At 39.7% G+C, this 72089-nt stretch overlaps 2 protein-coding genes across 3 annotated transcripts; one reads left to right on the forward strand and one right to left on the reverse strand.

Moving 5' to 3' along the window:
* Positions 1–21269: 21269 nt before the first annotated feature.
* On the reverse strand, positions 21270–36846 carry UTP15 (UTP15 small subunit processome component). Its single transcript, XM_039242062.1, has 13 exons — positions 36699–36846; positions 34259–34434; positions 32943–33035; positions 32660–32844; positions 31100–31278; positions 30391–30516; positions 27917–28052; positions 25501–25585; positions 24515–24664; positions 23699–23800; positions 23155–23288; positions 22918–22976; positions 21270–21940 (listed from the first exon to the last, which is right to left on the reverse strand). The coding sequence occupies exons 2-13, from the start codon at positions 34346–34348 to the stop codon at positions 21723–21725; spliced, it is 1557 nt and encodes a 518-aa protein (XP_039097993.1). The 5' UTR covers positions 34349–34434; positions 36699–36846; the 3' UTR covers positions 21270–21722.
* A 103-nt stretch (positions 36847–36949) lies between these two features.
* ANKRA2 (ankyrin repeat family A member 2) lies at positions 36950–49028 on the forward strand. Of its 2 annotated transcripts, XM_039242088.1 has the most exons (9): positions 36950–37236; positions 41086–41478; positions 42125–42283; positions 44225–44290; positions 46104–46201; positions 46659–46784; positions 47076–47142; positions 47631–47711; positions 48507–49028. In XM_039242088.1, the coding sequence occupies exons 2-9, from the start codon at positions 41190–41192 to the stop codon at positions 48560–48562; spliced, it is 942 nt and encodes a 313-aa protein (XP_039098019.1). In that variant the 5' UTR covers positions 36950–37236; positions 41086–41189; the 3' UTR covers positions 48563–49028. The 2 variants fall into 2 exon arrangements, with proteins under 2 accessions (XP_039098019.1, XP_039098020.1); XM_039242089.1 differs by lacking the exon at positions 46659–46784.
* The last annotated feature ends 23061 nt before the right edge of the window (positions 49029–72089 follow it).

The following is a 72089-nucleotide window of genomic DNA, read 5'->3' on the forward strand; positions in this document are numbered from 1 at the left end:
TGGGGCCTGGGTGGCTCAGTCAGTTAAGTGTCCAACTTCAGCTCAGGTCATAATCTCATGATTCGTGGGTTCGTCCCACGTCGGGCTCTGTGCTAACAGCTCAGAGCCTGGAGCCTGCTTCAGATTCTGTGTCTCCCTCTCTCTCTGCCCCTCCCCTGCTCAATGCTCTGTCTCTCTCTCAAAAATAAATATTAAAAAAATTATTACTCTCTGATATTATTCTATACTGCCAAAATATTAGTTGTTTTTCATTAAAAAAATAATTACAGCCATATGGGGTAGGTGAGCAGCAGCCATGACAGAAGCGGTGCACGAGCTCAGAGACTTGAAAGACAGCCTCTTCCACCTTCCGCTGGAGCCAGAGTCAGCCAATATTTTCTGTAAAGGGCCAGAGAGAAAATTTCTTCATCCCAGTTGGTTGGATGGTCTCTGTCACAACCACTCAGCTCTGTGGCTGTAGCACAAAAGCAGTGATTGACGGTAAACACATGACCATTGTCTGTGTCCCAAAAATTGTATTTACAAAAATAGACAGTGGGCTGAATTTGCCCTACAAGCTATAGTTTGCCTGCCCACTGCTCTAGACCACTGGAGTGTGTAGGGAGCTTTTAAAACCACTAATGACTGGATACTACCTCAAATACGGACAGCTAGTCATGTGGAAAGCCACAACATGACAAAACCCATCCAAGTTAAGCTATAAAATTAAACTTTAGAAATTAAGAATTAAGCTATAGGTAGGGAAAAAAGAACTTTTTATAAATTCTCATTAGTAAAACTCCAGAAATATATATATATAAATATGTATATATTTATATATATGTATGTATATATATATATAAAGTGCCATACATATATATATATAAAGTGCCTATCGAACAAGAACAAAATGCTGTGAAAATGGAACAGAGGACAAGAAAGTATACATTGAAATTAAAAACATAATTTAAAACTTCATAGTAAAAGTTCAGAATTCAAAAAGATCTCTGTACTCCCATGTTCACTGCAGTATTATTCACAGTAGCCAAAATATGGAAATGATCTAAGGGTCCATCAATGGATGAATGGATAAAGAAGATATGAGATATAGATACATACACACATAGAGGTACATACACATGTACATAATGGAATACTATTGAGCCATGAGAAAGAAGGAAATCCTGCCCCTTACAACAACATGGATGGAACTTAAGGGCATTATACTAAGAGAAGTGAGTCAGAGGAAGACACATACTGCATGATCTGATTTATATGTGAAATCTAGAAAGATCTAAACTCATATAGAAACAGGGATTAGAATGGTGCTTACCAGCGACTGGGAGATAAAGAAATTGGGAGAAGTTGGCCAAAGGGTATAAGTTGCAATTAGAAACTAAGTTCTGAGGATCTAATGCACAGTGTAGGGATCACAGTCAATAATACTGTGTTGTATACTTCACATTGCTAAGAGACTGTATCTCAAATGTTCTCACAACAAAAAAATTATAAAAGACAAAAAAGAAATTATGTGTCATGATAGAGGTGTTAAGCTGACTGTAGGGTGGTAATAATATTGCAATATATACATGTTGCAAATTGACATGTTGCACACCTTAAACATATACAATGTTCTGTGTTCTATCTCTTTTTTAAAAATGAAAAAAAGGGGCACCTGGGTGGTTCAGTTGGTTAAGCGTCCAAGTTGATCTCAGCTCAGGTCTTGATTTCAGGGTTGTGAGTTCAAGTCACACATTGGGCTCCACCCTGGAAGTGAAGCCTACTTTTATTTTTTTTTATAGTTTGTTTATTTTTGAGACAGAGAGAGACAGAACCTGAGCAGGGGAGGGTCAGAGAGAGAGGGAGATACAGAATCCAAAGCAGGCTCCAGGCTCTGAGCTAGCCGTCAGCACAGAGCCTGACGCAGGCTTGAACCCATGAACCATGAGATCACAACCTGAGCCGAAGTCAGATGCTTAACCGACTGAGCCACTCAGGTGCTCCCTACTTTAAAAAAAATTTTTTTTGGGGGGCGCCTGGGTGGCTTAGTTGGTTAAGCGTCCGACTTTCACTTAGGTCATGATCTCGCGGTTCGTGGGTTCGAGCCCCGCGTCAGGCTCTGTGCTGACTGCCAGCTCAGAGCCTGGAGCCTGTTTCAGAGTCTGTGACTCCCTCTCTCTCTGACCCTCCCCTACTCATGCTGTCTCTCTCCTAGAAATAAATAAAACATTTAAAAAAATTTAAAAAAAAAATTTTTTTTCTAAAAAGGAACAATATTTATTTTCAAGCTTTTATTTAAATTCCAATTGGTCAACATATGGTGTAATATTAGTTTCAGGTATAGAATTTAGTAATTCATCATTTACATACAACACCCAGTGGTCGTCCTTAACCCATCACCCCATTTAACCCATCCCCCACCCAAAAAAGTACAATGTTTTTAAACACAGAATTCAAGGACACATAAGTCTACTTCTCAGAATCTATCCTCAAGATGTATGCAAGGGCATGATCACGTATACACAACTCTGCTCAGGCAACATTTTTGTTAGCAAAAATTGGAAACAACCTAATTGTTCAGATGGGTATTTGGTTAGATAATTATGGAACACCTCTACTGTTTAAGAAAATAATAATGTGGCTCTGTATGTACTAACATGGAAAGATGTCCAGGGCTATACTATTACGTGAGAAAAGCAAATTGCTGAACAGTATGTTTACTAGCAGCCCACTTTTATTTAAAAACTAGTAAAGTGTTTATGGATCAATATATGTTTGCAAATACGTTGTAATCAGTCTAGAAAGCTTCCCAAGAAGCTGTTAATAGTGATTGTCTCTTGGGAGAGGAGTGAGATTGAGAAGTTTGTAAACAGCCCTTTCCTTTTACAGTTACACGCATCTTACTGTTGCATTTTTTTAAACAATGTGCATGTGTTTCTTCTGTAATTTTTAAAAATCAGAAGCAATAAGCAAATTATTTGTAATATGATAGAGAGGGGAAAGCATTTTGCCATTTACGGTATCTCCAGGAAGAAAGAACAGAAAATTATTACGTGTCAGGATGAAAAAGAAAATGAAATTCCTGATTAGACAAGGGCAGTGCACCCAGATTAGGGACACAAGGAAAAGGCATTGCCCAGCCCTTCAGGAGCTTACATAAGGGTTGAGACAGGCCCACATGGATGGCTCACAGTGACCAGGGCTCTGATACAGCCTCCTGCTGGATTGTGTGGCATGTCAAAGCCTGGGAACTCCAAGTAGGGAAGCCAATGAAGGCTAGAGTAGCTCAGGTTACTCACAGAGAAAGTGAGTCTTGAAGGATGGAAAAGCCAGACAACCAGTGAGAGTGAAGACTCATGGATTCCTGTAAGCATGCAGCATTCATTCAGAGGTGAGGAGATCAGCCCATCCAGATTAGATCACATTAGGATTCAGTTTGGCTGCATATAACAGAAAACTCAGATCACAGTGGCTGAAACAAGATAGAGATTTAATTTTCTTTCATGTCAAAGGAGTCCAGAATTATACAGACCTAGGCTATTTCAATGGCGTCATCTTCATCAGACTCTCAGACTCCTTTGCCCTTCTTGCCTTACCATCTTTAGCACTGGCTTCCATCCATAGGTGGCCTCATAATTGTGAGATGGTTGCTATAGCACTAGCCATCATATCCATGCTCCACAGAGCAAAAAGGAGGAAGGAGCAAGGAAAAAGAGGCATACCTCCCAGTCGAGGCAGCCTTTTTAAAAGATTTTCTTTGGAATCTTCACCCAACGACTTCTGCTTAAATCTGCATGAGGACCCTTGTCAATTATAGTAGATTGGAAACATGTAGGTTTTCTAAGCTAGGTACCTTGCTCTTCCTATTAATACAAGGCTTTAAGGAATAAAGAAGAAGGATTTAACCATCTCCATTAAAGAATTAGGTTCCACTGTGAAGGTTTTTGAAAACAAGGCAGACAAAAATATCTGAAAGTAGGAGAAAAAATTAGCAAAATGCCTGCCAGTAACAAAGACATAGGTAGAGAAATGAATAAACCTAAATAGAGCTTTAAATGCATAGAAAGGAAATAAGTGAAAAATGAGAAAAACATGAATATCTAGTTACTTCTAAAAGAAGGTCATTGATTGGTTGCACAACCAAGTGAATATACTTAATACTGCTGAACTGTATACTTAAAATGCTTGAGAGTAAATTTTATTATGTATTTTTACCACAATTTTTTTATTTGAGAGAGAGAGAGGGAGAGAGGGATCGGGGCAGAGAGAGAGGAAGAGAAAATCCCAGGCAGGCTCCGCATTGTCAGCACAGAGCCCGATGCAGGACTTAAACTCACCAGCTGTGACATCATGACTTGAGCTGAAATCAAGAGTCAGATGCTTAACAGACTGAGCCATCCAGGTGCCCCTACTACAACTTTTTAAATTCTAAATAGTTAATTGATAATTTTTGTAATTATATACCAGATCTTGAAAACACATTGAGCTCTGCTCCCTCCAAAAACTTTCAGCCTTCTACAGTTTTCTAGAAGATTTAGTTAACATTCAACTATGTGCTCCCACTACTCCCAGTACAGGGTATAATTCTATTCTACAATATGCACTAGAAGTCAGCCTTTCCCCTTCTCATCCATCTGCCCTTGATGCTTTGAAGATACCACTGTAATAGTTACCATGTTGTACTACTTAGTTTATTATCATTTTGCTGGCTAAGATGCAGTGTGGTTGAGCAGAAAGAACATGGACTTTGTCATCACACCTGACTTACCACTTGCTAACTGTGTTCCTCCAGCAAGTTACTTTATCTTCTTAAGACATGCTTTCATCACCCTTAAAGTGAAGATCGTTACATGAATCTTAAGGAGATCTTAAGACTGTGGTGAGAACTGGAGCCTAGTACTCAGCCAGACCTTGATAAATGGTAGCCTTCAGTGTTATTTGTGTCTTTTCTGTTGGACTCTAAGGTCTTTAAGTGCTCTTAACATTTTACTTATATTTTTTGTGACTATCCCTATCTCATATGATATTAAATGCCCTGACAAGAGTCATTTCAGCAAATAGAAGGTCACCTGATGGGCCTTCAGGAGACATCTGAAAGAGAGCAGCTTATCCTCTGGTTTCTCTTCAGATCACATAAATCTTTTGCCTTTTTAATAGAGAGCAGCTTGCAGGCCAAGCCATGATGGTGGAGTGAATGTCACTAACACCCCAGAGCCAGGAGTGAAGCCATAGGAACTAAATCTCCTCAACGATGGTAAATGACCTTTGTAGAATTCTCCTTGTGGGACATTTGACATTCTGAGATTCTAGACACCTAAGATTCTTTTCTTCTTTTATGCTTCGTCATTGAATCACTAGGTTGTACTTCCTTAAGGGCACTGTGGCCAGTGTGCTTGTTTTAGAGTATTTCCTGGCAAACAGATGTGGAAATGCACTGAGGCCTGGCCAGCCTCATCTGTGTACCCTCCTCCAGGGAGTTCTGCTCCATAGATCCCTTTCCTGGGTGGTTGTGATGTCAGAAGCACAAAGGCTCTGCAAAAGTTCCTCAGACCATCTCTTATTATAACCTAAGCCCAGTTCCTAACGCACAGGGCATTCTGCCCTAACCCCTTTGGTTGCAAAGCTCTGCCCTTTCATCCTTTGCCTCTCCCTGTCTTGACATTTGGACATCAAATTGCAGGGTGGAAAGGAAGACAATGTGATTTATTCTGTGTGTTCAAGGAAAGTCCCCTGCACCACACTGTGCCTGACACGCACTCCCACTAAATATGTTCCCTGGCCATGTTCTCATCCTAAGGGGCGGCAGAGCTGGCAATGAGTGGATGTATCACCTGGAAGCCTTTTCCCGTTACTCATGCCTGGCCTTACCCCTGAACATACTGACTCAGCCACTCCAGGATGCATCCCAAATATGTATATTCTGAAAATGCTACGTAGGTATTTCTGTGAGGTTCCTGCCCAACTCTGCCTTTGGGAAACACTGAAATAACCTGCACTCCCTTCTTTAGAGCTGCTCTTGGGAATGGTTTCTAGAAAGCCACTTTCTCATTGGCCACCGGCCGCAAGGGTCTACACTATGGGTCACGGCCTCAGACTTATGGTAATGACAGCTAACACCATGCTTAACATATACCAGGCACTGTTCTAAGGCCTTTTCTTACATTAGCTCATTCATTTTTTTTTTATTTTTTCTTTTATAGTTTATTGTCAAGTTGGTTTACATTAGCTCATTTAATCCTCACAACACTAGAGATGCTATCAGCTACCAGTGGTATCTCCTCTTCACCAAGAAAAACTGATCAGTGGTAAAGCCCAGTTTCAAATGCAGGCCAGACTCACAGCAACTACCCTATATGGCTTCATGCAGGGAGTTTCAGAAGCCCTCAGGAGTCACATGTTTCTTTTTTTTTTTTTTAATATTTTTATTTATTTCTAGGGGAGAGAGAGACAGCATGAGCAGGGTAGGGTCAAAGAGAGAGGGAGACACAGACTCTGAAATAGGCTCCGGGCTCTGAGCTGGCAGTCAGCACAGAGCCTGACACGGGGCTCAAACCCACGAACCGCGAGATCATGACCTAAGCGAAAGTCGGACGCTTAACCGACTAAGCCACCCAGGCGCCCCAGGAGTCACATGTTTCTTGATGGTCAAAACCACCCCAGTCACCACACCAACCATGCCTGCCCTGGTCCATCTGGCTTCACCACCAACCTCAGCCCTCTCATCTTGGTCTGCTCAGCCACATGAATTCTGAAAGCCAGTCTACAGATCTGTGTTTTTCTACTGATCTCCTACACCTTCATCCAGTCTCTCCCAGAAAACTTGCAGCAGCACCCCCACCCTCCGGGCCAGGTTGGGCAAATGCCTTTATCTGCTCATCCCTCCTACTCTGCACACTTCTCGATCACCACACTTACTATGTATTGGTTTCCATCTCCTTCAGCTGAGAGCTCACTAAGGTCAGGAGTATGTTTTTATCATCTTTGATTCTCTGATGCCTACTACAAGATTTGGCAGTAGAAACACATAACTGTTAAATAAACAACATCGGCCTCAATGATACCTCCACCCCTCAACCTTCTAGAAGGGACTTATTAATTCAGCTCTGCAGTCTGACGCAAGAAGGAACATCATCTAGTGGGCTCCCACTTAGACTCTTTATCTTGTCCTATTTTGTCTTCCACACCCTGCCCCAATACGATTAAGTTTTATTTTGGTTTGTTTTACAGCTGAGCAGCCAGGGCTCCAACAGTCTTCGTTGCAAAAGATATGCTCCTGTTCAAATTCCAACTTTTCTAACAAGAAAAGTACCCTTTATCCTTAAATTCTCTCTTTTCCACCCTACCTAGACTTATTAGTGGGGGACTGACAATATGCAAAATGGACTTCTGGAAGCTCTAGATGGAGGCTCAAAAAAAAAATAATAGACATATGACATTTTGAAACACTTCAAAGTCGTCTACAGCATGAAGTTGTAGATATAAACTTTCTTGCCTTCATCTTTAAATTTTGAGGACTTCAGAATTAGTTGCACCTTGTGAAGTGCAAGGAAATCCAGAAAGAGGAGGTGAAGAGAAACCGCCAGTGAAATCACGCAGAGATCAGGAGATAAATAAGCCAAACAAAACAAAATGCACTTGCCTTTCCGTTTCTCTGTAAGGCTTGATTTGTTTCTATAGATAAACATATTCTCCTATTAATAGAAATTCTATTAATCCCCAAGAACACTTTAAAAATTTTTTTTCATGTTGATTTTTGAGAGAGAGAACATGAGCAGGGGAGGAGCAGAGAGAGAGAACTGAAGCAGGATCCACGCTCCAGGCTCCCAGATGTCAGCACCGAGCCTACTGCAGGGCCTGAACTCACAAATCGTGAGATCATGACCGGAGCCACAGTCGGATGCTTAACTAACTGAGCCACCCAGGTGCACTCTCCTCACCAAAAACACTTACGATATACTCCAAGATTACTAAAAATATTATCAACAAGTCTCATATTATCTCACCATTCTCACATGGCTCCCCTGCTCCATTTACACTTGTGGAGCTGAGTATCTGTTTCTTTCACCAGTCATTTTGGCACTGTTAAAATGTGCCACTAAAATGACTTTGATGGCAAATATAAAGTCCTTAAACATTCCTTACTATAAAACATTACATTCTTCTTTCACATAATATAAACTATGCTAAGAAACAGGTTAAGAGTGTTCAAGAGGAGAATGGAAATGGTATTCCAGAAAACCTTTAACATAGTGCCGCTGGCCTTCACCTTTGATACTGACAGCATGACAAATTGTATAAACCATCATAAGTAAACATTCACACCACAAGATTAAAGCCCCAAGTGCGAACTATCATTAATCACACCAAATACTTACTTGCTTTTCTGTTGGCATCAAAACGTAATTGTTTCTCTATAAGTTAAACATGCCTCATGGTACAATGCTGATCCAAATCTCTGCAGTTGGCAACATAAAAGGGAAACTTACCATCTTTTGTTCATTGTAGGGACATGTTTTTCTCTAACCAAAATGATCAACCTGAATTAAAGTTTATTCTGCCCTCCTCTGTAAATGTTGCCAAACCCAGCAGTTCAAGTTTGAGTAAGGAAGAAAGAATGACCTATGTTTGTTCACTAGATTAATTAAAGCATAAGGCTTCAGGGGGGGAAAGGAGTGTAGTCACAAACACATCTGGAAATCTGAAAAAAAAAGCTCAGATCTTCACCCCAAAGTAATATACCTTCACTCATATTCATCAATTTTTTTAAATTTTTTTTTTTAAATATTTTTTGAGAGAAAAAGACAGCATGAGCAGGGGAGGGTCAGAAAGAGGGAGACTCAGAATCCAAAGACAGGCTCCAGGCTCTGAGCTGTCAGCAAAGAGCCCAACACGGGGCTCAAACCCATGAACCGTGAGATCATAACCTGAGCTGAAGTTGGATGCTCAACCTACTGAGCTACCCAGGTGCCCCATATTCATCAAATTTTGAATTTACTCTTCAGACAGTTCTTGGCTACCCCAAAGTCTATTGATGGTTCACAGGTTAAAAACTCACACATTGGGACAAAAACTTCATGAAGTGTGGAAATTAAATCACTTATATTTCTTGATAGCAATAGCATATATAAGTTGAGCAGCCATTTAACTCATTATTAATGGAATATTTTCTTCTTTATTAAATTAACATCATACTACCTAAGGTGAAAAATGATAGAGACACCTGGGTGGCTCACGTAAGCATCTGACTCTCAATCTTGGCTCAGATCTTGTTTCACAATTCATGGACTAGAGCCCGGTGTTGAGCCCTATGTTGTGCTCTGCGCTGATGGTGCAGAGCCTGCTTGGAATTCTCTCTCTCCCTCTCTCTCTCTGCCCCTCCCCTGTTCATTCTCTCTCAAAATAAATAAATAAACTTTAAAAAATGATAACATTTTGAAGTAGAAGTTAGTAATAAATCACTTTTTAGAAAGAAGTTTTGCAGGGGCACCTGAGTGGCTCAGTCAGTTGAGCATCCATCTCTTGATTTCAGCTCAGGTCGTGATCTTGAAGTTTGTGCTTTCCAGCCCCACATAGGGTTCTGTGCTGGCAGTGCAGAACATACTTGGAATTCTCTCCTTCTCTCTGCCCCCACTCTCTCTCTGCCCTTCTCCCTCTCGTGTATGTGTCTTTCTCTCTCTTTCTCAAAAATAAATAAACTTAAAAAAATAGAAGTTTTGCTGATCCTTCTTTAACTGATCCCTTACAAAGAGCTTGTCCATAAATATTTGCAAACAATCTCTTTGGTAAGCAGTTACTATCTAAAATATATAAGGAAAAAACTCATACAACTCAAAAGCAAAAAACAAATATGCATATTTTAAAATACGCAGGGGCAGCTGGGTGGCTCAGTTGGTTAAGCATCTGACTTTGACCCAGGTCAGGATCTCTCCATGTGTGAGTTCAAGCCCTGCATCAGGCAGTCTGCTGTCAGCGGGGAGCCCGGTTCAGATCCTCTGTCTCCTTCTCTCTCTCTGCCTCTCCCCTCTTCTCTCTTCCCTCAAAATAAATATTTTTTTAAAATTTAAAGATTTAAAAATAGGCAAACAACCTAAATAGAGATTTTTACAAAGAAGACATATACAGGGCAAACAGGTACATGAAAAAATACTCAGCATCACTAATCAGGGAAATGCAAATCAAAACCACAACTAGTAGTTGAAATTAGTGAATAAATGTTTAGGCTTAAACAGGATATCTGAATAATCTCAAATATTTCTCAAATACAAAGGGAAAAAATAACAATCGGGGAGAAGCCTGGCTTACAGTGCCTTAATTAAGGGATCAAAGTAGTGTTACCAGCAATAGGACATATGGACATCAGATGGACTTGATGTGATACTCCGAGAGAAACACATATCACTTCTCTGGTATTCTAGCCCCAAACCTACAGCCTAATCTAATCATGAGAAAACACCAGACAACCCCAAATGGAGACATATTCTACAAAATAACTGACCAGTATTCATTAAAAATTTCAAGGTCATGAAAGACAAGGGAAGACTAAGGAACCATCACAGACTGGAGGATATTAGACACAACAACTATACTCAATGGTAGGATTCTGGGTTGGATCCGAGGACAGGAAAAGGACATCAGGAACAAAACTGGAGAAACCAGTATATTTTAGTTAATAGCACGGGACCTATGTTAATTTCCTTGTTTTGGTACTTGTACTGTGGTTAGCAACAGAAGTTAACAACTGGGGAAGCTCAGGGACGCTGCACTACTCTTGGAACTTCCCTGTAAATCTAAAATGATTTCAAAATAAAATAAAGTAACTCTAGGGTTTAAAAGCCTTCTGTCCTTGAAGCTTCCATTTTTGTTTAGTTCCCTGGAGACCAAGGACTTAGTTTCTTGTTTAGTCCCAAGAGAGCAAGTCACCTCCCTCCCTGGCAGCCCTGCTCCCACTTATCTCGGGCCTGACATTTACCTCTTCACAGAAATGAGCCTTCAAACAGCAAACACTTAGCACTTCCTGTATGCCAGACCCTGTGTGTAAGACAGATATGGCCCGTCTTCTCACAACTTGTCTTACCCATTCAACCTTATGTCAGCTACTGTGTAAGTGAGTTACCACTCAAATTTTAAATTTTGTTCTGTTTTTTTCAGGATGGATCCAGGAGACTCATACCCTTATCTCCTATACTGTTAAGAAAGAAATCCAGACAGGGGCACCTCGGTGGCTCAGTCGGTGAAGCATTCGACTTCAGCTCAGGTCATGATCTCACAGTTTCTGAGTTCAAGCCCCATGTCAGGCTCTGTGTTGACAGCTCAGAGCCTAGAACCTCTTTGAGATTCTATGTCTCCCTGTCTCCCTGCCCCTCCCATGCTCATGCTCTATCTCTCTCTGTCTCTCAATAATAAATAAAAAACGTTAGAAAATCCAGAGATATACTGGTCTATGTTACTATTTGGACTGTTGACATAACAGTTCATATTGGTCCAGCTGAACATTAGTGTTCCTACAACTATCAAGTGACCTCCGTATCCTATTTTCTAGGAATATCCATCACGGATCACACGGGATCCTTATAGCAGAAGAAGAGACAATGTTATATTTACAGGGACAACCAGTTCTCTGGAATTGTTTACAAAAGCTTGATGCATTCATCTTTTAAGGACTTAGAAATCACATTCATTATTACATAGAGGAAAACAAAATGTTCACCTGCAGTGAACATTAGAGTATCTTCAGTAGAAACTCACTGACTTGTGCCACAGATTTATTTGTAACAAAACCAGATAACATCTGCAAATCAAATATGAATCCGTATCAGTTTCCCTGTTAATGGTTTCAATTTCTTCACTTTCAAAATAAGGGTAATATGCACTTTCCTATGCGCTCCTGGGAAGCATCATACCATGAAATTTTATAAGGCAATGACCCCTGGGAACTTTCATGAAATATACCCTTCATCCATATCTCAGCTCTAAGCAGCAGTTTCCCACTAAAGCGTGTTTTGATACTATGAAACCTTTGAATCCTTCACTCTTTTTTGATACTGACACAGGACATTGGGGCAGAGAGGGAACACTGTTACTTACATATTTTACAAACTAATCATTGTTACCTTTTCTTTAGACTGCGACCTATATCCATAAAGTGGGAGGTCTCCAAGTCATCAGTAGGGAGCACAACTACCTGGGTAGAGACTTACTTAGGAGTGTATTATTTCTACACTGTATGCCTGGAACATTTTTCTTATTAAAGTTTTAACAATGATGTTCGTAAGTGAATTTCGTTTATACTTTGCTTTTGTTGGGGAAGAGGAGGGTACCAATCAGGGTGGGCTAGGTTATGCTGTAACCTAAATACCTGTTAATAAGTAACCCCCAAATCTCATTAGCTTAGAGCATCAGAGGTTTGATTCTTACCCATATTATATGTCTATTGTGTCATTTCTCCATGTCATATTCCCTTTGGGATGAGCTTATCTGGCATATTGCTGGTTGTCAAGGAAGAGTGAGAGACTTGGTGAACCATGAACTGGATTTTAAAGTGTCTGTTTACAAATGGCATGATGTCAGTTCTGTCCTTATTTCATAGGCCAAGGCGAATTACATGGCCACGTTGTGACTTCCGGGGTGGGGCTAAATCATCCAACTGGCAGGGGGAGCGTCTCAAGTCCTTGAGACGTGCCAGATGTCCCCATGTGAAGACCTATAACCAGTCTCCAAGGAGGAACATCAAATGTTTTAGACAACAGTACAACGCACCAAAAAGAGATTTGTCAATACTTGTGTCCTGCAAACTTCAGAAAGTTATGTTGAAAGTTCTCTAAGTTCTAGGTCAGTTTAAATATGTTAGAATTTTCTGTTTCTTGAAAATTTTCAATAATTCACTAATAAAACATTTAAGTCCAAAGCTTCTCAGATTATGTTTTGAATTACTTCCCTGGCCAGTGTTCTGTTTCATTTTTGTATCTCTTTGGGACCCCTTTTGTTCATTTATATTTTCAAGAAAATCATACATGTATATGGAGAAAGGGGAGCCTTCCCGCACTGTTGGTTTGCAAACTGATGCAACCATTCTGGAAAACAGTATGAAGAGTCCTCAAAAAGTTAAAAATAGAACTACCCTGAGGTGCCCGGGTGGCTCATTAGGTTAAATGTTGGACTTTGGCTGAAGTCATAATCTCAAGGTTGGTGAATTGGAGCCCCGCATCAGGATCTCTGCTGTCAGCACAGAGCTCACTTCAGATCCTCTCTGCCCCTCCCCTGCTCATCTCTCTTTCCACTTAAATTTAAAACCATAAAAAAAAAAAAATAGTGGGGCACCTGGGTAGCTCAGTTGGTGAAGTGTCCAGCTTCAGCTCAGGTCATGATCTTGTAATCTGTGAGTTCTAGCCCCACATGGGGCTCTGTACTGACAGCTCAGAGCCTGAAGCCTGCTTCGAATTCTGTGTCTCCCTCTCTCTGCCCCTCCACTACTCATGGTCTGTCTCTCTGTCTCTCAAAAATAAAAATAAAACATTAAAAATAATTTTTAATTAAAAAAATAGAACTGCCCTATGATCCAGCAATTGCACTACTAGGTAGTTACCCAAAGGATATAAATACTAATTTGAAGGGATACATGCACCCCAATGTTTGCTGCAGCATAACTGACAATAGCTAATCTATGGAAGCCCAAGTGTCCATCAGCTGATGGATAAAGAAGATGTGGTACATCTGTGTGTATACAAACACACACACAATCGAATATTACTCAGCCATAAAAAGAAATAAAATCTTGCCATTTGCAATGATGTGAATGGAGCTAGAAAATATTATACTAAGCAAAATAATCAGAGAAAGACAACCATATGATTTCACTTATAGTGGAATTTAAGAAACAAAACATCGAACATGGCAGTGTGGAAAGAGAGGAAAACTGGGAAACAGACTCTTGATATACAGAACAAACTGAGGGTTGCCAGAGGGAAGGTGGATGGGGGGCTCAAGGAGTGCACTTGTCACAATGAATACAAGGTGTTTGTTATGTGTTAGTGATGAGTCACTAAATTGTACATTTCAAATTAATATTATACTGTATGTTAATTAACTAGAATTTAAATAAAAACTTTAAAAAATATCCATGTAATCAGCTTTTTAAATATATTCATATAGGGGCGCCTGGGTGGCTCATTCAGTTAAGTGTCCGATTCTGGATTTCAGCTTAAATCATGATCTCACAGTTTGTGAGCTCTAGCTTAATGTTGGGCTCCACGCAGAGTATGGAGCCTGCTTGGGATTCTCTCTCTGCCCCTCCCCTGTTCATGCCCTCTCTCTCAAAAATAAATAAACTTAAATATATATATATATATATATATACACACACATATGTATTTATATACATATACACTTATTGTTAAAGCCAACTATACATGATCCTTTATACAAGTTGACCATCGAGTTCCCTATCATTAATAACATATTGATTTACACTATCTTAGGTAACTTGTACTCACAAGTAAATAAAACTGCTAGGTTATGCTTCAGTTTATGAATAATGATCTTATGGGAGAAAAATCATGTGCACAAGCTCATAGTAGTCTCTTAGAAATTACAGAAAAAGAAAATCCATGTATGCCATGGTCAGTAAATCTCACTACAGTTTTCTATTTTATTCTTTCTCATTTTTTGTTCACCTAAATCTTTTCTTACTAGGAAATAAGAATGGGTTAGGCAGGTAAGCCTCAAAATCTTTTATCCTAAGTGGATAACAATAAAAAGAAAGAAAAGATCTGTCCACAGCTTTCCATTTGTTTCCTACGGAGGTACCTGCTTTTGACTCAGGTATTTTTTGTTTTAATAAGAAGCACTTTGTCAAGAATGTATCTCTTAGTACATCTGAAACTAATAGAATGTTATATGTCAGTTATGTCTTAATTTTTAAAGCTTTGGAAAAATATATCGTGTATAGCAGTCCACTATTTATAGAAAATTGCCAACCCTCATTGAATTCAGTTTATAATCCTAGCCTTTTAGCCAATAAAATCATCACATAGTCCCAGCTAATACAGTTAATATGAATAAAGAAAAGCCTGCATTAGTATTTTTAAAGACATAACTCTATGTAAAATTCTGCTATAACACTAATGATCCGATGAGAAGCACCTTGGTGGCTGGCTCAGTTGGTTAAGGGTCTCTTAGTTTCAGCTCAGGTCATGATCTGACCTGCATACCTGACGGCACAGAGCCTTCTTGGGATTCTCTCTCTCTTCTTTCTCTCTGCCCTTTCTCTCCCCGTCCCTTACCAAAATAAATAAATAAACATTAAAAAATTTTTAACACTAATGATCCAATGGGAACTAACATTTTACTTTTGTAAATAAAATGGTTAATGTCTTATTTGCATATATTCCAAATCATACTGTTTAATTTCAAAATGCTTGTGAGCAGTCAATCTCAAGTCCTCACATAACTACACCCTCATTTAATATTTTATGTAACTAATTTATTTAGAAAACATCCTTTATAACAGTACCAAAGAAAATTTCAAATCAACCCTTATCTAACTAGTCCAAATGATGTTAATAATTGGGAACTAAGAAAAAGCTCCCAACTACTGCAGGGCAAATAGACTTCTCATGACCACAAACATGTGAAAAACACAGTTACAGGCAGGTAAGGTACTTTTTGTATCATCTCATTTATTCTTGCAACAATCCTGCAAGGGAAGTGATGTTAGTTCCATTTGAAAGATACGGAAACAGGCCCAGAGAAGCTGGGACTTGCCCAGGATCACACGGTGTATGCTCTTTCCATTATTCTACGTTGCTGAAAAGGTTAATCTTTAACTCAAAGGCGGCCTTTGAAAGTCATTTTGTCAACATGGCACTAGCCAAACATCTTGGTTGTTTTCTGAGAGAACTCACCTTTCTACCAAGGAACACCAGCTTGATTCAGAGAAAGGACTGTGGAAACATAGGTTTCTCATGGTATTTGAAATAATACTGCCACCTCGTGGACTAATGGAGAGCGAAGTTAAGTTGTCCTCACACACAGTTTCAAGTTGACCTGATTAAAATTCTCAATAGGCAATAAATAAAGACAGCTTCCAGAAAAATTCTGAATTGGAGATACCAGAAAAATAGCATGACCTTTGTATCTTGTACCCTTTGGTTAAATTGCTTATGACTCATCTACACACACAGTGATATGGAGGCCAGCATAAAATGGAATGCAGCAGAACTATATGCGTTAAGGGGTAGCAATCTGTAACACAAAGGGGAAAACTGAAATTCACAACACCAAGTGTAGTGTGTCTCTATTTGTTTAGAAGTGAGGGCATACCTGTATACTTAAAGATGTGTAGAACATCTCCATCCTCCTCCATTCCCTTCTAGATGCCTTCAGAACTACAGAGCTGGAAAGTTAAAAACCATGTTTCCCAGATTTCTTTGTAAACAGGGCTCTGGATGAAAAATTGAGTTCCACCAGTTAGATATATTCACACCTGATGTGGAAAGCAGAAGTGAGGGTAAGGCCAGCTTCTTGTGTGTTACTGTCAGCAAGCTTCCTTTACAGTTTGCCCAAGTGCTACTCATATTCCCAGACCCCTCATGCAGCAGCCCTCACAGGTGGGTGGGTGATACTCAGTGCTGTTTCCAGATCCTTCTCCCTCACGACTCCCCAAGAAAACCTCACCTTTGACTTTCACGTCATGTGACTGCAGACCTAATCCTCCGCCTTGTTGGTCATCAAAGATCAATGGTCACTCCCCACCATTTCTTGAACATTCTAGTTCCTGGCTATCACTTTCTCCAACGTTCCTCCTGTCATAATTCTTGGCTCTTTGACCAGCACCTTCCATGTGTCTATCTCACTACCTCCAGCACACAAACTGTAACTCTTCAACTCCACAGAAACCAACAGCCCAGTGACCCAGTTATGTTTTCAAGGTCCCTACACCCTCATCGCTTCCTTACCCACTTTGCATTCATGGTCCATTGTAACTATACGACATAAATCTCAAAAGCTACATTATCCCTTTCTCTATTATTTTGCATTCACCAATGAAAACTCCAATGCTGGTTAAGTCTGTGTCTCAGGGCACCGCACATCTACATCCTATTAGTCAAATATGAATAGAGAGAAACACAATCATGCTTCAAATCTCGCTTCAAATCCGTGACACTAACTTCACATAGGCCCTTAGTACTGCTGGCAATCCTACTTAATTCTCTAGTCCACTCATTCTCCCCAAAATAATAATAGCTAGCAGAAATATTCCAGGCACTTTTACGTAATTCTCACAACCACTCACTGTGATGTTGCCTGATGAACAGATAAAGTAAATACAAAACGGTAAAATAATGTGCCTAAAGCCACATAGCTAGTGAGTGGCTGAGCCAAGATTCAACTCTAGGCAGGTGGCTCCCTCTGAGCTCTGGACCTTTCTAGGAGTATTTCATGTCTTATTCTCTCCTCGAACTTCCAACACCTCTAACTTCCTCCTCCAAACTGTTTTAATTGGTTATCTTGTTTCCAAAGGTACCCAGTAGAGAACTTCCACAAACCCTGACCACCACATCTACACACATAATTCCATCTGTGGCCATATATTCTCTTTCTTCTTGAACCATGCCTGAACCGTTCATTCTCTTATCTAAGCCAATCCTTCCATTTGGGCCCTTGACCACAAGTCCCTCCCAAAAACACTGCCCCAGCAATTGGTCTGCCTCTTTCCTTGATCACCAGTTTTTCTGTCTGCAGGAATCTACATCCGCATACATTCTGTATTTTTTTCCAGTTTAAATCTCAAATGAATTGTGAATCACAAAAGTTAGGCTAAGTGAAAGCCAGCCCCCCTCAACCTGAATTCTATATGATTGCACTTGTGGAAAACTATACCAAACGCAAACCTATCTATGAACCTATAGTGGCAGAGAGTAGAGCAGTGGTTGTCCGAGTAGGTGGGATCTAACTAGGGTTTGCAGAAGGGCAGGAGGAGATTTTTGAGGGCAACACATACTCATTATCTTGCTTGCAGGGATGGTCTTATGGGTGTACACGTCAAAACACGCAAGACGGAACTTTTAAAATGTACAATTTATAGCATACCAATTATACGTCATTAATTTTTTTAGAAAACTGCCTTGACCCCATATCCTCCAGCCATTCCCAGTTTTTCTATTCCACTTAATGGTAAAACTGCCTCAAAGAGCTGCCTAAACATACCACCTCATTCCTGATGACTGCCTTACAACTCCTTTCCCTTGCTTCATGTCAGTTAAACCAGCACCCTACTATTCTGAACTCACCAGCCATGCTTCTGCCACAGGATTTTTCCACCCGGTCCCCTAAATGTCACTAAGGGTCTCTCCATTTCCTTAAGGCCTTTGCTCAATTGCCACAGCAACGATGCCTCTCTTCACTTCTCTGTTTAAAACTGCAACCCACCTACTCACCCCCAACACATGTATCATTTCCCATCGATTTTTCTCTAGATCATTTACCACCATCTGACCCACAATATATTGTACTTGTCTACTGAACACCTACCTCTCCCAAGTAGAATAATAGTTCCAAGAAAACAGGGATTTTGTCTATTTTGCTCATTGCTATAACCCCAATTGCCTGACTCTAATGTAATGTGTTTCAACAAGTTATCAGGATTACTGAATTAGTCTTTGTAACTATTTGGTTGTGAATAAAGGAAACCACTCAAACTCATCTAAACAAAAAGAATTTATTAGAAGGATTCCAAAGACTCTCACGGACCCTTTAGGGAAGCCCTAAGCGACAGCCAGAAGGGAAAAAGAAACTGCTGGGAACTATGACGGCTTCTCTCTTCTCTAGCCTGCTCTGCTGAGGCAGCACGGCCTAGTCTGGCTTATTTGCTCCGGACTTAGGTTTCATTCCCCTTTCTCTCCGCAAACCAGCTTTCTCTGCTGATAATCCAAACAGCACCCTTTGAATCCCACATGTTCTCAGATCAAGAATTTGATCACAAACCCTAATCACAACCCCCTGCTTACATAAGGCTTGAGCCAGGCACACCAGTTCTAGTCTAGTTACTCTGATCAGGGGAAACAGGCATGTAGCCTATTTACCAACAAGTATCTTTTAGTGCCTGAGGGGAGCATTTTGTTTCTAGAAAAGACCATTGATAGTGACTTGTTAAAGTCAAGCATTTGAAAACTTAAAAGTTTTAGGTCTGACTTACAAATATTCTATCCAGAAAACTAGTACATTTTCATAACTGCTTTCAAGTGGGCCTTTAATTCATGTTTGAGAGAGTAGACTTAAGTGGAACAGACTAAATTTTAAATTTCTTTAAACAAACCCATTTACAATCCAAATTCAACAACTTAACAGCATTTATACACTTAAAAGATTTTCTTGAAAATTGCACTTCAAATGCTTGACCCAACAAGCAAAACTTTTGCAAGTACCTAACTCTTATAAACATAATAAATTAAATGTACAGTGACTTCCTAAATTTGCTGGAATGTGTCAAAAGTTTTGCACGCTTAGTAACATGTTAAAGTACTTTTAAACTGAAATTCAGGAGTCTGAAAACATTTAGGCATTTTACAGTAGAATCCAAAGGCCAATGTTACATACCATAGTATGCCTAATATGCCAATTGTGTTTAAATACTTTAAATAACAAACACCAGCTTGTCCCAATGAATGTAAAAACTCATCTTCATTGTATACTGCATCTAAGAACTGCAGCACTCAGTGAAGTCCTCTCAAAGGGAAGCAGCAGTTTTGTCCTCAGAGGATAGGCCAGTTCACAGTACCAGGATGAGGAGGAACTCACGCTCGGGGGATTCAAGAGTGGGTGAACTACTATAGCTAATTCAGCACGAAATGAGAACACAGACAGTGGACGGCTGTGAGGAGAACTGAATAAAGTAATTTAATGGAGGGGCACCTGGGTGGCTCAGTCAGTTAAGCATCCGACTCATGATTTCAGCTCAGGTCATGATCTCAGTGTCTGTGAGATCAAGCCCCACACCATGCTCTGTGCGGACAACGCAGAGCCTGCTTGGGATTCTCTCTCTTCCTCTCTCTCTGCCCCTCCCCTGCTGGTGTTCTCTCTCTCTCTCTCTCTCTCTCAAAATAAATAAACATTTAAAAACAAATAATGTATGGGAAAACCCTTGTCACATGTTACACTTGATGGCAGCTAGTTTTAGACAGAATTTCATCTTCTCATTTTGACTAGTACACAAACTACCAGCATACTTACCAAGTATTTTTAAAAGCTTTTACATACATTTATTTAAATAAATTAATTCTTCAACATGAAGACAGTTTCTGACCTCATCCAATCTCATAATTAGGGAAGCAAACTCCTGGTTTCTCATAAGCCAGTGTGCTATATGATTGCATAAATCAATTCATAAAAGGGAAACTGACCCTATTTTTGACCACACGCTCTTACCAAAGCAAGAAATTTTTTTTGCTTTAAAAAATAATCTGAATTCACAGAACTAAATTTTAAAAGGAGATTCCCATTACAGAATCTGCCTTTAACCAAGGGTCCTTCTAACCTAAGGCATGTTCCCTTACAGATAGTTAACACGTGAGGTGGAATAGGAATCAGGAGAAGGAGGGAGAGGCAGAATGTGTGAAATGTGTGTGCCAGCATTCACTAGCCAGGGACTATCCACCAGGAATTGATACATCTCAGAAATACAAGAAGAAAATAAGAATATCTTTATAAAAAAATGTGACTTACATTGAACTTTCAAAAAAAATACAACTATTTTCTGAAGCAAGCTACTCTACCTTGGGTTCTAAAGCACAAGATGATTATGCAAATTGAACGGACAAAAAAAATAAATACAGATCTGAGAAAATGGTTTTCAGAAGGGTAGGGAGCTACAAGATAAGCTCCCAACATATATAACAAGCTGAAAGGCTATTATTACAAGAAAAATGGCAAATTTTATCACTCCTTTGACCTGAGGCAAGCTGGAAACTGAGTAGAAAACTACATATCGAGAAGGAAGAAAACGTGGTCCAAGAAGATCTGTGGACCCTGTTCTGATTAGGATGGTCACAATTCAAGGAATAAAAAGAGTATGTGGAATGGAGAATACAATTGTTAGGTACCAGAGCTGCCTCCTCACACTCTCTGCATACATACCGAACTAGCTCAGAGTCAAAACTGTCCTGAGCTGGCCACTGATGTGTCCCAACTGGAGCAAAGGCAGTCCTGTTACCAGTAGAGGCAGAACGTGGGACCTATGATAAATGAGGATGATGTCAAGGAGAGGGAGCCAAGCCTGAAAATCCCAAGGGCACTGATGAGAGGGGAGAGAGAATTTATTTGTTGCTGCCATTAGTTGTTGTTGTCATTGTTGTTTTCCCAGGGCAGAAGTACAATATAAAGCACTGTTTCTTTAGCAGGGTTTCACTTGAAGCCCATTCCAGAGTCAGAATGCCTGCCAGATGTTCATACACAACTTTGCTATATTAAAATTAGTATCAATTTGTCCAAGGTGGACAATATACTATGACCGAAATAACGGAGATCTTCCAGCAGAAGATGCCATGGAATAATTCAAAGTATTACATGGAAAACCATGTCTTAAAATAGGTACTTATTTTCCAATTATAGTTCCAGTCTCTTCCAGAAGACTCCTTCTGTGAACAGTTTTGGGGTTCTTTTTAATGTATCAAAGAGATTCTCTTGCTTATAGTTAAGAGAATCAAATTGTTTTCAGGGTAGGAGCGCTCACGGGTCTCTTGAAGCAGACACTATGACTCCATCTTCTTGTTCTCTAGAAATCCATCAGATGCATGCTGCAACACAGAAGTGCTTTCTTTCTTGGTCATAGTAGCAAAGAGCATATCCATCATCCCCAAGGTTTCTAGCAGTTCTCTTTGGTAATCAATCTCTTTTTCTACAAGTCCTTGAAGTAATAAAAACTTTTTGTCAACTACAGGTGACTGACCAATCACAGGAAGATATATATCTGGAAAGAGAGATAAAATACATCATTGATAAGTATCTCTCTAAAGAATAAATGAATAGCCAATATTTAGAAAAAGTATAAAAATATTAACTACGAAAGTACTGAGAAGTCTATACTTCTTTTATAATGATTTACCGAAAACAAACAATCCAACTGAATAAATGTACTCAAGAAGAAATAATTACAGAAAGTACAGTGTAGAGGTTCTTTCATTTTCCCATTAAAAAAATAGTCATAATCATTGTAGATGTCTAAGATGAAATTACTTAATCATAATTACTCTCTGCAATTCAGAGTCAAACTACTGTAAACATTTTCCTTCCTTTAAAATACATTGATTTACAATTGTTGTTTGTTTTCTTCATGACAATCTCTACTGGAGAACTGATAAAAACAAGAGGGGCGCCTAGGTGGCTCAGTTGGTTGAGGATCCAACTTCGGCTCAAGTCATGGTCTCACCGTTCATGGGTTTGAGCCCCACTTCAGGCTCTGTGCTGACAGTTCAGAGCCTGGAGCCTGCTTCAGATTCTGTGTTTCCCTCTCTCTCTCTGCCCCTCCACCACTCACATACTGTTTCTCTCTCTCTCTCTCAAAAATGAATAAACATTAGGGGCGCCTGGGTGGCTCAGTCGGTTAAGCGTCCAACTTCAGCTCAGGTCATGATTTCACAGTTCGTGGGTTCAAGCCCTGCGTTGGGCTCTGTACTGACAGCTCAGAGCCTAGAGCCTGCTTTGGGTTCTGTGTCTCCTTCTCTCTCTGCCCCTCCCCTGCTCGCACTGTGTCTTTCTCTTTCAAAGATAAGTAAACATTACTTATAGCACTATATGCTAACTAACTTGTATGTAAATTTTTTTAAAAAATGAATAAACATTAAAGAAAATTTTTAAAAAAGATATCGTAATCTATTTGATTTCATTATCTGACACCTCTATTGTTGCAAGCATGCTAGGATTTTTCAAGTTTTAACAACTACTTACCAATAATTATTTCAGCAGCATTGATCAAAACAGGGGCAAATCTTGGCTGAGAAAGATTCCTACAAAGCAAAAATTGTTTACTGAAACATGCAAACTTTACCAAAAAAATCCTTAAAACAGATTTACTGAATTGATCCATTAGTTTTTTTCAAAGGTCAATCTCAAAGTAAATGTCTCTCATTTGAGATAAAGAAGGATTTCAGATGCAAAATATAGCTTCAAAAACATAAAACATACCGTATCAAAAAATTAAGAACACGACTGATTTCCTTTTCATCCCGACCTGCAAGGGCATTTGCAAGGACTCCTCTTCGATTTAGCTCCTTTATGATGGAAACTGTAATCTCAGGTGTCTTTATTGTACAACTGGGCTGGAAAATTTTTCAGAGTCAACATAAGCAGATTAGACAGCAAGGGCAAAATATCATAGTCTTGGAACTTACTAACAGTTACCAAATTTAAATAGGTTTTTTATCATTACAGTTTTGAGTCATGGTAATGCACAAGGCAAATAATAAAATGATTCTTTTACAAATATGCTCCTTACGGGTTCATCAAGTATAACTAATGTACCATTCTGGTGGGGGACGGTGATAATAGGAGAGGCTACGTATGTGTGGGGGCAGGGAATATATGGGAAATCTCTGTTCCTTTCCCTCAATTTTGCTGTGAACCTAAAAATGTTCTAAAAAACTAAAGTTTTACTAAAAATAAAATGTAAAACACACACATGTATACACAACATACGTATTGTGTACATGTATACATGCTCCTCACTCACCTCAAGGACTCTGTCAAGTGCCTTAGAGACCCGGAAATTTTTCAGATCCCTGTCATATAATTCTAGGTGTTTCTTTGATGGCCTGTTGATCAAAATGTCATCCTGCATTACAAAGAAAATTTATAAAGAAAAATCAGTTTCTGCACAGAGTTGCATTGAAATGAAGTTTTTTCATAGTGGTATTTTTTTACACCAGCATGACCCTGAACTATCTAATAAATACTGAGCATAAGCCAGGAATGCAGACTAACTGAAAATGGAATACTTTGCCACATCAATGTGTTCTTAACTCTCCTACGATTTAACTTAAAATATATACACAATACCTCACTCTGGGCAAACATTACTCATTTCAATTCTTTTTACATGGCAGGCTGTGTGACTTAGTAGAAAAAGAAAACAGGAATGTGAGAAACAGATCTAGCCCCAACAACTCTGGTTATCAGTAATGAAATGCTGGATTGACTGTAACTTCTTTGTATCTCCATCTTCTCTGATCCAAATGGGGACATAACTGGCTCTACTACTGTTCAGGGTTGTTTAGGAGATCAAATCAGGTAGTGTATGAAAGACACTGTTCTTGACTATGGTAAAATACTGTAACATTATTATGATTCTGGATATCAAAGAAGTCGTTATTCCCCACTACTTATTAATAATGTCCCCAATCTAACAATCTGGAGAGAAAGCTAATTTAGAGAAGAGCAAAATAAAGTTAAATGCCATGTGAACTACACATTCCAGTCATGTGCAGGGATGGAGTTGACTGCTCTAACAAACTATACCTTCTAAAAAATGTAAGAAATATACAAATACCCGTTGCTTCATGTAATTTTTTCCTTTAATAAAAGTTCGATATGCAGGCCTTCTTCTCCTGGGAAGAGAATCCTTCTTTGCTTCAGATTTCCGATGTTTAACACTTAGTATTCCATTGGTCATTCCTACAACTATTGTCTCATCTTCATGCTAAAAGCAATTAGAAATAGAAGTTAGTCTATTCCTAACCCATCATTTATCTTACTTTCTCTTCAAAACACCATTTATAAGTGTTTTCCGCTTATCCATACTTTCACAAGAGTTCTATTCGGATAGAATTACTCTGCCTAACTATGCAAAAAGATAGAACAAATCACTTTTTCTTCCAGGATACGATTTTACTGACAGTACATGTTATGTCCGGTGTAAATTATCACTGGCACTTTGTATAACAATAAAGAGTCAATGACATCTTGGGGAACTTTTAAAATAATTTTTTTCCTACATCCTCTTACTAGAAAAAGCATTGTGCGATGGCATGACTTTCCACAATCTTGCCAAGAAAACATTTTGTGATAAACTTGTCCTCTCCTAATTAATTCAGATTTCTATATGATGTATTCAAATACCCACTTCTTCCATGGCTCATGAAACTTGACAGCGGACATTCCAGAAAGAGCAGTCAACAATGACAAGGAGGTTCACTTTGTTATCCCCTTTCATTTTTTTCCCCCTCAGAGAGCCAATGTGACTTTAAACCCTAAGTTAAACGTGTTGAAAAGAGATTCATCAATTTCCCAGATCCTGTCTTTAGTGTTAACAATGCCTACAGCTGTACTTGGTTTAAAGCTATATGGCGAGCAAGACCTAAAACTCAATTCATACTAAATTATTGGGACAAGTCATATAATATAATAGCAACTGCCTTAACTATTTCATGTGGCAAGAAGAAAATTAGATTTACTCAAATACAAAGTACATTCCATTTCAGTTTCACTGAAGAGACAAAGTTAGTGAAAGCTTTAAAAAGGGCTGAAAGTACTTACTGAAAGTGCAAGACTCAAAATTGAAGCTGCATAATCAAAACTGTGGACCACTTTATAGGAAGTCGTGCTATATATTTTCACCTTCCTAATAAAAAGGAAAGGTTTGTCATAAATCACCTTGGAAATGAGTATAAAATGCAAATTTTTATTTTTTAGAAATTCAATATACAAATATTAAATTTTACACATCAATGAAGGAAAATAACGATCCATAATACTAACTGCAAACTAATTCATCACTGAATCTCTTAACAAGGAGCTGTGTACTAGCACTAGCAATGTCTGCATAAAGACCTGAGTAGCCACCAGAAGGAGAGACCAGGAACCAAGGTCGCCTGAAGATGAAACCTGAGAGTAAAGAAGAAGTATTAAGCCCACTGGAAGTCAAAAAGCAGGGTTTCTCAGGGTTAGCAGGATTTACACTACGGGCCAGGTGAGGCGTTGCTGTGGGGGCTGCTCTGTGCACTGCACATGCTCAGCAGCATCCTGGACCACACCCACTGCAGGCCAAGCTCTCCACTCCCAACTGGTGCCAGCAAGCACAAGGGTCTCCAGCTGCTACTGTACATCCTCTGGGAGACACTGTCACTGTGGGCTCAGAACTACTGTGAACAGAGCCAACGCACACTTGATTTCTGAGGGACACATCAAAACGTGAGTCCCTGGGGCACCTGGGTGGCTCAAGTGGTTAAGCGTCCCCCACCTAAGCTCAGGTAATTATCTCACAGTCCATGAGTTTTAGCCCCACATCGGGCTCTGCTTCCCGTTCTGCGTCTCCCTCTCTCTCTGCCCCTCCCCCACTTGCATGCGCACGCACGCGCTTTCTCTCTCTCAAAACTAAACAAACATTAAAAATAATTTTTAACTCAAGTCCCAAATTACCTAGTAACGTCATTTCAGAGAATCTGCTGGGTGTTTACATAATAAATTCCTTTGTGTTAAAGATGTTTCCTAGTTTTAAAATATGTATACTTTTTCATAAACTTACTGAAAAACCAAGACTTTCCATAATAGTTAAAATAGGAAATATGGAAACAAAATGGCCAAAATCAAATGAATATAAGTCACTACGAGAACTGTGCCACAGTTCTAGCCACATGCGACTGAGCACCTGAAAGGTGGTTATCAAAATGAAGAACCAAATTTTCTATTTTACTTGATTTTAATTAACTTGAATTTTACTTTTAAAACTGAGGCAGTATTAGAATATTTTTCTGTTAAACGAAACTGTATTTAACTTTAATCACTATAAATTATTACCATATCATAGGGCACATATTGGATGCTTAATTTGTCTCCAGTCTCTCGATAATTTTTACACTGATTACATGTTGAAATAATACTTTAGATACACTGAACTAAATGAAATATATATTTTTTAAGTTTTTTTTAATGTTTTATTTATTTCTGAGAGAGAGAGAGAGTGTGAGCGGGGAGGGTCAGAGAGAGAGGGAGACACAGAATCTGAAACAGGCTCCAGGCTCTGAACTGGCTGTCAGCACAGAGCCCGATGTGGGGCTTGAACCCACGAACTGTGAGATCATGACCTGAGCCAAAGTTGGGCACTTAACCAACTAAGCCACCCAGGTGCCCCAGAAATGAAATATATTCTTAATTTTACCTAGTTCTTTTTGCCTTTTTGTGGCTACTAAAATATTTAAAATTACGTATGTAACCCCCATCTTATGTGTTGGCCAGCACTGTTCTAGACCATTAACTAATGGAATACTAATACCTATATAAAAAAGGAGTATATGAATCACATTGAAGTATAGAAATCTTCATGTGCAGTTTCAACTTTTGAAGAATATAAACTAAAATATATACATATACTCATAATAAATATTTTAAAATATACTAACATATAATAAGGATTTTTTTAAAGAAACCACAGAACAATGGACTTTTTTAATAGACTAATGTTCAAATGGTTCAATAAAATTCCTTAAGTATGCAAGTTAAAGCACTAAATTATGTCAAGTGAGAAAATAAGTTTATTGTACTATAAATAAAAGGTCAAAACTATTTTCTTTTCTTTTTTTTTTTAATTCTTTTTAATGTTTTTATTTATTTCTGAGAGAGAGAGACCGCGTGAGCAGGGGAGGGTCAGAGAGAGAGGGAAACACGGAATCCAAAGCAGGCTCCAGGCTCTGAGCTGGCTGTCAGCACAGAGCCCGATGCGGGGCTCGAACCCACAAACCATGAGATCATGACCTGAGCTGAAGCCGGACGCTTAACCGACTGAGCCACCCAGGCGCCCCAGGTCAAAACTATTTTCAACTCAATAGATTTTTTTCATAGAAATCATCTGACAGAACATTTATTTCATCACAAATAATGCAGAAATACCTCATTTCCTCAGGTAGTAAATACGTGTACAATAGCAATAATAAGGAAAGAAAATTAAAATGCTAACCTATCCAGTGACCCCGAGAGTAACCTCTGTCCAGAGCTGCTCAGATACAAACACGTCACAGTTTTATGATGATTTTTCAAAGACACTAGCAACTGTCCTCCTTTCAGAATGTCCCAGATTTTAACATAACGACCTCCTAGAGAGAGAAAGAATCATTAGTTTGAAATTCTGCCTATACATTCAATATTTAAAAGATCTGAAAAGCACTCTTTCCTGGACACTGCATGGCCTGGAGGTGAGGTGAGGGGCTCTGCCAAACCGCCTGGTCTCCACGCTGGCTCTGTCACTCACTGAGCTTGTAACTCAGTGGTTACAATGAGGTTCCTACCACATAGAACAATGGTTCCTACCACAAAGAACTGTTACAATGATTAAATTATTGCATATTTGTAAAGTTCACAGAACCACCCGCAAAATAAAAAGTATAACCAAAAAGCATTTTAAGAAAATTGTAATAAAATCGTTTTGCAAAAGAAACATGTCACTATGGAAATGAATAATATACTTTTATTTCCTCAAAAGTCTGTGAATCTCAACAAAACTGAAAAATTTCCCTATAACTTCTACTCTAAGAGTTAGAAGGGTCCTTAAAGGCAATTTAATCCAACAGTTTAAAAAGAATTCTTTTTGGGGTGTCTGGGTGGCTCAGTCGGCTAGACGTCTGACTTTGGCTCAGGTCATGATCTCATGGTTCATGCTGACAGCTCAGAGCCTGGAGCCCACTTCAGATTCTGTGTCTCCCTCTCTCTCTGCCCCTCCCTAACTCTCACTCTCTCTCTGTCCCTCAAAAATAAATAAATGTAAAAAAATTAAAATTAAAAAATAATAATAATAAAAAGAATTCTTTTACTATGGCAAATTTTATTCCAATGAAAAATTAAACAAAAATCTAGAAGGTAAAACTGAAGAACAAGTTGGAGAAGGGGGAACAAAGGTCTTCTGTATCCTGACTGGGAAACTGGGCCTGTAAGCCAATTCATAGTCCCTGTCTCACCATGTGTGGCAGCTCATGAGAGAGCACAGTTTAAAGAATGGATCCCATCCAAACTCCATTTCAAAGTCTACAGGAGTTAAGAGATTGCCCAAGTTCATACAATTAGCTGGTGACACAGTGGAGATTAGCATACAGGTGTCCATTCTCGCTTGAACTTATTTCCATTTCTCAAAATAACACCAAGACAAATGGATACATCTGACAATGTTATCAATTTATTTTGAAATTACATAGGTACTGGAGAAGAAGTACAAAACAGGGTAATTTCTATTTGGGTTTTAGAATTAAGACAAAAATTCTATACACAAAGCCATATACGTGCTATACACACTACCTTTGTTGTAATGTCAACACATTAATTTTGACTTGATAAACTAAAGAAGCTAATTTATTTCTTCCATTCTAATTTTGAAAATGCTCTAGGAGGGGCGCCTGGGTGGCTCAGTCAGCTAAGCGTCTGACTTCAGCTCAGGTCATGATCTCACGGTTCGTGGGTTCGAGCCCCGTGTCGGGCTCTGTGCTGACAGCTCAGAGCCTGGAGCCTGTTTCAGATTCTATGTCTCCCTCTCTCTCTGACCCTCCCCTGCTCATGCTGTCTCTCTCTCTCTCTCAGAAATAAATAAAACATTTTAAAAAATTTTTAAAAGAAAAAAAAAGCTCTAGGATCAACATCACAAAAAAATACCTGTTTCAGCTTGATGAAAAACGTATCAAAACCCCTTCTGACTCCACATTATATCCTCCTCCAGAACTACTGGCTACTTGCTGCATAAAGTCACTTCAATCAAAAGAGACATAAAAAGAGACAAGCCTGGGGCGCCTGGGTGGCTTAGTCGGTTAAGCGTCCGACTTTCGCTTAGGTCATGATCTCGCGGTTCGTGGGTTCNCGGGCTCTGTGCTGACTGCCAGCTCAGAGCCTGGAGCCTGTTTCAGTCTGTGACTCCCTCTCTCTCTGACCCTCCCCTGCTCACGCTGTCTCTCTCTCTCCTAGAAATAAATAAAAATATTTAAAAAAAAAAAAAAAAAAAAAAAGAGACAAGCCTGATCCTAGAATTGAAAGAACTGTGTTTTCGAAAGCTGCCAAAGATCTCTTAGGTAGGAATAACAGGCATACAACCTGGATTTCTCTCGTATATACACAACGCAGGCTCTCAAGTTCTGGGATTTCAGATCTGCCACTCTATCTTGAACAAATTAGTTTAAAAACTTTTATATATTTCCTTAGTTGCAAAATAGGGAGAAAACTAACTCACTTCTAGGCTCGATGGTATGCATATAATAGCACAGTATCTGGCTCACATTAGGTAATCAATAAATAATAATAAGTGCTCGCCTGTCCTGTTTATCCACTGAACAAAACCTAGGTATGTAATTCTAGAGCACAATGTTAAATTATAAAAAGTGATTAAAAAAAAAGTAACTGATAAAGACATGACTGATTCAAGACACACAATATCAGTAAAAGCAATTTTTAAGGTACCTGCTGATACCAGAAGACCTCCAGAGGGAAAAAGCAGGACACTCTCCACTGGCTGCCCATGCTCAACAGAGATCACGCTCTTGTTTGTTCGTGCATCAAACATCTTCAGGGTATGATCATATGACCCTAAAATGCCAGTTTTTGTATTATGTGAGTTTCATTACTCAAAACAACAAAAACTAAATATATGTGTATGTATTCAAACAAATTTGAAAAGGAGAAAGGGCTGAGACAAAACTTAAAGACACACACACATGTTCAAGATGAGATCACACCTACATACTCTCTGGTACCAATGATTATTTCTGAAAAAGCATTATGCTGCCCCATTCCATATCATACAGGATCTTAAACTATTGCTATCTTCAAATTACTGCCACTACTCAATCATCTGGGAACCCCTGCACAGACACCCGCCAAGACTGGACTGCATTATCTTCGTTTCTTGGCTGCTTGGAGGCTCTGTGAAAACCAGAGTACCAAACCAGAGTTCCGACACTCAGGTTTTCAGGGAAGCCTTGTTTCCAAACACACTTGGAAGACATTAAGAACAATCATCAAAAGATGAAAAAGAGAAGAAATGGATAAACAGAAATATATTCCTTTATAAAAAATTTTAAATTGCTCTATTCCAAAAGAGTCCCAAAGCAGTATCAAATTATGTCACAATAAAATTATCAACTTCAGGAGGGAAAAAGGATTCACCAACCTGTCACAAAGAGGTCTGGGTTCAGTTTGCTAGCACATCCACACCTCACGTAATCAGAATGCTCTCTGAATGTCAGAATCTCTTTGGAGTTTGGAATATCCCACAACCTAACCGTATAATCATCAGCCCCAGACACCACATGGTATTTGTCAGCTGTAAAATCAACCGTATGAACTGCTCTAAAAAAAAAAAAAAAAAATCAAGGGTCAATATATTAAAAAGCAAGATAAAACTAACATAAAACATAAAACTCTTTTTCCCCAAATAACAAAAAAGCAGCTCAGTTTCAGGGAGTAATTGTAGTGGGAAATCATGAGAGAAAAATCTTTAAAATAGATGTCTGTCCCTAAGGCAATTTAAAAATTTAAACATCCCATACACTATGAAATTAATAATATTCAACAAAAGCCTTAAAATTTATTTTCTAAGTGTTAACAATTCTACAAAATTGCTCAATAAAAGAAAATGTTCTAAATGTTGGAGCAAAGGTATTTTTAATTTAAAAACTTTCAAAATGGGGGGCGGCAGGCGCCTGGGTGGCTCAGTTGGTTGAGCACTGACAGCATCAGAACCTGCTTGGGATTCTCTCTCTCTGTCTCTCTCTGCCCTTCCCCTGATCACTCACACCCACTCTCTCTCAAAATAAATGGATAAACACTTAAATTTTCCAGGGGCACCTGGGTGGTTCAGTCATGTAAGCTTCCGACTACTGATTTCGACTCAGATCGTGATCTCAGTTTGTGGGATCGAGCCCTGGGTCAGGATCTATGCTGACAGCACAGAGCCTGCTTGGGATTCTCTCCCTCTCTCTCTCTCTCTCTCAAAATAAATAAATAAACTTCAATTTTAATGTTTCACTGATGAGAAAAGATCTTCCTGATAATACATTATAAAAAACACTTGAGATTTTTAAATCAGTAGCAAATTTCAGAAGTGAAATTGGTAATCCTGGTATAAAGTTATAATACAAAATTGCCCTGACCATTTATCAAGGAGCAAAATATTAAAATCAAGAAGAAAATCAACCTTCCATCTTGACTTCAAAATGAGAACCTCTAGTATAGTTCAGCCTATAGTGTTCTCATTCATAGCTGGGAGGTGTCTTTAGATCAGTGGTTTATCACCTTGACTGGTCACAGAACTCACTGAGAAATTAAATGAAAGCTACAGGAAATCTTCCCAGATAAATGTACATTTCTTAAAATGTCACATACAATTCTACAGAATTCAGGAGCCCCATCAAACAGGACCGCAGGACTGGACCAGATTATGCCCTCTGTCTTAGAACAACCATGAAATAAAGTATATATGGGTACATAATCTTCACAGAACTGCTCTGTGTTTTCATTCAAAGCCCAAAAAACAAAACAAAAAAGCGTACAACATAACAACAAAGAACACATAAAAACCAAGTCTGTAACAGATGATGACAGATGTTAACTAGACTTATGATTATTCTGCAACATACACAAATATTGAACATACACCTGTAGCTAACATGTTTTGTTAATTATACCTCAGTTTAAAAAAATTTTTAAATTTTTAAACACTGGCTCTTACTTAGTATGGCCTTCGAACTGCCTGAGGGGAGCTCTCCCAGTTATATCAAAAAGCTGAACTCCACCATCTTCACTGCCGGCCACAAGCAGTCTACCATCCTGACGAAAAGTAGCACAGTATGCTGTGTCTTTAAATCGGGAAAAGGTTTTTATAGGTTCTTGAGAATATCGGCCATAAATGTGAATCTACAAAAAGATAAAAACATAGTACTTAACCAGATGTCTCTAGATCAGTAGTAAATAAAAAAGACACAAAAGAAAGAAAAATTTAATATTATATTTACCCTTGAGGAAGCTGTGACAGCATAATTATATGGAGGCTGTGGAGAAAAGTCTACTTTTGACACTGCACCAAACTCCTTGATCTGAACAGGGGTCTTAATAAAAAATAATACAAAGTATTAACAGAGTTACAACTGGTAAGACTGTGTAAGCATTACATAATTTCTTACAGATGGTTTCTCTTTGTTCTTAGTAACGTTTTACTAGGTTGTATCTGATACAAAAGTATGAAAAAAGCAAAACAGGTCCAAATGCCATCATCCAGACTGTCATGGCTGTCATGAAGGTAAATAACTACGTGGTTGGAAAACCATACCCCACTCTTTGTCTTCAACTGTGGAGTTTTCCGTAATCATTGCTAGGGACACAAAGTTATGCCTAGGCCAGCCTATAATTAGCCATGTATTCTGTAACTGACACAACGATCACACCATGCAGGCTGCTCTGTACCTTGCTTCTTTTCACTTAATAACATATCTCAGCCAATTTTTCATACGATCAATAGATTTGCCGTCCATCATAGGGTACATCATAATTTACTTTATCAGTCCACTACTATGTGACACAGGTTTTTCCAAAATTTCTAGTATTACAAATAATACTTTAATCAACATTGATATACATATATCTCAGTAAATTTAGGGGAGTGTAATCTTTGAGTACATTTCAAATTGTGGACGTTACATGACCAAAAGCCATTTTTATCATGATGGATAAGGCCAAACTGCCCTCCAGAACATCTGCACCAACTTTCTTCTCTCAAGCAGCAGTGATCAAAATTTTTCATTTGTGCCAATTATAATAGAAGAAAAATAGTATCCAAATTATTGTTGTAATTGACATTTCTTTAATTATGAGTTAAGCTGCAGCTCTTTTATGTATTTATTGGCCATTTAAATTTCTTGTTCCGTAAACCTCCCAAACCCAAATTTTTTCCATTTTTCTATTTAGTTGTTCATCTTTTTTTTTAAGTTATTATAAATAGTCCAGAAGAACTAATTCTGCATCACTTTTTCCTTATTTTAAAAAGGCAAAAAAAAAATCTTCTTGCATGAGATTCAAATTCTAAGATTTAACTCATTTGGCATTCATTAATCATCTACTCTGTGCTAGGTACTTGCATGATTAAAATGATTAAGCCGTATGGACTTTTATAAAGAATTCTAATAAAAAACATCACACACTAAATTTTGCTCTCAAACTGTAAACTTGTGATAGATTCCTTTTGGTTATTAGTTCTCTGTTAGAGTACCCAAGTATAACCTATGTGGGAGAAATGAGCGTAAACACAAGCCCCCTCATTACCATCTACACTTACCTTATAGTTGTTCCAGTATAGTGTGTCTTGGGTGATTTTTTCACCAAGTACAGGATACGTTTGAATAGCCACAGGCTTATAACCAGCCATAATTTCATATAATTGGACTGCTGTTATCCAGGAATATATAGTTTAAAATTGATGTTAGAAATAATTACAGTGATTCTGCTCTATGTCTGAAAAAGAAAATATTTTATATACATGTTATTCTTTTTTTTTAAATTTTTTTTAATGTTTTATTTATTTCTAGGAGAGAGAGACAGCGTGAGCAGGGGAGGGTCAGAGAGAGAGGGAGTCACAGACTGAAACAGGCTCCAGGCTCTGAGCTGTCAGTCAGCACAGAGCCCGACACGGGGCTCGAACCCACGAACCACGAGATCATGATCTAAGCGAAAGTCGGACGCTTAACCGACTAAGCCACCCAGGTGCCCTGTATATACACATTATTCTTAAACCTGTATAATTTACACACTGTGTCATTTCAAAGGGCTGTGTGGTGGCTTATAGATTAGTGACCAATAAACCATTAGACAGTAACACAGAAGAGACAATCTAAAGGAAGCAGGTGGAATACAGATAGGGCTACCAAAGTGCACCCTCTACTCAGCTATACACAGAGGCTGTACACAAATACTGTCACATCTAACTAACCAATTTACAACACCTGGAAATCAATCTGGCTCAACCATCTCATCCAGTAGTCAAAGCGGAAGTACATTGGATTGAACTGTTTAGTTCCTAACAACAGAAAACATGAAGGTGAAACTACAAATACAAAAGTTTCCTGAAACCAAATTTAAGATAACATTTAATCTATAGGAACACAGTCTAGGATCTTGACTTCCTGAAAGCCTTAGAAACACCAAGAGGGAAAACTTCACTTTGCGTATTTCTGTCACTAATCATGGTAAAATTGCATTTGTAATGATCTCTTTTTCCCACTAAACTGAACATTTTGTACCTGGAAGACTTTTTCTAAGTGCTCAAAGAAAACCTGTGGAGGGAAATAAAGGAAGCACTGTGCTGGATTGTATGGGAGAACACAAAACTGAAATCACAAGTGGTGTCTGTAATATGAACATTGCTACACGGCAAGAGTCAACAAACTTTCTCTGTAAGGAGCCAGATGATAAGTATCTTAAGCTTTGCTTCCCAACAGGCAAAATGGAGAATATCATGCTGTTGCAAGAAAGTAACCAAGGGGAAAAAAAAAAATCCCAATTTTTTACTAACAACCCCCTCCAGAAAATTATGAGTACAATTTTATGTTTATAAATTAAAAGAATGAGATTTGTGGAAGCAGGGAATAACATTTTACCCACTTCGGGTTCAATGTGTCTCCTATCATCAAAGAGACTGCAAACAGTTACCTGTAAAACAATTCTAGGCTCACTGGCTGCCAAAAAGGAACCATCACCCTTCCAGGTCCAGCCTGAGTGCTCCTTCCCTTACTAGTATACAGGCAAAACCAGCCCTTACTAGAATAGGGGCAAAGGAGTACATAACCCTGCCTTGAAAGAAACGGCGTAAAGCTTTAAAAGTTTACAAGTGAAGGGGCATCTGGGTGGCCCTAGTGGTTTGAGCGTCTGACTTCAGCTCAGGTCATGATCTCGTGGTTCGTGAGTTCAAGCCTCACATTGGACTCTGTGCTGACAGCTCAGAGCCTGGAGCCTGCTTCGGAATCTGTCTCTCCCTCTCTCTCTGCCCGTCACCTGTTCATGCTTTGTCTCTGTCTCTCAAAAATGAGTAAATGTTTAAAAAAAAAACTTTTTTAAAAAAAAAGTTTACAAGTGGGGAGTAAGGAATAGTAGCGGTGGTTTGCCAGATTAAAGTGAGACACAGCACTGGAGGAGACGGAGGGGGGAACACGACACAATACAAAGGCATGCAGGCAAAATGTGAAGTGAAAATGAATACGAAGAAAATGATCAGGAAGAGGTCTGAGCCTGAGAAACTGGAACTAAATGAATAACAAGTACTATACCACAATACAACGCAGTATAACGATATGCTATAAATAACGTACGGAGTACTAAGAGCTCTAAAACGATTTTTAATTCTAACCGGGAGGCTCCCAGAAAGACTCACAATGTGCATTTCAGCTCGGCCTTGACGTATAACATTAAAGCCGACGGACCTCTTAAGCTGGGCACGGGGCGAGGGCAGCATTCGAAACCGAGGGAAAAGCATGAGCAAAGGCAGAGATGGAAATCTGCCCGCTGCCTCAGAGGGATGAGGGTTAACAACGGTGCACAGGGGAGAATGTGATCGCAGAGGAGGCAAATCCGGGTCGAAGCTAAGCCGCGGGGATCCCGAGAGGCTGGTTAAGGAGTTTTAGCCGGTCTGCGAAGACTGGGAAGCCCCAGAGGAGCATGCGAGATACCAAAAAAAGGCCCAACATGAGTCCGGACTGCGCCCACCAGGAGCCGCCTTCACCTACCTCTAACAGGCCCAGCGGGTCCGCAGGGACACTTTGTGTCCAAGGAAAATTTCTCGGATTCCGCCAGCTCCTGCCCAGACTACGGAGGCTCACTTGCGGAAGATCACGCGGACCCTACAGGGAGCTGCCGAGACACAGCGAGGGCAGAACTACCTGGCCGGTCGCACTAAAATGACGTAAGGGCGTAGGCCGACGTGACTTACGCAGCCGGGGAGCCGCAGGGGCGGGTCAGGAGGGCGGAGCCGTGGGGGAGGAGGAGACGTGATCCCAGGGCTGGACGAGGGTTGCTCTAGAGACCCAGTCGGGTCCTGCTCAAGTGACCCAGTATCTCTGGTGCTTGGGCAGCAAAGACTGCGCAGCGGCTGGGGAAAAAAACCTGGAAGTCCTCTTGGCTGCGGTGACGCGGAACGTTTTTTGGCCAAAAACCGAAAGAAGAAATCGGAAGTGACGTCGCGGTCAAAACAAGCCGGGGTTTGGGGGCCTGCAGTGAATCTGTGGCCGCAGATGGAAAGGCCCGACTCGCTGTCGGCTGTCGAAGGTAGTCGCGAGGCCCTGCGCGCCCACCCAGTAGGCTCCCGGCCCCTGTCCCCCTGTCCCTCCTGCCAGGGGTGAACCAGAGTTTCCGCCTACGGGACTTTTCGGGCAGAGCTGGCGGGTGGCTCCCGAGCGGACTTCCCTCCCTACAAGTGTCCCCTCCACGGGGCTTCTGTCCTGGGACGCTGGGACACCTGTCGCCTGTGAGGTGTCATTCATTTTCAGAGCACCTTCCTTCATTTTTTTTTGTTTTTATTTTTGTCTTTTTTTTTTAATATTTTTTATTTATTTCTAGGAGAGAGAGAGAGAGAGAGCGTGAGCAGGGGAGGGTCAGAGAGAGAGGGAGTCACAGACTGAAACAGGCTCCAGGCTCTGAGCTGGCTGTCAGCACAGAGCCCGACGCGGGGCTCGAACCCACGAACCGCGAGATCATGACCTAAGCGAAAGTCGGACGCTCAACCGACTAAGCCACCCAGGCGCCCCAGCACCTTCCTTTCCTTGTAGTACAGTTTCAGGAGTAGGAAGAACCAAGGGGCACCTGTTACTAGGATCCACGGCGGACTGTGTATCTCATTAGGCTTTCTCCCTTCATCCCTGGGCTCTGGCTCATCGTGGTAATCCTAGTTCTCCTTGGCCATCCGTCTTTTTCTCGCCGCCTCTTACTCTCGATTATATTTTCCCTTCTCCTTCTCCAAGTCTTCAGACTCTTAGTTTAACCAATCAATTTGGCTCATCTCTAGCGTATTCAGGACCAGTGTTCTGTTTTCGCTTCCTCCTCGCACAAGTTTTCCCCCTCAAAGACGGGTAATTCCGCGTCTATATTATGACATGGGAGATGTTTAGAGCTAGAAGAAATATTAGAGATCCCTATTTTAGCCATCTTCATTGTGTAGATTAATAAAAGGAGTCTCAGAAAACGTATATGACTTGTCTTTCCCGGATTGCACAGCTGGATAGGAGTAATATTGAGACCGGAAAGCCAGAGCTAATTACCAAGCCCCTGCTGGGCATCTTGCAGGGTCATTTCAGGATAAGAAACAATGTGAAACAGTGCTAAAGTTCAAATCAGATAACATTGCTGGAGCACCTGGTAGGATCCAGCTCCGTTTTGTGTGCAAAGATTAGTAAAAGTGGCGCCCAGCCTAGAGAAGTTTTCAGTTTCTTGGGAGTTTAAGTGGAAATGTTCAAGAGAATGGTAAATGCCAAAATGAAAATAAACGTAGTGTGCTGAGAGAGCTCAGGGGATTGCATTTAGACTTGCTCTCGTAGGAAGTCTGTGGGAGATGGGTCTGCCCTCGGGAAGCGTAGTTCATATCCTACAATACCTTTTGAAAGCCTTCCATCTCCATTTGAATCACAGCTCATTTTCCATTCTGGTTGCCTTCTTTCCTTTTGCTAAAATTCATAGACTTTGTTGTCTGTTACTTTCTTTTATTATTATTACTATGCCTGTTATTCTTTCAGCTCTTGTCCCTTGGAAGTTCGGATTAGCTCCTTATTTTAGTGTTCAGGGTGATGCAGTCCAAAGAGCTAGACAGATCCTTCGTGGTACATAAGCTCCTTTCTTCTCTACATAGGAAATAACTACCCTCACTACTCAAAGGACTGATACCAATCTTGGAAGATGTTTTAGAACTGTAAACAGTGGTTATCTGTAACCTATGGTTTCCCAGCCTCTGCTCCACTGTGGTCTGAATGCATTTCTCTTTCTAAATTCCAATTTCAAACACCCTCTACCCTCTCAAAATTTCTAAGTGCTAAACCCTAACATGAAAAGATTTACTAGATGTTGTAATTGTCTTCCTGTATCAGGGATTATATACAGAGGACAATTATAATCTTGGAATTTTTCATTTTTTAGAAACATTTTTAGGTACATTAATGAAATTTCTCTTGAAATTATATTAAGGTTCACAGGGAAATGCCAGTGATTACTGAAAACTCATTAAAATTATAGTGAATGATTCAGGGGCGCCTGGGTGGCTTAGTCGGTTAAGCGTCCGACTTTTCGCTTAGATCATGATCTCGCGGTTCGTGGGTTCGAGCCCCGCGTCGGGCTCTGTGCTGACAGCCAGCTCAGAGCCTGGAGCCTGTTTCAGAGTCTGTGTCTCCCTCTCTCTCTGACCCTCCCCTGCTCACACTGTCTCTCTCTCTCTCTCTCCTAGAAATAAATAAAAATATTAAAAAATAAAATAAAATTATAGTGAGTGATTCAATAACAGGTGTGTTTATAATCTGCTTTGAGAGTTACTATTTATTGAATTCGTGTCTTGATGCTCTATATTTGAAAATAAAAATCTGTAGTTTTTATTAATACTTAATTCCTGGGGTTCCTGGGTAGCTAAGTTGGTTAAGGGTCTGACTCTTGATTTCAGCCCAGGTCATGATCTCACAGCTTGTGAGTTCAAGCCCTGCATCAGACGCTCCACTGGCACTGTGGAGTCTGCTTAGGGTTCTTTCTCTCTCTTTCTCTCTGCCTCTCCCCTGCTTGAGCTCTTTCTCTCTGTCAAAATAAACATTAAAAAAATTAAAAAGACTTAATTTTTATTTCTTAATACTTACTACAAAAATAGAGATCTAAAAGTTAAAGTTTGATCCTAGTGCCCTAGAAATGATAAAGCAAAGGAAGCTGATCTGTAATCTACAGTTTCTGTAGTAACAGTTTTCATAAAAGCCTGTATTAAGTTGCTAACATTTTTAACTAAACAAAAACTGATAAATAAGTATAGCTTCAGATCATCATAACCAAAGCTTTGTGAAGCCTTTAACTATCCAAGAATCAGGTGTTATAGATGCTAATAGACATGGGTACAATATGAGTTCTATCTTAAATTCAAACTGAGAGCCACTTATAAACATAGTATGTTAAAAAATGAAGTACAGGTAAGAGGTTAAAGTTTTCACATCAATTCATTTTTTAATGTTTTATATGTTTTAGTTTATGGAATGAAGTCTTGGCACTTTAAAATTAGAAGGCGGTTTGGGGCAACTGGGTAGCTCACTCGTTTAAGTTGTCAGCATGGAGCCTGCTTCGTATTCTCTTTCGCCCTTTCTCTGGCCCTTCCTCTCTCATTCCTTCTCTCTCTCAAATAAATAAGCATTTTAAAAATATAATAAATAAATAAATAAATTTAGAAGATTGCTTAAGTGATCTATCAGTCAATTAAAAAGTCACTCACTTGAACTATGACAATAACAAATGTCCAGATTTTAAAAGAGAGAAAGATGCTATTGAGAATTTTTTACAATGTTTTCTCCCAACAGGAGCTAGCTTCTTTGCATCTTGATGAAGTGCCTCCCACCCCTCTCTGGGCTTCTCCTGTAGCCGGAACTTTGGGTAGTTCTGGAGGCTGGGAAGTCCAAGATCAAGGTGCCAGTATGGTTGTGCTCTGATGTAGGCCCTCTTCATGGTTCATAGCTGCCACCTTTTTGGTATGTGCTAACTTGGTGAAAGACCATGAAAGTTTATTTTCATTGCTAGCTTGATCTTCTGTCCATTTGGTACTGTTCAGGAATCGGAAAGGAGACTAAAGAGTAAAATTTGTTGGAACCTAGTGATGAAGGTGAGAATGTTCCTGTATTTCATTTGGTCTTTACCAAGATCCTATGTGATTAATGGTGATACCCCCATTTTACAAATGAGACTGAGGCTTAGAGAGGTTGAGTAATGTACGGGTTCACACAGCCAAGTGGTAAAGCTTGAATTCATAGCCAGGTGTCTGCCTCCCAACACTGTATGCTTACTGTTATGTATAGGGGCTTTTAGGAGCACTGTTAGCATACTTGATTGAACAATTATTATTTTATGTACTTTTACCTAAGTTGATATAATATTTTAATTTTTTTCTTTCAGGTTTTTCAGTATCTAAATTCCAAGAACACACTGGGTACCACTCCTATAAAACAAAGAGGAAATCATGAAGGAATGTTTTAATCATTGAAACTACAGTTGGAATCATGGCTACGTCGACAAATCTGGATATCGGAGCCCAGCTGATAGTGGAAGAGTGTCCCAGCAGTTACAGTCTACCTGGCATGCCAGACATCAAAATAGAACATCAGCTGGACTCAAATGCGGAGGAAGGATCAGCTCAGGGTGTTGCCATGGGAATGAAATTCATATTACCTAACCGATTTGATATGAACGTGTGTTCTCGATTTGTGAAGTCCCTAAATGAAGAGGATAGTAAAAATATTCAAGATCAGGTCAACTCTGACCTGGAAGTGGCATCTGTCCTATTTAAAGGTTGAAAGTTATGGTATAAGTATCTGCATTGTTGTTCTGTTTTTGTTTATTTATTTTTTTCCTTTCTAATCATGAGATTTTTGAGTTCGGGAAGAGAGTTTGGATGTCATCTTTTAATATGATTTTCTAGAATCTCACAGAAACCAAAATTAAGTAATTTCATGTTATGTGACGTCTATAAGTGTATGTTGATTTTTTTCAATTTTCTAGTTTGACCTTTGTTTATTTACAAATTAAAGTGTCTTATTTGCTCCTTTAAAAACGATAGGAGAAAAAATTATTTGTGCCCTTTAAGAAATGAATTAGCTTAATATTCCCTATTCCACGAATATTTAATCGGCCTCAGCTTCTCATGCATTAATGCAGTGAAATCTATTATCATATTGTAGATTTACTTTTATAGCAGTCTATTGAATAAAAAACTAATCTTGGAATAAAATTGCTCAAGATGAATACAGATTTTTTCAGGAACTTTCACTGTGATGACATAGTTTTTTTTATGGTAAAGAATAATTTAATATCACTTGAGAAACAGTTGAAGATATACCTTATGTATTTCTTTTTTTAATGTAAACATTGACATAGAACTTGGAAATGTTTTATCATTAAAATATTGTGTTAATGTGTTTAAATTTATTTTACTTAGCTGAATGCAATATCCATACATCTCCTTCTCCGGGAATTCAAGTAAGGCATGCCTACACTCCCTCTACAACAAAGCACTTCTCACCCATAAAACAATCAACTACTTTAACCAACAAACACAGAGGAAATGAGGTCTCAACCACACCTCTATTAGCAAATTGTAAGTATTTCCCACTGGTATATTAAAATATTCTTATTACTAATATAATGCTTTCAAGAGTTTTGCCTTGAAACATTATTTTCTTTAAATGCGTATTCTATTTGGAAAGTGATGTCTTGATAGTTTTAGTAATTTAAAATTCACAATATTACTGAATAGTCACACATTTCAAGTTTTATATATTTATGTTGAGAAAAAATACAGATTTTTAATACAGATTTTGTACAGGTTTATTCAAATATAGGTTTATGTATGTTCACACACATACAGATTTTATACAGCTTTTCATTCTTAAAACCTTTATAGTTTGACTAAAAGAAACAATTTGTTATTCTGAACTTTGTGCAAAGTAAGACATTGTGAGTGTTTTTCTATTGGAGTGCAATGCTTCACATTTCACTTTTAAACTAAGTCGATGATCAGCAAGTGATTTGTAGTAAAAGCTGAGTGATTTCTACTGTAATTTTGAATTTGACTGTAATAATATGAATACGAAATTACTCTTTTTAAAACCTTGAATCCACAAGTTTTTAAAAATTAGAATCATTCTAGAAGAAATAAAATGAATCTTTTCTATATAAATCAGAAAACATGCTATGTAGTATGGGTGTGTTAATGAAAGAAAACCGGTTAGCAGGTTGATGTTAGGAACTGCATCTGAATATACAGTGTAAATGCATCTATATTTTAAAGCATGGTGAAATGTTTGTTTTTACTTTGGAAACACTGTATCCCTCCTGATTTTAAATGGCATGCTATAGCCGTTAAGCCAGGAGGAGTCCATGACTCTTCCTTCACCTATTAGCCAAAGTTTTCTACTTAGTAAGTTTACATGTCTTTCCTAATTGCTTTCCTTCCAATTAAGGCCACTCAGTCATATCACTGAAATCAAGGGTCAAGTGATACTAATTTCTAAGATGAACTCTCATAGAAAAGCGCCTGTTTAGTTTTGTTGTAAAATAAAGATGTTGTCTTAAGAAATATAAATGAGGGATGCCTGGGTAGGTCAGTCAGTTAAGCTTCTGATTGTTGACTTCAGTTCAGGTCATGATCTCATAGTTGTGGGATCAAGCCCCACCTGGGCGTCTGCACTGATATTGCAGAGCCTGGTTGGGATGCCCTCTCTCTCCCTCTCCCTCTCTCTCCCCTGCTCCCTCCTCCCCCTCCCCCTTCTCTCTGCCCTTCTCTCTCTCTTAAAATAATAAACTTTTAAATATAAATATACAAATAATGAATGAATGAATGAAATAAAGATATTGTCTTAAAGTAGTCCAACCATATTTTTTTTTAATTTTTTTAATGTTTTATTTATTTCTAGGAGAGAGAGAGAGACAGCATGAGCAGGGGAGGGTCAGAGAGAGAGGGAGTCACAGACTTTGAAACAGGTTCCAGGCTCTGAGCTAGCCGTCAGCACAGAGCCCGATGCGGGGCTCGAACCCACGAACCGCGAGATCATGACCTAAGCGAAAGTCGCCCCAAACCAACCATATTATTTTTGAGCTGAAAAGAAACACCTAGAGATTATGCACTTCCCCTCCCTCATGTTATAGACAAAACATTTAATCATTTATTCAAGGTCACACAGCTAATTAGCCACAATTCAGTCTGCATCAAGAATTTACTCTCAAGTAGTTTTCCATTTACTAATTCACATGGGTTAAAAAAAAAAACCATGGAGTCTTGAAATAATGGTATTTGGGATTTCAGAGGATTCAGTCAATAAAAAGACAGGTGTGTCTTTAAATACTTTGCAGCTGTCAGATTGCTTTAAACACATATCTGTCCTCAGATATAGGTATATTTCAAGTTAGATGTTTTTAAACAATAAAATGATAGTTTTTATTTTAGAAAAGAAAATTGCTGCACACATAGAAATAATGACATGGTGAAAGTGCACCCTGCAGGTAGAAAACCGTGAAGCTTTTTATGGTATTCTTTCAGCTCTGTCTGTTCACCAGTTGGCTGCTCAGGGAGAGATGCTCTACCTAGCTACTCGGATTGAACAAGGTAACAGCCTGTTTTTTCAAATGTACTTAAATGCAGTGGAAACGTTTATTAGGTTTTTGTTGTTTTATTTTAGTACTGGAAAGTATAAAGACCAAAAAAAAAAAAAAAGTTGAATAATCTCACCGGGCAGATAACCCAATAGATAGTAAAAAAACAAACAAAAAGTACTGTAAAGTATAAAAATGACAGCCTCCATTACCATCCTAGCCTTGTTCCCAAAGGCAAACATTATAAATTTCTTATATTTTCAGAAAGCTTTTCTAGAAAACATTCCGTTTTTTTTTTTTTTTTTGAGTTCTCTATGAGAATATATATGTGCTTTTTTGTTACGTACACAAGAGGGAAAATACTGTAGACACTGTGTGTATTACACTTTACTTTTTTTCACTTAATATTTTGGAGACCTTTCCATATAAGTACATAAAGATCTATTTCATTTTATTTTTTAACTAATTCTCTTATTTTTATATATATTTCCAGATACTTGTCCTGTCTCTACACCAAAGTTAGTGTTTCTATTTCCCATACCCTCACTGATAAAAGATATTATCAGACTTTAATCTTTGCTAATCTCATAGATGAAAAACTAATCTCTTATATTGGGTTTGTTTCAGTTTTTTTCAATTATGGTCTATTTAAGCTTTTTTGTGTGTGAACTGCCTGATATATATTGATTTATATGAACTCTTATCTAAATTAAAGAAATTCACTCTTTGTTGTTTATGTTGCATCTTTTTTCTTACTAGTTTGTCATTTTCCTTAGATTCTGATGTTTTCAAACAAAGTCTTAACATTTTGTAGTGGTAACTTTATTTTCTTCCTTGCAACTTTTGAGTTTTATATCCTGCTTTGAAATGATTTTCTACTTCAAAATTATAAATAAATTCACTCACATCTTATTCTAGAATTTCTGTGGTTTGTTTTTTTTTTACATTTCAGTCTTTGACGCATATGGAATGTTTGGTATAAGGAGGTAAAGATCAAGCTTTACTTTTATTTTCATGTTTCAGAAAGTTAGTTAGTTGTCCCAACATTATTGATTGAATACAGGACGCATGATAAGAGAGGTGGGTTTTTTTAATCATGTCATTCTTTTAGAAGACATACTTCATTATTATATTTCTCTTTGTTCATAAATATTTGAAGGTTTCCTTCTCAGTCTACTAAATAAACTCAGAGAAAACCTGTGGACTCTATAATTAGTAGAATGAATCTAGGAAACAAAATGGGGTTCAAGGTAGAATTGCATGGGACCATGTTTCAGATTATTCAGTCTTCATCCCAATTGTATTATGTTAGCAAACCACCAACAGTGAAAAAAATAACAATGTAGAAGATAATTTTAATAAGATTTTGGAGGTCTTATATATTGATATAATTCTGAGGGCTATTCTATAATATTGTTATTATTGTTTCTCCCAACTACACATTGAGACAAGCAAAGTATTATTCCGTGTATTGGAGAAATTAAACAATATACCCAGAATCATACTGCCATAAAGTGACGGAGGCAGGATTCAGACTGTGGTTTCCTAATTCTGAGTCCAGTCTTTTGTGGACTGCCTTGTATCTAGCATTACGTCCCGTGCAGTAGTAACACGCTGTTTGAACTGAGCTGCGTACACCGAAGCACATTCTCATACATTCAGACTGACAATTGCAACAGCACATAGTAGGACTTCAGCAAATAAGTCAGCAGAAAGTGCACTGCAGTGAGTAGTATAATCACCTTTCTAGAATGCCAGTATTTTCTTAATGCTATGAATAGTTGGTTGTTAAATTAGATGACAAAAATTGCTTTTCTTTTAAATAGAAAATGTTATCAATCACACGGATGAAGAAGGATTTACTCCTCTGATGTGGGCTGCAGCACACGGGCAGATAGCTGTGGTAGAGTTTCTACTTCAGAATGTAAGGAAAATGCCTCAGAAAATGTCTATGTACAGTACTTAAGTCTGTAGTAAAGATTTTGTATCTCAGCCAACTAGATGTCACGGTGGAGGATCCAGAAATTTTACATGCTTTTCATATTCTCGTGGAACCTGGATCGGGTTGGGCAGACAAGACTAATCATATGTGAAACAGCAGGAGAAAATTTAGTGCCCAACTCCCTCGAAGTAAAATGGGAACAAAAGTAGCATCAGCTCTCTGGGAGCAGCTTCGTGGAGGAGACGTAACTTGACTCCAGAGCAAAAGGACAGTGAGGACCGAGATAAAAGGGAGGAAGGAAGGCATCCATGAGTAGAAATTTGCGTTATTTCCCCCAGAGCATTACCTGACTGAAGTATTGAACCGTATTCTTATTGACAGAAATAACAGTCTTATTTACATGAATTGAAAGGTCTCTTCTCTCCACCTACCACTCCAGGGTGCTGATCCCCAGCTTTTAGGAAAAGGTCGAGAAAGTGCACTGTCATTGGCCTGTAGTAAAGGCTACACAGATATTGTCAAAATGCTGCTTGATTGTGGAGTTGATGTAAATGAATATGATTGGGTGAGTTTATAAAACTGACTTTAAAATACTGTAATAAACTCTAGGATTTATATAGTTCGGAGAGATGTCATACATTTCACTAAACATTTGGAAAAATAATTAAACACCCGGAAGAAAAAGTTAATGGTATAAACTTAATTATTACAACTGATATAAGTATTCTTCACAAAACATGAAAATTGCCTTAAGCTACTTTTACATGCCCAGTTCTTAGTCAAACTCCGCAACAGCAACATTGAATTACTCAAACCTTGCTCACCTTGAAAACTGAATTACCTTTTCCTTTTGCAGAATGGAGGGACACCTTTGCTTTATGCTGTACATGGAAATCATGTTAAATGTGTAAAAATGCTTTTAGGTAAGCCATTAAAGTGAAACTGTTTAGGAAATACCACATGAGGAGTTCATTTTAACTTCTTACAAGGTGGCCTCCCTTGGTAGTGCTCAGGAGAATCATTAATCACCGTTAAATATGTTACTCCTTCTGGAACACCTGCTACCAGAGCGTTGCCGTGTGAGAGGCAGCGGAGCATTTGTCCTTGGGACTCTCCGGGAGGATCACGTGTGAATCCACAGTTGTGTCCGCAGTGTCTTTATGCAGAAATTCTGTCTGTAGTTGTTTGAGTTTCAGCTTTTCGAGAGGATGCCTGTTTGTTTGAGGTGTCTTCCCTCTGACCCACCGAAGTGAACTCTGTGCACCTCATATGCTCTGTGCTTGATCAGAGCATCCTGAAAATACCCTCCCCTTTGCTGAGAATCTGTCCTGCTCTTTGCACATGAGCCAGTAATAGGCAAACATGTCTACATTTTCACTTTATTTATGTAGGTTTTTCTATTTTTATATAGAAAATGGAGCTGACCCAACAATTGAAACTGACTCTGGGTATAATTCTATGGATTTAGCTGTAGCCTTGGGCTATAGAAGTGGTAAGTATTTTAGAACTGTCAGATTGTATTTTAGTTAGTAAAGCTCTATAAAAAGTACAAACTAGTGGTCTAAACCATTTTCATCACTTGCAGTCCTAAAACATGATATGTTATCCTAATTCCTGACATATACTTTGTAGTGTGGGCAAAATCAACAACTTCTTACAGAAAAAAGAGTTTGTTACTGTTAGTTTTCACCAGTCCAAATCACTAGTTGCTAGAGTGCACACCTATTTATGCACAAGATTTGTTTAACATTTTGTAACAGATTATTTATAAAATGCTTTCTGGTTGTCCTTTCTCTGTTCTTTAGAACAGTTTGTACAAGAACAGAATCCAGTAACTTGCACAATTACTAAGTCAGTGACAGACTAAGTTTTAAGTGTTGTTAACTGTTGCATTGCAATCTTCTCACCCTCAGACTACGAGTATATATTACTAGGAGTATATCCTCAGAGTATTATGAATAACTTTATTTCAAGAAAAAGTTGATGGGGGTGCCTGGGTGGCTCAGTCGGTTAAGTGTCCGACTTCAGCTCAGGTCATGATCTCACGGTTCGTGGGTTCGAGCCCCGTGTCGGGCTCTGTGCTGACAGCTCAGCCTGGAACCTGCTTTGGGTTCTGTGTCTCCCTCTTTCTCTGCCCCTCCCCCACATGCACTCTGTCTCTCTCAAAAGTAAATAAACATTTTTTAAATTTTTAAAAAAGAAAAAAGTTGATGTTAATTTGAATTTGATAGTTCTGTTTAAAATTGTGTATTCAGCATGCTGTGTCTTGATACCCTATCTCTTCTAGTTCAACAGGTTATTGAGTCGCACTTACTGAAGCTGCTTCAAAATATCAAGGAGTAGACATAGTCGTCAGGGTGTGTCATCTGCCCTGCCCTTTACTTTTTGGCTCTGAAAAATGATAGTTTTGTTTACTTACAAATTTTTACCTCAGTTGCAAAATTTACTGGTTGGAGTAAGTTTTAATAAATATTCCTCTCGGCAATTCACTGGTTTATAATAAAATTAATATTGATGCTTTTTTAATAAATGTGTTTTACTGCATATTTAAAGTTATAAATTAATGTTGTGTGGCATGTAAATTTTTGTGGTACAGACGATAGTTATCTGTCTTTGTATCGAGTGCTGTAATTTAACATTTTCAAAAACTATCCTACCCTATTTGTCTTCACTCTTGTATTAACTCACTGACTTCACATAGGTTTGCTATAAATCTATAGAAAAAAAATTTGTTATTGTTGAATTTAAAACTGCACAGTGTGATTGTTTACAAAATGATATCATAAATAAAGTACTTTTTCTGTTTGGATGCTAGGCTTTTTTTTTTTTTTATTTTATAATTAAGGAATTACTTTAGGATTATTGGTTTAACCCTTCTGTCCTGTTAGGATACTGCATTAGATCAAACAGTATAATTAAAATAAATCAAATGTAAGTCAGTCAACAAAGATTTGATTGTCATTTTTAGAAGTATATTTAGAATATTTTTCTCTTGTAAGTCAGTTTTGCGGCAGGAAAAGTCCTCCATGAAAGAAAAGTCAGCCCTTCAATAAAAGTCAGATGCTCTTTAATTCCACTAAAGGAGCACTATAAATGCATATATTGGTTTTAAAATAAAAGAGAACAGAGATACAAAAAAGAACCATAACATGATTGAAACCTTTTAGATGTGCATTTAGACAGAAAATACAATCATTTAATAAAAAGGATACATCATAAAGAGAACTGTATAAATATTCTTTGGTTAAAGGAACCTTCAAAGAACTTTTCTGGTTTTTGTACAGATGTTCCTCTTAAGACAATTAAGCTTTTTTGTTGGAGGGACAGCTAGCTGTGTGCACAGGAATACAATTCACCTGCATGACCTTGTCAGTGACTCCTAGCAAGAAACTTGATTACTGGTGATTTTATGTTCAGTGGAATTGAAATTACAATTGGATACATAATTATTACACTCAAAATAGACCTCCCCAAACCCATTGCCTGCTGAGGTCTCCCTGTGAAAAGTCTGGACCACCATTTGATACCTTTGCCCCATGTTTTATTTTTTATTCATAAATTCAGTGAAATTGCTCTCCATTCAGACATATTTGCTCATGTTACTTTATGGGCCTGGAAAGCATCTCAAAATTTTACATGTTTCCATTATGTTTCCTTTTCACATCCACTGAGAATAGTCAGACATATTACATACCCCAGAATCAATTCATGGAAAGTGTCATAAACTCCTTACTGGTACTTAGTCTTCTGTTGACTGTCTCTTGTCCAAAAGGTTAAATATTTGAAGTAAAAAATTTCCCCTAAACAGTGATTCAATCCTTCAATTGAGCTCACTCCGTGTTAGATTTGGGCTGGACTCAGGAGACGGAGTGGAAGAGACCCACAGGGACCTTTTCCCTGCCCTGCCTTGAAGATCTTATGTAGAATCTGCCTCTAGGGGCACCTGGGTGGCTCAGTCAGTTAAGAGTCCAACTCTTCATTTTGGCTCAGATCATGATCTCACATTTCATGGGATCAAGGCCCAAGTCGGACTCTGCACTGATAGTGCAGAGCCTGTTTGGGATTCTCTCTCTCCGCCCCTCCCCCACGTGTGTGTGTGTGTGTGTGTGTGTGTGTGTGTGTGTGTGTGTGTGTGTGTATGCACTCCTTCTCTTAAATAAATTTTTTAAAAAAGAATCTGCCTCCCAGCAAGCTTGGTTTTCTTCAAAATTATCTCCTGTTGTCCCATACATCCTGAGGACAAGTTAAACATGGCCAAGTGTTGGGGCGCCTGGGTGGTTCAGTTGGTTGAGCACTGGACTTTAGCTCAGGGCATGAGCTTGCAGTTCATGGGTTCGAGCCCCACATCAGGCTCTGTGCTGACAGCTCAGAGACTGGAGCCTGCTTCAGATTCTGTGTCTCCCTCTCTCTCTGCACCTCCCCTGCTCCCTCACTCTCGCTCTCTCTCAAAAATAAACATAAATTTAAATGAATGATTAACTGAGGCATGTTCAAGGCCCTAAAATGCCTAGCACTGGGTTTATCATAACGCTGATTGCTCTGCTGTGTCCCAGTCCTCTCTATGTCCTGAGGGGAAACAGAGAGCCGAGGGTCTGACGTTAGCCTACGCCAAGGACAATTGGTTCTCAAGCTGGGATCAACAATGGAATCACCTGGAGGGCCGCTGAAAATGCTAAGGCCGGCTCACTCCCGGAGAATCTGTTTTATTAGTCTGGGATGCCAAACGGGGGCATGTTATAGCTTCCTGGGTGATCCTCACGTACAGCCAAGGGTGACAACCTTGCTCTATCTGGGAGAACCAGCATGTTCCACACCACATCCTAACATTTGCCTTGTACACTGCCACCCTGTCTACAAAATAACTTTATGGGGGCGCCTGGGTGGCTCAGTCGGGTAAGTGTCCGACTTCGGCTCAGGTCTTGATCTCACAGTTTGTGGGTTCGAGCCCCACATAGGGCTCTGTGCTGACAGCCAGCTCAGAGCCTGGAGCCTGCTTCGGAGTCTGTGTCTCCCTCTCTCTCTGACTCTCCCTTGCTCAGGCTGTCTCTCTCTCTCTCTCTCCCTCTCAGAAATAAATAAAACATTTAAAAAAAATTTTTAATAAAAAAATAACAAAAAATAACCTTATGAAAGAATATAGTTTATCCTTTCTCTCTGTCCTGTTGGTACTCACTATGACTCTTTTGTAAAGGTAAACATGTTCCCCTTTTAGGCTGACATGACATAGAATTTCAAAACATTAATCTTACCTTTCGTGAATAACTCAGCTTTTGTCATTCAGTGAGCTGTTAGTTGTAACTGAACTTCCTTTATTAATCTGAAAGAAACATTTCTGATGCCATACAATTAGTTACTAATTTTGCTTCTCTTTTGGATAAAAAAAAAAAAAAAAAGAGCCCTAAATGCCCAGGACAGTGGTTTATACCAACAAATGTCAAAGAATTTATTCTTCCTTTATTCTGGAATTTCCTTGGGGACACAGGCAATGACCAAAACTCGTGCCAGCTCATGAGTTCCCCCATAAGGACAAGGCCAGGTGACCCTCCTCCATGATGTGTGTCTGGTATGAAAACTTCTCTCTTCTTGTACTTGGCAACACTGGTGTTTGCCCCTCTGCCAAGGAGACTGTCAGTAAAAACAAAATCAATTACATGGACCCATGTCTCAGTGAGCTCCTGCCTCAGAGGTCCCTCAGCTGCTTCAGGAACCAGTCAGCATTATTTAGAAAAGACCTCACTTGAGCCAGAGTTTGGCCTTACTGCCTTCTTCAGAGAATAAACCACTCTCTTCGTGCCATTCTAGGTTCTTCTTTAAAAGATAACATTGCCTTCCTTACATTGATAAGATGTTAGAGGGCCCTCTCCAGGAAAGCACCATGTACTGTGTGTGGTCTGCTTTCACACAGCCTCCTATTTGGGGGAAAAGTCAAATATATGAACTGCTGTTGGCTTATGAGAAACAGTCCAACACAAATGTCAAAGCGTGTGCCAGGTGGGGAAGCCATGGCCCTGCGCCTCTGTGATCTAGTCAGGGAGAGAATGCAGTACAAATTCACTGACCTCAAAGCAATATGAAGTGATAGGTAAGAAAAGTTGATGTCAAATACAAATTGATTTTGGAAAGAAAATTATTTCTGTGGCTTCAGGAGGCCAGGGTCAGAATCCCTAGTACCTAGGCATTTAAAAAACCTTTATCTTTATTTTTTTCTGAATATAAAAGTAATGTACACTTCTTGTATCTGTCAGAATGCTTTCAGCTGTCAGATAAAACCCACTTGAGGTGGCTTAAACAAATAAATAAATGTATTTGCTCACATAGAAGGAAGTCCAGAGTTAGGAGGACTTCAAAGTTGGTTGACATAGCAGAGCAACAATGTCAAGTAAGACCCAAGTTATTTCAGTCTGCACTCTGTGGGCCATAATTCAACCCCATCTGAAGGCTGGTTCCCCTCAGGGCCATGGTGTGGTGTCTAATAACAAGGGCTGTATGCTTCTCCATTGCTGTCTAGCTTAGTGAGAGAAAGAGGTGGCCCATCCCCCTTCCAGAAGAGTAAGGAAGAACTCCAGAAGCTTCTAGAAAACCACTCCTCTAGTCTCATTTACAACTGGCTTACAGGCTCCTTCCTGAACCAGCTATGGAGATTAAGACTAATTGAGCATCCACCAGTCATACCCATTCAACTGAGAGCCACCATCTTCTGTAGCACTTGGGCTGAGTGGGGAGAAATACCAGCATCTGTTAAGAAGGGGGGAAAAGAGGAACAATACTTACAGAGAGCCTGGACGAGGCGCCATAAGTAGATAAGCAAAAGAAGAGAAAATGGGATAATAATTAAAAAATGCTTGATTGATTTGAAAGAAGGCAGGAAGCAAGAAATAGGGAACAAACACTAGATAGGACAAATAGAAAGCAAGTAGCAAGATGGTAAACTTAAATTCAACATTAAATGTACAAGGACTAAACCTTTCAATTAAAAAACAGGTTGAGAGGGGCATCTGGGTGGCTCAGTTGGTTAAATGTCCGACTCTTAATTTCAGATCGGGTCTTGATCTCAAGGTCATGGGTTCAAGCCCCACATTGGGGTCCACACTGGACCTATGAAGCCTATTAAAAAAAAAAAAAAAAAAAAAAACAAAGAAAAGACAAAGGTTGAGAGGCTGGGCTAAGGAAACCAAACAAGAATCACCATTTGGCTATTTTAAAGAAACAAACTTTAAATATAAGGATGTGGACAGATTCAAAGTAAAAAGCTAGGAAAAGATATAAACATCAACAAAAGATGTTGATGTGGCCACTTTAATATTGGCATGTCAAACTGCAGGTCCTAAAATAGCCAAAACTTGAAGAATAAAGTTAGAAGAGTAAAATGGCCAGGTATCAAGACTTAACATATAAAGCTATAGCAGTTAATACAGGAAGTGACAAAATAAACCAATGAAATAGAATATAGTGTAGACCCAGATCCACACCTGTACAACTAATATATACAAAGTTACCACTGTGATTCAGTGGAGAAACAATGTTTTTTCAACAAGGCTTTTTTGTCTCTAAAAACTTTGTATGCTGCCTGGTAGTCATGGGTAACTGTTTTCACATGGGGAAAAAATAAACTAGAAAAAAATAAACTTATTCTTTTTTCTTAAAAATAATTGTCTTTAGAACTCCCCCTTTTTCTCTTCTTTTGGTCATAAAGGTAAGTAAATAGAAGGCTAATTGATTCATCTTAAAATAAAATGTTCCAGTTTATTCCAAAAATTGATTTGTCATTTTAATTCTAGCTTTTGGCTTTATGTTAATTTTTTTCAGAGCATATATACTTTATTTTATGTAGTTAGATTCAGCAGTAACTTTGGGCTCCCTCGACAATGTGTCAAATCGCCTTCCTTTAGAGAAGCAAAGAAGTTAGAGAGCTTTCTTTCCTAGCTTCCCTGGCTTCCTCCCCCAGGCTCCCCTGACGGCTAGAGTGCAAGCCTGTAATGGAGCTTTAACCAATCAGATGCTCTCAGATGTGTCATACAATAACTGGCCACCAGGTGGCAGTCAGGATGTAGTACACATGTGACATCGAACCCTCCAGAAAGGTCCCAGAAACTGTCAACCTCAAAAGCACCTTAGGCTTGATGAAATAAATGATGACTTGGTTGAAGCAAAATATAACTACAACAAGAGTTTATTTTAAATGGGGGGCAAATAATACCAGGAACTAGGTTATATTTTAATTCTAGCTTTAGAATTCTCCAGCCATGAAGCCTTGAGACAGAAGGCAGCACCCTCAACCCCAAATGAAGAAGGCTCTCCCTCTCTTTCCCTTTCTTTCTCCCCCTGACCTGACTGCATGACCCCAGGTGTGCCATGTTCCCTCCAGGACTTGTGAGTAATAAACCTTGTTTTTTCCTGCTGTTCCCTGGTGGTTGTAGTTGAGGTGTAATTTGCAGACATAATACAAGCTCCAGGGCAGATGCAGGTGCAGCACTGGGGGCGTGGGGGGATGAAGGGGGTGTCTGTGAGGGCTGCCGTGCATAGACAGGGCGCAGGCATTCCTAGCTGATAGGATCACCATCAATCGGCTGCCACTAACAGAAAACAACTGTGTTATAATAGCTCATACCATTATTTTATGTGTGTGACTTTTTGTAGTTTGTGGCATAGATAGAAACTTAACAACACACAATTTCCTTCTTCTCCATTCCAGCCTTCTGCCCATCTGTCCTCACTGCATATTTTATAAGCACACAAATCAGTATGATTCAAATATCCCTACAAAGACAGCCAATCTTCAAAGACGTCAGTAAGACATGACCTATTGCAAGAAAAAGAAAAAAAGGGGATTGTTTCAAAACAACCCAAAAGTCAACATAGTTTGAAAGAATCCAATTAGCAATACAGTTATAAAGATGCTACACTTGTGAGAAGCTTGATTAACAAAACAATGAAGCCTATTAGAAAAATTTGAGTAAAACATTGCGGTGTTGAAAGCTTATCTTTGATGAGCTGGAAACGCAAAGAAAAATAATCCCGAAGCATTTCCCAGTTTAGAAGCATTTTGTTTATCCTTCACTGCCAGAGTTGGAGCCAACAATTCTGATGGTTTGGATTAGCTCTTAATATTTCTAGTCATTGGGGTATTCAAATCACTGGTGCATTTTTGGCAACAAGCTGTCTCATCTGAGACAAAGGAACGAAGCTTCTCCACACATAAGTCACAGGGCTTCTCTCTCACTTTGACCAGTGGTCTTTAGTCAGAAACAGGCAAAGGGAAGTAGTGAACCCAGGACATCTACACACCAAGGAGATCTGTGCACTACCCTTCAGTCCTCCTTAGTTTTCAGAGTTTCTAATGTGCTCAGCTGTCTGCTGAGTTTTCCAGGTGTAGAGCCAGTTAACCATTCCTATTAAGCCTCTCGGTCACATTAAACAAAATAAATCTACACTATTGAAGCCGAGGCGGTACAAGAGTGACAGAGAAAGGCAGAGTTAGTGCGGATAAGAGTCTCATGCAGTTTTTAAGGCTGGTCAGAGACAAAAAGAATGTTTTCACATAGAGAACTATTTTAGACTTGAAACAAAGTTCATGCATTCGCTTATTCCTTCACTGTGTAAACCCATTCACTTTACAAACTGCTGTATATAAGATCTATGCCATAGTGAAAATAATGAGAGTTTCAGAATCAGATGAACCTGGATTCAACTCCTGACTGATGATGCTTTTCCTGGGCCCAAGTTTTCACAGCTGTAAACATTAAAATACTAATACTCTGAGAGGAGAGATTTCTAAGGCTTTGAGATAATGTATGTACAGAGAGAAATTCACATTCCTACCAGCTTTTTACTGCCTCATCTCAACCATGGGAGATCTCAGCCCCTGACCAAACTTTAGTCAAGGTCCTCTGAGCCCTCTTCTTGTTTTGACCTTGACTTTGGGTTTGGCCTACTGCCCTTGACCGTGGCCTGCTCAATCTAGTTCTGGCACAAATCTCCTAAACCAGTTTACTAAGACTCCCTTGCACCTTGATAGCTGGTCATGCTGGCCTCCATTAGCAGGGATCCCCTTACCCTTTATGGCTAATCCAGTTCCTCTTAGTAACTTTCCATCCACAGCCCCCCCTCACTCTGCTCACTGGCTATACATCCCCGGTTGTCTTTCCTATAGTTGGAGTTGACTTCACTCTCTCACCCCAGTGAAACGGTCTCAAATGAAGTCTTTCTTACCATTTTAACAAGAGTCAGAATAATTTTTCTTTTATGCCCTTTATCTCTGCATGTCTATTTCTTTTTTTTAATGTTTATATATTTTTGAGACAGAGAGAGACAGAGCATAAGTCAGAGAGTGACAGAGAGAGGGAGACACAGAATCCAAAACAGGCTCCAGGCACTGAGCTGTCAGCACAGAGCCCAACACAGGACTCAAACGTGGGAATGGTGAAATCATGACCTGAGCTGAAGTTGAACGCCTAACCAACTGAGCCACCCAGGCTCCCCCTCTGCACCTCTATTTCTGACCGAATGGGGTCATTACCCATAAAGACAGAAAATGCGGGGGGTGGGGGGTGTCTGGCTGGGTCAGTCTGAAGAGCATGTGACTCTTGATCTCAGGGTCCTGAGTTCGAGCCCCACACTGGGTGCAGGATTACTTAAGTATATAAAACCTTAAGAAAAAAAAAGGCAGAAAATGGAACTTGGTGTCCCATAGAGTTAGGACGTGTCACCAGGGCAACCCAGTTGGTCCCCCTGAAGCCCAGCCGTCACTAATCTACATGCCACACTGGAAACACACCCGTCTTCTGAAATGGAAGCACAGGGCTGACTCCACTGAAAGCCATGAAAAAAGTGCAGCTGGCTCCCTCCAGGCCAGAGCCCCCCAGCCTCCCTGCCCCCACGCACCACCCGGGAAAAGCTCACCATAGTCTTTGTCCCTTGCCCTCTCTCTCTCGATTAACTCCTCTGATGAAGCTCACCCATTTTGTTTTCTTAGTCCCTCGGACTTTGCTGGCTGACTCACTCACGGCTCCGGCTCCGACAGCAATCCTCTTAAGGACGAGAGCTGACCCTGAGCCTGCTCAGAGCCGCGCTTGCAGTGCCCTGGGGGCTTCTGCTGACAGAATTTTGGAGCTGGCACAGGCCCGGGGTTCATCTGGTTCTGCGTTTCCCTGCTGAGAACAATGAGCCGCGGCCCTTGATAAACGCAGAGTGCCAGGCATCTCCCCTGGGGATTGCAGATCTGGGCTGGGGCCCAGGAATTTGGGTTTTTAAGAAACACTCCAAGGGACTCTTAAATTTAGAGAAGATTGGGAACCATCGGAAGTCTACCATAATCCTGACCATTTTATAGAACAGGAAATGGAGGCCCGTAGAGGGGCGGGGACTCGCACAGGGGCGCTGACGTCAGTCTTAGCGGTTCCGAGTCTAGGTTCGGTTCTGGTCTGTGCCGCCACTGTGCCGATGGCGCCGTTAGTCACTGGCACCTGCGCCAGGAAGCCGGAGGCGAGGGCACAGGAAGTCGGGCAGCAGGTTGGCCAGCGGGTGAGGAGTCCCCGGAACCAGCAATCGCCTTCTCATAGTGCCTTTTGTGATGCCAGCAGGCGAGTCTCCCCCGTGGTAGGAACGGGACATGAGCAGGCCAGGGACAGTAGGGCTGCCGCTTGCCTGGGCAGGAATGCCAGCTGTAGCCTCCAGTGACCTTGAATTCGAGGCATGTTGTCCGCGAGGCCCCAGCTTCTTCTTGTGCAAAATAAGGTAATTGGACTAGAGTAGGATCTCAAAGCTTTTCCCAAGAAAGAGAGGGAGCCCAGCGGTCCTGGAGTGGGAAAGGGGAAGCAGCAGGGACATAGGACAGCTCCCTCTGGGGTAGGTGCCTCCAACCCACGTCCGGAAGGAACCCCTCTGCACATTTGGAAAATTACTGCAGGCCCCAACTCTCACCAGGTTACCACCATTTTAATTTTTATTAAACTGTACAACCATGAAGCAATGTATAAACTCCATGGTTAAAGGTACTATACAATTGGGAAAAAGAGAAATCAATTACCCGAAAGGCAGTAAAATTCAGATTTGCAACATTAATTTAATGTGATAGGTAAGTGGATGGTAGCGTCTTGAGTAATGAAATTGCCAATTTGGGGTTAACGGTAGAAAAACGTTAGCTTAGTTGTTGATCCTATAGGGAATCTGTTTGTATATTGTGAGTTTGAAAATACAACTCCTGAGAACACCTGTTTGCATGCAAAACAGGAGTGTTGATACATCCCTTTGTTTGTAGTTCAGGAAAAACAAACCTGTCATTTAACCAAGGCTCTGTAAGTGAGCAAAGCAGATGTCACTTGAAAACTCTAAAGTTCTCTCTTCATTTGAAGATACCAGTCTGTATTCAGAGGGCAACTAAGCCAATTATTGCTGTGTTCTGGAACAGAACCAGGGCATACTTACTACTAAGATGATTTTTAATTCAATAATTAAAAGTTGATATTGTCAATGAATGAGACTACAGTGCGCAGCCACTGGAAATGTGACATGGACATTATGGGGCAAGTTACTTTTCAGTCTGACATGCCTGTTTCCATGTATCCTCAGAGGACTCAATTCTCCTACTACATTTCTATATTTGGTCTGCTGCAAAAAACCTTAGTGACAGGGCACACCATGAGGTCCACTGAATGTCACTTGGTATAAACTCAAAGATAGATACAGATTGCAGAATAAAAATAAGGAGTCTGGCGATGCATTCCATTCCCCGGTTGTAGTCTATCCAGATGATTCAGAATATGCTTATAGTGACTGTTAAAGATTCCCATCACAATGAAAACAAAAATTTAGATTCTCATAGAGGACGTATTTGCAGGTTCTTGGCAAACTGTCCAAGAACTCTGAGGAAGGTGAGATAAGCAGAAGTGAACCTGTATTTGCTTTTAGGAGACTTGGGTTTAAGTCCCGCTCTGTCACTAACTAGCTTTCAGCAGTGGGACAGGTGTTCACATCTCTCGGCATCTGTTTCCTCAACTATAAAATGGTCCTACAAATCCCATTTGCCTCACAGACTCACTCTCAAAGTTGATGAGACCGCATGTTGGAAGGTGCTTGAACAATGCTCAAGCTGCTTACAAATGGAAAACACAATCACAGTGGCAGGGACAAGTGGCTGCAGATTAACCCCCAGACGCTTTAAAAGTCCTAGCCAGTCATTCCTGACTAGCATGGGACAGATATGAGTATCTCCTGGTCCTCTGGCCCTTCCCGTCAGTGCCACTTCTGAACAACTTAGGTGGTGGTCGTCAGGTTAGTGGGGCTGAAAAGATCCTAGAGGTAATTCATTAGGGCCAGTTCTCTGCTCTCTGCTGCCCTCTGCAGTATGGAAGTTGGTCTTGCATCAGATAAAGTCTCGGCCTCAAGTGAGGAAACGTGATGGTCCTGGGCACCCGCAGCTCAACATTCCAGCGCCCCCTCTCCCCACCCACCCAGCCTCCTCAGAATCCCACTGCCCGAGGCTTGTCCTGAGTGGCTGCAGACCCCAAGGCCTCCAGGCCTTACATAAGCCCCTCTGTTCATCCCTCAGTCTGTACAATTCCTTCTCCCTCCCTCTTGGTTGTTATGGCTTAGTTAAGATGATACGTTTTAGGGCCCAGAGACTGCATAAAGCTTCCTCCTGTCTGCTGACCTGCAGGGGGAATGATTGCCAATTACACAGCAGCCACTGAGGTAATGAAGGCACTCTCTGTTGTTCTAATTCCATTGTAATGGCACAGATCTACAGCGATGTCTAATTCTATTTTAATGATTAGTTTTTGCGTTAGTTTTTGAATTCCTTTCAGGACTGTCACGCTAAATAAGCACTGACTTTTTAAAAGTTAGCTTCATTTCTTGTTTGCCACTCACAGCTTCATTACCACGTAGAGGAGAGAAGTGATTTCCAAATGAACCACACAGGGTACGCAGAAGAATCCAGTGGGGTCAGGGGAAAAAAATATTAGAACTTTTATTTTTATGTAGTATATTTAATTTCATCCTTCTTAAATTTTAATTTTGGGCAATGCTTTACAATACATATAATGTATTAATGGACTAACATGGGTATAGATTTATAAATAGATATTTGCATATCATGGGGGAATGATAATTTCATTTCATTTATTTCTTTTGTTACATTTGTTACATTTATTTATTTTGTTATTTTGCATATACAATCATAAAAGTTTGGAGGCCTATATTCTAGAAGAGTATTTATCATCCTATTCATCCTGTGTTTCACAATCACTAAGGGAGCTTTTCAAAAATTTTTACTCTGCCCCAACCCCATCCTAGACTCAGTGAACCTGCCTTCAAGAGGGAGGCATGGCATATGTGAAGTTTTAAAAAGTACCTCTTCATGATTCTGAAAACTCTCCTGCCAAAAATCACATTGTTCTCCAGAGTGTAAGCTCACCAAGGGCAGACTCCGTTGATCTGTCTTATTCACTGTTGTATCTATAGAGCCTAGCACACTGCCTCACATAGATGTTCCATAAACATTTGCTGAAGGAATGAGCGATAAGCAAATGAACTACAATCCAGAGGAGGCCACAGATAACTTCTCCAGACTTTGTTTTCATCCTTAATGTTTTTACATAATAGTTTTGTGCCTTTGAGGACCCATCATATATAAAACCGAGTAGTTTTTAAGTCACTTTAGCAAATATGTATTTAATATGTAAAGTGAAGTATTTTAGCATTGTTTACCATTTAATATTTTCTGTTATAAATTACGATATGTAAAAAAGTCTTCCTACATACACTTTTATTGTATATGCACTATTATACGTGCAGGGGAGAGTCCTCGAAGTGAGATTTCCAAATCAGAGAGTAAGGACATTGTAAAGGTTAAAGGTACTTAGGAAGGGCAAGTTAACATTGATTTCAGGAGGTGGAGACTATGGCTTAAAGAGGAAGGGCTGACAGGGGTTTTGTGATCCAGCAGAAAGAATCTTCTGGAGCTTTGTGGACCAGGAAGTCTGAGTTCTATTGTCTATTTCTACCACTTACTGTCTATGACACTGAGACTCTCTAAGCTTAAGTTTCTTCACCAATAATGTGACTGTTCACAGCTACGTGACACGGCTGTTGATTCTCTCTCTCTCTTTTTTTTTTAATGTTTTATTTTATTTCTAGGAGAGAGAGAGAGAGACAGGGGAGGGTCAGAGAGAGAGGGAGTCACAGACTCTGAAACAGGCTCCAGGCTCTGAGCTGGCAGTCAGCACAGAGCCCGACGCGGGGCTCAAACCCACGAACCACGAGATCATGACCTAAGCGAAAGTTGGACGCTTAACCGACTAAGCCACCCAGGTGCCCCTGATTCTCTTAACAATATTAGGTGTTGAGAGAAAAGGATTTATATTCGTACTTGAGGTACTTCCAAAGGGACAGAAGTCTTAGAGCCTAGGAGGTGCTCCCATGAAAAGATGCCATCCCATCTTTCTCCTATTAAAATGTACTAGGGGCACCTGGATGGCTCAGTCAGTTAAGTGTCCAACTTCTGCTCAGGTCATGATCTCGCAGTTTGTGAATTCAAGCCCTGTGTCGCTTCTGATCTGTGTCTCCATCTCTCTGCCTCTCCCCAACTCATGCTCTGTCTGGCTGGCTGGCTGTTTTTCAAAAATAAACATTTAAAATTTTTAAATGAAAATAAAAATAAGGTAAAATGCACTATTTGCCCACAAGGAAGTTTGAATGCTAATTTCCCTCAGCGGGGACCCAGAAATATCACAAGTGCAGCCTCTGGCCCCTGAAGACGGTTCAGAGATATTTACAAACCCTGGCCAACAGGCTGCCTCAGAAACACTAAGAGTGTCTCATCATCTGGGGAAGGTAGGGCTGCTGAACTCTGACAGAAATGATCAAGAGGAATCTGAGCACTCTTTTTCTCTTCATGGCGTGCCAGTAAAACCAGTCGGGCAAGTTCCCACTCTGCCTCCTGCCCTTCTGTTACAGGAGTTCTGAAGTTTGCCACACCGCCCAGCGCTGGCCTTTGGAATTTCTGGTTGGAACCCAGGACCCAAGTCTGCCTCTCATCTTTGGCATAAGGCCATGGTTCTCAAACTTTGGTGTGGCTGGGAATGACCTGACATGCTCAATCATATGCAGACTCCCTGCCCCATTCACTAGACATTCCAATTCTGTAGGTCTGCGGTGGGGGAAGGAATCTGCATTTCCTTGGGTGATTCTGAGGTAGATTGAAAACCAGGGTTTGGAAAACACTAACATAGTAGAAATAGCCCTGGGTAGGGAATGAGAAGGCCCCGGGTTTGAGGTGAGATCATTCTATTTATACCGGCATAAATCTCAGAAACCATTTCACCTCACTGGCCCTGTTTCTTCATTTTATTTGTTCTTTCTTTCTTTCTTTCTTTCTTTCTTTCTTTCTTTCTTTCTTTCTTTCTTTCGTTATAGTAGTTTATAGTTTAGCTTTTTGTTACATTAGTTTAGTTATTTTTTATGTTTATTTTTGAGAGAGAGAGAGAGAGAGAGAGAAAGAGAGTGTGAGAAGGGAAGGGCAGAGAGAGAGGGAGACACAGAATCTGAAGGAGGCTCCAGGCTCTGAGCTGTCAGCACAGAGCCCGACACAGGGCTCAAACCAATGACGATGAGATCATGACCTGAACCGATGCTGGACGCTTAACTGATTGAGCCACCCAGGTGCCCCAGTTTATTTAGTTATTTTAGGTGTACAATATAGTGATTTAATAATCCCATACATTCCCCAGTGCTCATCTGTTTCTTCATTTTAAATCTTCATTTTCACAACGGGGAGAGCAATGCTCATTCATCATAAGGCTGGTTACAGAGGGGCTCCTGGCTAGCTTAGTTGGTAGAGCATGTGACTCTTGACCTTGGGGCTATAAATCCGAGCCCCATGTTGGGTGTAGAGATCACTGAAATGTTAAATTTTAAAAAATAAGGCTGCTTACCCAGAAGATCAAATTAAAAACTGTAGACACAGAAAACACCACTGTAACTCAAAGTATACATTTGAGGTCCTATAATTTTGGCTCTTGCTTTTCACACTAAGATAACCATGGACAATACAGAGCTAGTCAATGATGCCTTCAACACAAGTCTCTGCCCTGAGATGAAGACTTGTTCTTTGTGCTTGCGTGTTTTGCTGTGACAGGGCAATACTGGCTAGCCTCCCACTGGGCGGTGTCTCTGGATTTTCTGCATGGCATTCCTTGTACTCAGAGTTATGGCTGCTGTGATCAGTCTTGAGATTGCTTTTGCGATACTTGTAACACCTGCAAGCATGTGTGTTCCCTATGTGGCAGACTAATAATCATACTCAACAATGTCATGTATTAGCTCAACAAACAAGAATGTATCTATACCCCATATATTTCCAAGATGGCTAGTCTCCTGATACGAGTGATTTGGGGTAAGTCTACTGATAACGGGCAATTGGCATGTGGTATTTGCCAAGCACTGCTCTGAACATTAAATATATCTCATCTTTATTTCATTCTTTTCAATGGTCTTAAGGTGGTTGTTATCACCATTCTGAATAGAGACTCAGGGAGTCTTGCCCAATATCAGGTAACTCGTAAAACAATCAGACAAGCTTCTAATCCAGGTCTGCCCAACTCTGAAGTGTACGCAGAACATGGATTCTACCTTCAAGGAGATTTGGAATTAGGGAGACTAGGGAAGTGGCGAACAATATAGAAGAGTGTGTGATTTAGTATTAAATTAGGTGGGGTGGGGTGTTAAATATTGACATGAGAAAAGTAAGCTACAATCACAATGCCAAGCACCTCATGGACTAAGGGATACAAACTGCAGATTATCTGCCCCTCAATTATCAACAGACTTCCAACTACAAAACATTCAAGCCGCAAAACACACTTTCACAAAGCCCTCAACTCAACACCTAAATCTAAAGTATTTCTAGCCTGTTTGCCACTTTATACACCAAAGAGGAATTTTCTGGAGACACATTATTTTAGGTGTAGTTATGTTTGGGATACAAGTGTTATCATTCTACTATTTACATCTTATCTTCAAAATTTCAGAGTTTAAAAAAATGTTTTAAATACCATCACATTAGTTGGACAAACTCTCATTCCTTTTTTGAGTGAGTGGATCATTGTATTTAAACAATGATCAATTTTTAAAAATGATACCAATTTAACTCAGTGTCCCCTTGAAATTGTTGTAGCAAGGCTTCTTTGTTCCATTTCTAGCTAAGAAAATAATGGAAGGGGCTACATAGAACCAATCCAGGCAAAGCTCAAACCAGAGCCCAGGCCTGTTGACTCCCCGTTAGTCACCTTTGATACCTTCTCAGGCAGGAATAAGCCCACACTTGTTTGCCCAAATGCCAGTAGTTTTGCAGGAAATGCAAGCCAAGTAAGCCTAAAGAGTTTTGGAGGATGGAGGAGAAAAAAGAAAGAAAAGGAGGAGAAGAAATAATGGGGAAAGGACCCATGGAAAAAAGCAGAAGGGGAAGGAGAAACAGGTTATTATTATATTATTAAAGCTTTATGTGCATGGTCATGGATGCATATGTCAGCGTCCAGCACTTGCGTTATAAACCTTCCAGATTTGTGATATCGACAATGTAAAACAGCCTTGTGGCAACTTGACTTTTTATGTGATGACTCACTACTTGGCTGGCCATTCTCCCTGCTTTGGAACAACAAGCTGGCCTGTGGTCATGGTGAAGATGAATCTGCTACCTACTGCGGTGAGCTGGCCAAATAAAGTTACCAGCCACTAATAACTAAAATACAGAATTTTATTTAAAACATTAAAATGCAGGAATGCTTTCTATTAGAAATAATGCCTCCGTTAGGAGCACCTGGGTGGCTCAGATGGTTAAGCATCCAACTTGGGTCAGGTCATGATCTCATGGCTTGTGAGTTCAAGCCCCGCATCTGGCTCTGTGCTGACAGTTCAGAGCCTGCAGCCTGCTTCAGATTCTGTGTCTCCCTCTCTCTCTCTCTGCACCTCCCCCATCCATGCTCTCTCTCTCTCAAAAATGAATAAACATTAAAAAAATTTTTTTAAATCAATAATGCCTCTATCTAATACAGGCCAAATGCCCAGCAGTTTCCCACCACAAAACTTGATGTTCCAGTGTCCCAACCAGAAGACTTGGCCATACATGGACTAGGTGTGTGACACAAGAAACGACTGTTGTGATTGTTCAGTTGAATCCCATAAAACTGAAAATATGTGTAATCGATGTGTTTTTTTATGGTAATATGCGCATCCAATTTGATATTATTTATGTGATGAAGATAACTGATAATGTTTTATAGTTAGCCAAAACAATATTTCAGGAGGGAAAAATTCCCCATTTTGCATATCTCCATGATTGTGGAAATTCCCATTCTACATATGTGGTAACTGATGGATTTTTTTGTTTGGTTGGTTTTGTTTTGTTGTTTTGTTTTGTTTTGCTGTAACTTTATTTTTTTTTACTGAAGTATATACTTGACACAATGTTACATTAGTTCCTGTGTATAACAGAGTGGTTCCACAAGTCTGCATGTTCTCCTAGGCCCACCACAAGTGTAGCCGCCATCTGTCATCATATGACACTGTTGTACCACTGACTGCACTTCCTCTGCTGTGCCTTTCATCCCCGGACGTATTCATTCCATAGCTAGAAGCCTGTACCTCCCGCTCTCCTTCACCCATTTTACCCATCCCGCTAATCCCCCTCTCCCCTGGCAACCATCAGTTTGTTCTCTGTATTTATGGATCTGTTTCTGCTTTTTGTTTGTTTATTCACTTGTTTTGTAGATTCTACATATAAGTGAAATCATATGGTATTTGTCTTTCTCTGACTTATTTCACTTAGCATGATACTCTCCAGCTCCATCCATGTTGTCACAAGTGGCAAGTTCATTATTTTTTGTGGCTGATATCCCATTGGATGTCTATACTATATCTTCTTTATCTATTCATTTGCCTATGGACACTTGGGTTGCTTTCATACCTTGGCAAATGCAAATAATGCTGCCGCAAACATAGGGGTGCATAAATCTTTTTTTGAATTAGTGTTTTTGTTTTCTTTGGGTAAATATCCAGTATTGGAATTACTGGATTGCATGGTAGTTCTATTTTTAATTCTTTGAGGAACCTGAAGACTGTTTCCCAGTGTGTGCATTAATTTATATTTCCACCCACAGTGCATGAGGTTCTATTTTTCTTCACATTCTCGCCAACATTTGTTATTTCGTGTCTTTCTTTTTATTCTTTTCAATGTTTATTTTATTTTTGAGAGAGACAAAATGTGAGTAGGGAAGGGGCACAGAGAGAAGGAGACACAGAATCTGAAGCAGGGTCCAGGCTTGAGCTGTCAGCACAGAGCCTGACATGGGGCTTGAACTCAGAAGCTGTGAGATCATGACCTGAAGTAGGATGCTTAACCAACTGAGCCACCCAAGGGTCCCTATTTCCTGTCTTTTTGATACTGGCCATTCTGATAGGTATAAGATGATGACGATTAGTGATATTTAGGAACTTTTCATGTGTCTGTTGGCCATCTGTATGTCTTCTTTGAGAAAATGTCTCTTTGAGTCCTCTATTTTTTAATTGGATTTGGGTTTTTTTGTTTTGTTTTTTTGTGTGTGTGGTTTGGTTTTTTGTTTGTTTTGTTTTGGTGTTTGGTTATTTAAGTTCTTGACATATATTGTGGATTTAAAAATATTTTTTAATGTGTATTTATTTTTTGAGAGAGAGATAGAGCGAGAGAGAGACAGAGAGAGAGCGCACAGGGGAGGGGTAGAGAAAGAGGGAGACACAGAAACTGAAGCAGGCTCCAGGCTCTGAGCTGTCAGCACAGAGCCCAACATGGGGCTCCAACTCCTGGACCTCAAGATCATGACCTGAGCTGAATTCAGATGCTTACCTGACTGAACCACCCAGGCGCCCCTGTATTGTAGATTTTAATCTCTTACTGGGTTGCAAATATCTTCTTCCATTTATTAGGTTGCCTTTTTGTTTTATTGATGGCTTACTTCACTGTGCAAAAGCTTTTCATTTTAATATAATCCCAGTAGTTTATTTTTCTTTTGTTTCCCTTGCCTTGGGAGACATATTTAGAAAAATGTTTCTATGCTCCATGTTGAAGAAATTATTGCCCATGTTTTCTTCTAGGGGTTTTATGGTTTCAGGCCTCACATTAAGGTCTTTAATCCATTTTGAAGTTATTTTCGTATATGGTGTAAAAGCAAAGTGGTCCAGTTTCATTTTTTTGCATGTAGCTATCCAGTTTTCCCAGCACTGTGCTCTCCCCACTGTATATTCTTGCCTCCTTTGTTGTAGATTGACCATATGAGTGTGGGTTTATTTCTGGGTTCTCTATGTTGTTGCACTGATCTATGTGTCTGTTTTTTTTTTTTAATGTTTATTTATTTTGAGAGAGACAGGGAGAAAGAGACAGAGTGTGAGCAGGGGAGAGGAGACACAGGATCTGAAGTAGGCTCCAGACTCTGAGCCATCAGCACAGAGCCCAATGTGGGGCTCGAACTCACAAACTGTGAGATCATGACCTGAGCTGAAATGGGACACATAACCGACTGAGCCAACCAAGTGCCCCCTCTATGTGTCTTTTTGTGTTGGTACCATAGTGTTTTGATTACTATAGCTCTGAGGTATATCTTGAAATCTGGGATTTTGATGCCTCCAGCTTTGTTCTTCTTTCTCAAAGTTACTTTGGCTTAATTGATGTTTTAGTGAGTTCTTGGAGTAGCTACCTTTACATTTCAACCACAGAAATTAATTTATACTGAGAAACCAACCTAAGGATATTTACACCCATGACTAAGCAGTTCTATCATTTCCAGTAGTTTGCATATTTAAAGAAGGTTTGTTCTCTATCTAGTAAGCAAATACAGTCAGATTTGCAAAGTTTAACAAAGGAAATAACCTTGATGGGCAACTCTAATCTGTTACCAAATTCCTTTTAGATTTCTTTAGAAATTTTGGTAAAGGTCAAAGAAAAGTCTGTTGAACGCTTTGGGTCTCAAAGATTTTTTGTGGTTTATTTGTTTAACCTTGCCCCTGCTCCTCCACCACTCTCCTCTATGCCTCCCACAGTAGCACCCCATTCCGCCCTTCCATCACTTTTTATCTGGCAAAGCGGTTTTGTTCTGAAACCATGGTGGTAGATGCAATTCGAATACCTCATGGCCCCAATCACAGGGTAAAAGGCTTACCAGAAATACCGTTCGCTATATAGATCCTTCCTACCTTTTGTCTGGTCATATGGAAGCTTCTTAGGAGTTTCATGTTATCTAACAATGTGTTGACAACAAAAGGCAAGAATATAAACACATTCTCGTCTTCTTGCTAACTGCCCGTTAGCAAACACTGATTCTCTTCCCTGCTTATTGAACACATAAACTTATATGGCCCCTTCCTTATTTATGGACTGTGTCAGTATGTTTATTTTCAAACTGATGGAGAGAGGCAGTGCTCTTCTTGGCATCTCAAAGTATGGATTCTTTCACCCAAACATGTAGAATCTTTAATAGACATCTGCAGTTTTCCCCATGGGCAGTTTTCACTCATCATTTTAGGATCCAAGGGGCCGTTTCTTTTCCAATAGCATCTTTTCCAGGCCACCTTGACCTTCTAACAGTTATGTTTTTAAAAATAAATAAAACTATCTAGTTTTACAGTGCCCAAAGTGTGCAGGCTACAGATGTGATACTGTTTTCTTTGGTGACTATGCCTGCATTCCCCAAACACGCTGCAAAAATGGCATTCAAGACTGGGCTGATTGGAGTGATGAAAATTTATGTGAATAGAAGACTTTTCCAATCATTGTTCTGGAAAAGTTTTTTTTTTTAAATCCTGTTATTCATTACCTTAAGACTTCTCTCAAAAAAAAAAAATGACATATGTATCTTATTGGGGAGAGAGGAACCTCCTAATGCATGAATCCGATGTTATGTAATGGAGAAAAATGATTAGTAGGAATCAGACCCAACCTTTAATGACCTTCAGCCCATTTCTAAACTTGTTTCCAAATTTTAGAATGCAGCTTTCTGTCCTGTGCACCACAGGGTTATTAGGGGATGACACAAGTGTACTCTAGTTTAACTATTTCAACAAAGAAAAGGTATTAATCCTAAGAGTTCTCAAATCAAAATTTGATCTCTGTCTCTTCATTAGCATAGCCTTGGTTCTGATTCAGCTGAAAGCTAGTTTGGCCCAGGACTAGTCTTAAAAGTAGTGGACAACAGCCAGCATGCAGTGACAGCATCCAGAAGATCGACCAGATGAGAATCATCTGCCCCTCTAAGCCGGCCAAGGCTTACAAATCTTTCTAGTCGTTGCTGAGGTCAAAAGAGCAGACCTAGTTTGACTCTCATGCTACCACACAGCAGGCCACGTCGACCTGACCCAAACTAGTTTCACCTCTTGAAGATGGCTTCCTTATGTGTTCCACGTGACTCTTTGGGGTGGGAGGGTGTTATTATAACCAATGAGATTATATAAAACAAGTGGTACAGAGCCTAACATAAAAGAGCTGCAAGAATTGTGGGCAATTAAAAAAAATTGTAAGGATATGGTAGATTGCAGTATTGTTAAGTATTTGCTGTCCTGCTCTGAGGGAGGCTATTTCCCCAGTCCTCGTGGCCATCAGACTGGACTATGCACGTGACTTGCTCTGGCTGATGAAATTTGGTTCATGATGTGCTTTGCTTCCTAACAAGTTTTCAGAGCCAGATGGTTATTTGCCCTCTTTTCCCTGTCCTGAGACTAGCAATGTTCTGATTAGATGCCGTTCTTGGAGTACAGTTGAGCCCAGCCACAGGCAAACCACAAACATCAAGTGTGACAGAGAAATCTTTGTAGCAACTAAAATGTTTAGTCATTTGCAACTGTAGCATAATCCTACCCATGATATCGAAGGTGTTACAAGGAAAACCTTTCTTATTAATCTATTGCCACTAACACACCCCAGACCACTGAAAAAATGGACCAAAGAAAAAACTTTTCTCAAGGTTGGAGAGTCTCTGAGTATGGACAAAACAGAATTAACCCTACCCAGCATCTGCTAAAAGCAGCAAGTTGCCCTGGGGAGGCCTGGCCTGGAAACCTATTGCATTTCTTCATTTAGTCCCTTTCCTGTACAGATCTTGGGCAAACACGTGGGAGGATACTCAGGTAGTAGCATATTCTTCACATGCCCAAGTCAGCCCGTCACTTTGACCTGTTTCTTGTGATGAGGTGAGAAAATCTGTAACTTAAAATCTCATCTACCCAAAGCATGGTCAGTGGACCTGCAACATCAGAATCAGCTGGGAGATCAGAAATGCAAACCCTCGGGTCCCACTCTAGCCATTCCACTCACTCAGAGACATACACAGGACGTTTTTTGAGTAACGGCTTTAAAAGCCAGCAATGACCCCCATCTTCTCACTCTGCAGGGAAGCTGAGGACTCCAGATAGAGGCTGCCCGTCAGTCTGGCACCTGGAGTGACTTTGTAGCAGAGCCCAACCTAACCCACAATAGTCTGGAAACATGTAGTTCTTTGTAATTTTGTAGACCCCTGAAACTGTGGAGTCCCGGTTACTGTAGCAGTGTACTTTAACAAGACTGGTACATCCTTTGAAAATAATACAATGTTTAGGGGCACCTGGGTGGCTCAGCTGGTTAAGTGTCCCAACTTCCACTCAGGTCATGATCTCACGGTTCCTGGGTCCAAGCCCCATGTCAGGCTCTGTGCTGACAGCCAGCTCAGAGCCTGGAGCCTATTTCGGATTCTGTATCTCCCTCTCTCTCTCTGACCCTCCCCTGCTCATGCTGTCTCCCTCTCAGAAATAAATTAAGAACATTAAAAATTTTTTTAAATAAAAAATAACACGTTTAAATGTGCAAATACTATCTGTACAAGCATTTCGTTTTTGGTATTTTATAGTGACTTTTAGATATAGTTGTCTAGTACCCTCAAAAGATACTTGCAAATTAATATGGAAATTTAACATTCTTATTGTTGCAAGAAAAAGCTGGTAATTTTTTCATCTGGCCTTAAAGCAGATGACATTTATTTTAAATGCCATTTGTAAATGTTTAAGTTACTTCAACATTATGATTGCTAATGTTTTTTTTTAATATTTTTTTATTTATTTCTAGGAGAGAGCGAGCGAGCGTGAGCAGGGGAGGGTCAGAGAGAGGGAGTGACAGACTCTGAAACAGGCTCCAGGCTCTGAGCTGGCAGTCAGCACAGAGCCCAAAGTGGGGCTCGAACCCACGAATCGCGAGACCATGACCTAAGTGAAAGTCGGACGCTTAACCGACTAAGCCACCCAGGCGCCCCTGATTGCTATGTTTTAAGTAGCCTTATATTGAGAGAACTTTTGGGGATGAACTTTTTCAGATGACGTCCTGATTAGGGTACAGGCACAAGTATTGTGTATTAAATTTATTGCAACTATATAGATGTTATTTTTACTGTTATTTCAAAAAGGAAATAGGGGAGGGGGGGAGCACCTGGCTGGCTCAGTTGGTAGAACATGCATCTCTTGATCTTGGAGTTTTGAGTCTGGGCCCCTTGTTGGATGCAGAGATTTCTTAAAATAGAATCTTAAAAATACATACATAAATAATAGTAAATTTTTTTAAAGAGAAAAAAGTAGCCCTATTTAAGTGTTACTACTTAAATTTAATTAAGATAAGGTGACATTCCTAATACAAACACTACTTTTTTCAGGTTTCTTACAGAATATCCTGTAAGGGAATTAAAAGACTACTTTTCCTTTTTTTTTTTTTTTTTTTGGTAACTTTGGGTTACAACTACAAAATGGAGTTACTCCTCCCTACTTCATAGATTGAGGATTAAATGAGAGAAAATTAAGTGCAGTAATATATTAAAGGCACTTAGTATATACA

This window comes from Hyaena hyaena, unplaced genomic scaffold, assembly GCF_003009895.1.
Source record: "Hyaena hyaena isolate Hyena2069 unplaced genomic scaffold, ASM300989v1 scaffold_205, whole genome shotgun sequence".
NCBI lineage: Eukaryota > Metazoa > Chordata > Mammalia > Carnivora > Hyaenidae > Hyaena > Hyaena hyaena.

What these genes read in the sequence shown, in the direction of transcription:
- UTP15 (XM_039242062.1), bottom strand. Translation starts at nt 34,348, where the DNA reads ATGGCTGGTTATAAGCCTGTGGCTATTCAAACGTATCCTGTACTTGGT. An exon ending in CACTTGACAGAGTCCTTGAG is followed by an intron (nt 23,289 to 23,698) that starts GTGAGTGAGGAG and finishes AAAATTTTCCAG; the next exon opens with CCCAGTTGTACAATAAAGAC. An exon ending in TGCTGCTGAAATAATTATTG is followed by an intron (nt 21,941 to 22,917) that starts GTAAGTAGTTGT and finishes CTCTCTTTCCAG; the next exon opens with ATATATATCTTCCTGTGATT.
- ANKRA2 (XM_039242088.1), top strand. Translation starts at nt 41,190, where the DNA reads ATGGCTACGTCGACAAATCTGGATATCGGAGCCCAGCTGATAGTGGAA. An exon ending in GGCATCTGTCCTATTTAAAG is followed by an intron (nt 41,479 to 42,124) that starts GTTGAAAGTTAT and finishes TATTTTACTTAG; the next exon opens with CTGAATGCAATATCCATACA. An exon ending in ATGTAAATGAATATGATTGG is followed by an intron (nt 46,785 to 47,075) that starts GTGAGTTTATAA and finishes TTCCTTTTGCAG; the next exon opens with AATGGAGGGACACCTTTGCT.